Genomic DNA, 72,089 nt, shown 5'->3' with positions numbered 1-72,089 from the left:
ATGCAAAAAAATTCTAAAAATTAAAAAACATCATCCAGGCTTAATTTCAAGAGTAAACGGGTATGGACAGGCCGAAAAACAGAGAGGAAAAAAAATTTCCTTCCAATCCGTTCAAACCCGACCCGAGTTAGAAAATTCAAAAATAAATTTAAAAAAATACTAAAAATTAAAAAACATCATCTACATATCAAGACTAAACGGGTCAGGACAGGGCGAAAAATAGAGATGAAAAAAATTTCCTTCCTATCCGTTCGAACCCGACCCGAGATAGAAGATTCAAAAATAAATGCAAAAAAATTCTAAAAATTAAAAAAACATCATCCAGGCTTCATTTCAAGACGAAGCGGGTCAGGACAAGCCGAAAAATAGGGAAGAAAAAAATTTTCCTTCCTATCAGTTCGAACCCGACCCGAGATAGAAAATTGAAAAATAAATGCAAAAAAATACTAGAAATTAAAAAACATCATCCTGGCTTCATTTCAAGACGAAACGGGTCAGGATTGGCCAAAAAATAGAGAAGAAAGAAAATTTCCTCTCTATCCGTTCGAACCCGACCCGAGTTAGAAAATTCAAAAATAAATGCAAAAAAATTCTAAAAACTAAAAAACATCATCCAGGCTTCATTTCAAGAAGAAATGGGTGTGGACAGGACGAGAAACAGAGAAGAAAAAAAATTTCCTTCCTATCCGTCCGAACCCGACCTGAGTTAGAAAATTCAAAAATAAATTCAAAAAAATTCTAAAAACTAAAAAACATCATCCAGGCTTCATTTCAAGAGTAAACGGGTACGGACGGGCCGAAAAATAGAGAGGAAAAAAAATTTCCTTCCTATCCGTTCAAACCCGACCCGAGTTAGAAAATTCAAAATAAATTTAAAAAAATTCTAAAAATTAAAAAACATCATCCAGGCTTCATTTCAAGAAGAAACGGGTATGGACAGGCCGAGAAATAGAGAAGAAAAAAAATTTCCTTCCTATCCGTTCGAACCCGACCCGAGATAGAAAATTCAAAAATAAATGCAAAAAAATTCTAAAATTTAAAAAACATCATCCAGGCTTCATTTCAAGACGAAACGGGTCAGGACAGGCCGAAAAATAGGGATGAAAAAAAATTTCCTTCCTATCAGTTCGAACCCGACCCGAGATAGAAAATTGAAAAATAAAAGCAAAAAAATTCTGAAAATTAAAAAACATCATCCTGGCTTCATTTCAAGACGAAACGGGTCAGTACAAGCCGAAAAATAGAGAAGAAAAAAAATTTCCTTCCTATCCGTTCGAACCCGACCCGAGTTAGAAAATTAAAAAATAAATGCAAAAAAATTCTAAAAATTAAAAAACATCACCCAGGCTTCATTTCAAGAGTAAACGTGTATGGATAGGCCGAAAAATAGAGAGGAAAAAAAATTTCCTTCCTATCCGTTCAAACCCGACCCGAGTTAGAAAATTCAAAAATCAATTTAAAAAAATTCTGAAAATTAAAAAAAATCATCCAGGCTTCATTTCAAGAAGAAACGGGTATGGACAGGCCGAGAAATAGAGAAGAAAAAAAACTTCCTTCCTATCCGTTCGAACCCGACCCGTGATAGAAAATTGAAAAATAAATGCAAAAAAATTCTAAAAATTAAAAAACATCATCATGGCTTCATTTCAAGACGAAACGAGTCATGACAGACCGAAAAATAGAGAAGAAAAAAAATTTCCTTCCTATCCGTTCGAACCCGACCCGAGTTAGAAAATTCAAAAATAAATGCAAAAAAATTCTAAAAATTAAAAAACATCATCCAGGCTTAATTTCAAGAGTAAACGGGTATGGACAGGCCGAAAAACAGAGAGGAAAAAAAATTTCCTTCCAATCCGTTCAAACCCGACCCGAGTTAGAAAATTCAAAAATAAATTTAAAAAAAATACTAAAAATTAAAAAACATCATCTACATATCAAGACTAAACGGGTCAGGACAGGGCGAAAAATAGAGATGAAAAAAATTTCCTTCCTATCCGTTCGAACCCGACCCGAGATAGAAAATTCGAAAATAAATGCAAAAAAATTCTAAAAATTAAAAAAACATCATCCAGGCTTCATTTCAAGACGAAGCGGGTCAGGACAAGCCGAAAAATAGGGAAGAAAAAAATTTTCCTTCCTATCAGTTCGAACCCGACCCGAGATAGAAAATTGAAAAATAAATGCAAAAAAATACTAGAAATTAAAAAACATCATCCTGGCTTCATTTCAAGACGAAACGGGTCAGGATTGGCCAAAAAATAGAGAAGAAAGAAAATTTCCTCTCTATCCGTTCGAACCCGACCCGAGTTAGAAAATTCAAAAATAAATGCAAAAAAATTCTAAAAACTAAAAAACATCATCCAGGCTTCATTTCAAGAAGAAATGGGTGTGGACAGGACGAGAAACAGAGAAGAAAAAAAATTTCCTTCCTATCCGTCCGAACCCGACCTGAGTTAGAAAATTCAAAAATAAATGCAAAAAAATTCTAAAAACTAAAAAACATCATCCAGGCTTCATTTCAAGAGTAAACGGGTACGGACGGGCCGAAAAATAGAGAGGAAAAAAAATTTCCTTCCTATCCGTTCAAACCCGACCCGAGTTAGAAAATTCAAAAATAAATTTAAAAAAATACTAAAAATTAAAAAACATCATCTACATATCAAGACTAAACGGGTCAGGACAGGGCGAAAAATAGAGATGAAAAAAATTTCCTTCCTATCCGTTCGAACCCGACCCGAGGTAGAAAATTCAAAAATAAATGCAAAAAAATTCTAAAAATTAAAAAACATCATCCAGGTTTCATTTCAAGACGAAGCGGGTCAGGATAAGCCGAAAAATAGGGAAGAAAAAAATTTTCCTTCCTATCAGTTCGAACCCGACCCGAGATAGAAAATTGAAAAATAAATGCAAAAAAATACTAGAAATTAAAAAACATCATCCTGGCTTCATTTCAAGACGAAACGGGTTAGGATTGGCCAAAAAATAGAGAAGAAAAAAAATTTCCTCTCTATCCGTTCGAACCCGACCCGAGTTAGAAAATTCAAAAATAAATGCAAAAAAATTCTAAAAACTAAAAAACATCATCCAGGCTTCATTTCAAGAAGAAATGGGTGTGGACAGGACGAGAAACAGAGAAGAAAAAAAATTTCCTTCCTATCCGTCCGAACCCGACCTGAGTTAGAAAATTCAAAAATAAATGCAAAAAAATTCTAAAAACTAAAAAACATCATCCAGGCTTCATTTCAAGAGTAAACGGGTACGGACGGGCCGAAAAATAGAGAGGAAAAAAAATTTCCTTCCTATCCGTTCAAACCCGACCCGAGTTAGAAAATTCAAAAATAAATTTAAAAAAATTCTAAAAATTAAAAAACATCATCCAGGCTTCATTTCAAGAAGAAACGGGTATGGACAGGCCGAGAAATGGAGAAGAAAAAAAATTTCCTTCCTATCCGTTCGAACCCGACCCGAGATAGAAAATTCAAAAATAAATGTAAAAAAATTCTAAAATTTAAAAAACATCATCCAGGCTTCATTTCAAGACGAAACGGGTCAGGACAGGCCGAAAAATAGGGATGAAAAAAAATTTCCTTCCTATCAGTTCGAACCCGACCCGAGATAGAAAATTGAAAAATAAAAGCAAAAAAATTCTGAAAATTAAAAAACATCATCCTGGCTTCATTTCAAGACGAAACGGGTCTGTACAAGCCGAAAAATAGAGAAGAAAAAAAATTTCCTTCCTATCCGTTCGAACCCGACCCGAGTTAGAAAATTAAAAAATAAATGCAAAAAAATTCTAAAAATTAAAAAACATCACCCAGGCTTCATTTCAAGAGTAAACGGGTATGGATAGGCCGAAAAATAGAGAGGAAAAAAAATTTCCTTCCTATCCGTTCAAACTCGACCCGAGTTAGAAAATTCAAAAATCAATTTAAAAAAATTCTGAAAATTAAAAAAAATCATCCAGGCTTCATTTCAAGAAGAAACGGGTATGGACAGGCCGAGAAATAGAGAAGAAAAAAAACTTCCTTCCTATCCGTTCGAACCCGACCCGTGATAGAAAATTGAAAAATAAATGCAAAAAAATTCTAAAAATTAAAAAACATCATCATGGCTTCATTTCAAGACGAAACGAGTCATGACAGAGCGAAAAATAGAGAAGAAAAAAAATTTCCTTCCTATCCGTTCGAACCCGACCCGAGTTAGAAAATTCAAAAATAAATGCAAAAAAATTCTAAAAATTAAAAAACATCATCCAGGCTTAATTTCAAGAGTAAACGGGTATGGACAAGCCGAAAAACAGAGAGGAAAAAAAATTTCCTTCCAATCCGTTCAAACCCGACCCGAGTTAGAAAATTCAAAAATAAATTTAAAAAAATACTAAAAATTGAAAAACATCATCTACATATCAAGACTAAACGGGTCAGGACAGGGCGAAAAATAGAGATGAAAAAAATTTCCTTCCTATCCGTTCGAACCCGACCCGAGGTAGAAAATTCAAAAATAAATGCAAAAAAATTCTAAAAATTAAAAAACATCATCCAGGCTTCATTTCAAGACGAAGCGGGTCAGGACAAGCCGAAAAATAGGGAAGAAAAAAATTTTCCTTCCTATCAGTTCGAACCCGACCCGAGATAGAAAATTGAAAAATAAATGCAAAAAAAAACTAGAAATTAAAAAACATCATCCTGGCTTCATTTCAAGACGAAACGGGTCAGGATTGGCCAAAAAATAGAGAAGAAAAAAAATTTCCTCTCTATACGTTCGAACCCGACCCGAGTTAGAAAATTCAAAAATAAATGGAAAAAAATTCTAAAAATTAAAAAACATCATCCAGGCTTCATTTCAAGTGTAAACGGGTACGGACGGGCCGAAAAATAGAGAGGAAAAAAAATTTCCTTCCTATCCGTTCAAACCCGACCCGAGTTAGAAAATTCAAAAATAAATTTAAAAAAATTCTAAAAATAAAAAAACATCATCCAGGCTTCATTTCAAGAAGAAACGGGTTTGGACAGGCCGAGAAATAGAGAAGAAAAAAAACTTCCTTCCTATCCGTTTGAACCCGACCCGAGATAGAAAATTCAAAAATAAATGCAAAAAAATTCTAAAATTTAAAAAACGTCATCCAGGCTTCATTTCAAGACGAAACGGGTCAGGACAGGCCGAAAAATAGGGATGAAAAAAAATTTCCTTCCTATCAGTTCGAACCCGACCCGAGATAGAAAATTGAAAAATAAAAGCAAAAAAATTCTGAAAATTAAAAAACATCATTCTGGCTTCATTTCAAGACGAAACGGGTCAGTACAAGCCGAAAAATAGAGAAGAAAAAAAATTTCCTTCCTATCCGTTCGAACCCGACCCGAGTTAGAAAATTAAAAAATAAATGCAAAAAAATTCTAAAAATTAAAAAACATCACCCAGGCTTCATTTCAAGAGTAAACGGGTATGGATAGGCCGAAAAATAGAGAGGAAAAAAAATTTCCTTCCTATCCGTTCAAACCCGACCCGAGTTAGAAAATTCAAAAATCAATTTAAAAAAATTCTGAAAATTAAAAAAAATCATCCAGGCTTCATTTCAAGAAGAAACGGGTATGGACAGGCCGAGAAATAGAGAAGAAAAAAAACTTCCTTCCTATCCGTTCGAACCCGACCCGTGATAGAAAATTGAAAAATAAATGCAAAAAAATTCTAAAAATTAAAAAACATCATCATGGCTTCATTTCAAGACGAAACGAGTCATGACAGACCGAAAAATAGAGAAGAAAAAAAATTTCCTTCCTATCCGTTCGAACCCGACCCGAGTTAGAAAATTCAAAAATAAATGCAAAAAAATTCTAAAAATTAAAAAACATCATCCAGGCTTAATTTCAAGAGTAAACGGGTATGGACAGGCCGAAAAACAGAGAGGAAAAAAAATTTCCTTCCAATCCGTTCAAACTCGACCCGAGTTAGAAAATTCAAAAATAAATTTAAAAAAATACTAAAAATTAAAAAACATCATCTACATATCAAGACTAAACGGGTCAGGACAGGGCGAAAAATAGAGATGAAAAAAATTTCCTTCCTATCCGTTCGAACCCGACCCGAGATAGAAAATTCAAAAATAAATGCAAAAAAATTCTAAAAATTAAAAAACATCATCCAGGCTTCATTTCAAGACGAAGCGGGTAAGGACAAGCCGAAAAATAGGGAAGAAAAAAATTTTCCTTCCTATCAGTTCGAACCCGACCCGAGATAGAAAATTGAAAAATAAATGCAAAAAAATACTAGAAATTAAAAAACATCATCCTGGCTTCATTTCAAGACGAAACGGGTCAGGATTGGCCAAAAAATAGAGAAGAAAAAAAATTTCCTCTCTATACGTTCGAACCCGACCCGAGTTAGAAAATTCAAAAATAAATGCAAAAAAATTCTAAAAACTAAAAAACATCATCCAGGCTTCATTTCAAGAAGAAATGGGTGTGGACAGGACGAGAAACAGAGAAGAAAAAAAATTTCCTTCCTATCCGTCCGAACCCGACCTGAGTTAGAAAATTCAAAAATAAATGGAAAAAAATTCTAAAAACTAAAAAACATCATCCAGGCTTCATTTCAAGTGTAAACGGGTACGGACGGGCCGAAAAATAGAGAGGAAAAAAAATTTCCTTCCTATCCGTTCAAACCCGATCCGAGTTAGAAAATTCAAAAATAAATTTAAAAAAATTCTAAAAATAAAAAAACATCATCCAGGCTTCATTTCAAGAAGAAACGGGTTTGGACAGGCCGAGAAATAGAGAAGAAAAAAAACTTCCTTCCTATCCGTTCGAACCCGACCCGAGATAGAAAATTCAAAAATAAATGCAAAAAAATTCTAAAATTTAAAAAACGTCATCCAGGCTTCATTTCAAGACGAAACGGGTCAGGACAGGCCGAAAAATAGGGATGAAAAAAAATTTCCTTCCTATCAGTTCGAACCCGACCCGAGATAGAAAATTGAAAAATAAAAGCAAAAAAATTCTGAAAATTAAAAAACATCATTCTGGCTTCATTTCAAGACGAAACGGGTCAGTACAAGCCGAAAAATAGAGAAGAAAAAAAATTTCCTTCCTATCCGTTCGAACCCGACCCGAGTTAGAAAATTAAAAAATAAATGCAAAAAAATTCTAAAAATTAAAAAACATCACCCAGGCTTCATTTCAAGAGTAAACGGGTATGGATAGGCCGAAAAATAGAGAGGAAAAAAAATTTCCTTCCTATCCGTTCAAACCCGACCCGAGCTAGAAAATTCAAAAATCAATTTAAAAAAATTCTGAAAATTAAAAAAAATCATCCAGGCTTCATTTCAAGAAGAAACGGGTATGGACAGGCCGAGAAATAGAGAAGAAAAAAAACTTCCTTCCTATCCGTTCGAACCCGACCCGTGATAGAAAATTGAAAAATAAATGCAAAAAAATTCTAAAAATTAAAAAACATCATCATGGCTTCATTTCAAGACGAAACGAGTCATGACAGACCGAAAAATAGAGAAGAAAAAAAATTTCCTTCCTATCCGTTCGAACCCGACCCGAGTTAGAAAATTCAAAAATAAATGCAAAAAAATTCTAAAAATTAAAAAACATCATCCAGGCTTAATTTCAAGAGTAAACGGGTATGGACAGGCCGAAAAACAGAGAGGAAAAAAAATTTCCTTCCAATCCGTTCAAACTCGACCCGAGTTAGAAAATTCAAAAATAAATTTAAAAAAATACTAAAAATTAAAAAACATCATCTACATATCAAGACTAAACGGGTCAGGACAGGGCGAAAAATAGAGATGAAAAAAATTTCCTTCCTATCCGTTCGAACCCGACCCGAGATAGAAAATTCAAAAATAAATGCAAAAAAATTCTAAAAATTAAAAAACATCATCCAGGCTTCATTTCAAGACAAAGCGGGTCAGGACAAGCCGAAAAATAGGGAAGAAAAAATTTTCCTTCCTATCAGTTCGAACCCGACCCGAGATAGAAAATTGAAAAATAAATGCAAAAAAATACTAGAAATTAAAAAACATCATCCTGGCTTCATTTCAAGACGAAACGGATCAGGATTGGCCAAAAAATAGAGAAGAAAGAAAATTTCCTCTCTATCCGTTCGAACCCGACCCGAGTTAGAAAATTCAAAAATAAATGCAAAAAAATTCTAAAAACTAAAAAACATCATCCAGGCTTCATTTCAAGAAGAAATGGGTGTGGACAGGACGAGAAACAGAGAAGAAAAAAAATTTCCTTCCTATCCGTCCGAACCCGACCTGAGTTAGAAAATTCAAAAATAAATGCAAAAAAATTCTAAAAACTAAAAAACATCATCCAGGCTTCATTTCAATAGTAAACGGGTACGGACGGGCCGAAAAATAGAGAGGAAAAAAAATTTCCTTCCTATCCGTTCAAACCCGACCCGACTTAGAAAATTCAAAGATAAATTTAAAAAAATTTTAAAAATTAAAAAACATCATCCAGGCTTCATTTCAAGAAGAAACGGGTATGGACAGGCCGAGAAATAGAGAAGAAAAAAAATTTCCTTCCTATCCGTTCGAACTCGACCCGAGATAGAAAATTCAAAAATAAATGCAAAAAAATTCTAAAATTTAAAAAACATCATCCAGGCTTCATTTCAAGACGAAACGGGTCAGGACAGGCCGAAAAATAGGGATGAAAAAAAATTTCCTTCCTATCAGTTCGAACCCGACCCGAGATAGAAAATTGAAAAATAAAAGCAAAAAAATTCTGAAAATTAAAAAACATCATCCTGGCTTCATTTCAAGACGAAACGGGTCAGTACAAGCCGAAAAATAGAGAAGAAAAAAAATTTCCTTCCTATCCGTTCGAACCCGACCCGAGTTAGAAAATTAAAAAATAAATGTAAAAAAATTCTAAAAATTAAAAAACATCGCCCAGGCTTCATTTAAAGAGTAAACGGGTATGGACAGGCCGAAAAATAGAGAGGAAAAAAAATTTCCTTCCTATCCGTTCAAAACCGACCCGAGTTAGAAAATTCAAAAATAAATTTAAAAAAATTCTGAAAATTAAAAAAAATCATCCAGGCTTCATTTCAAGAAGAAACGGGTATGGACAGGCCGAGAAATAGAGAAGAAAAAAAACTTCCTTCCTATCCGTTCGAACCCGACCCGTGATAGAAAATTGAAAAATAAATGCAAAAAAATTCTAAAAATTAAAAAACATCATCATGGCTTCATTTCAAGACGAAACGAGTCATGACAGACCGAAAAATGGAGAAGAAAAAAAATTTCCTTCCTATCCGTTCGAACCCGACCAGAGTTAGAAAATTCAAAAATAAATGCAAAAAAATTCTAAAAATTAAAAAACATCATCCAGGCTTAATTTCAAGAGTAAACGGGTATGGACAGGCCGAAAAACAGAGAGGAAAAAAAATTTCCTTCCTATCCGTTCAAACCCGACCCGAGTTAGAAAATTCAAAAATAAATTTAAAAAAATACTAAAAATTAAAAAACATCATCTACATATCAAGACTAAACGGGTCAGGACAGGGCGAAAAATAGAGATGAAAAAAATTTCCTTCCTATCCATTCGAACCCGACCCGAGATAGAAAATTCAAAAATAAATGCAAAAAAATTCTAAAAATTAAAAAACATCATCCAGGCTTCATTTCAAGACGAAGCGGGTCAGGACAAGCCGAAAAATAGGGAAGAAAAAAATTTTCCTTCCTATCAGTTCGAACCCGACCCGAGATAGAAAATTGAAAAATAAATGCAAAAAAATACTAGAAATTAAAAAACATCATCCTGGCTTCATTTCAAGAGTAAACGGGTACGGACGGGCCGAAAAATAGAGAGGAAAAAAAATTTCCTTCCAATCCGTTCAAACCCGACCCGAGTTAGAAAATTCAAAAATAAATTTAAAAAAATACTAAAAATTAAAAAACATCATCTACATATCAAGACTAAACGGGTCAGGACAGGGCGAAAAATAGAGATGAAAAAAATTTCCTTCCTATCCATTCGAACCCGACCCGAGATAGAAAATTCAAAAATAAATGCAAAAAAATTCTAAAAATTAAAAAACATCATCCAGGCTTCATTTCAAGACGAAGCGGGTCAGGACAAGCCGAAAAATAGGGAAGAAAAAAATTTTCCTTCCTATCAGTTCGAACCCGACCCGAGATAGAAAATTGAAAAATAAATGCAAAAAAATACTAGAAATTAAAAAACATCATCCTGGCTTCATTTCAAAACGAAACGGGTCAGGATTGGCCAAAAAATAGAGAAGAAAAAAAATTTCCTCTCTATCCGTTCGAACCCGACCCGAGTTAGAAAATTCAAAAATAAATGCAAAAAAATTCTAAAAACTAAAAAACATCATCCAGGCTTCATTTCAAGAAGAAATGGGTGTGGACAGGACGAGAAACAGAGAAGAAAAAAAATTTCCTTCCTATCCGTCCGAACCCGACCTGAGTTAGAAAATTCAAAAATAAATGCAAAAAAATTCTAAAAACTAAAAAACATCATCCAGGCTTCATTTCAAGAGTAAACGGGTACGGACGGGCCGAAAAATAGAGAGGAAAAAAAATTGCCTTCCTATCCGTTCAAACCCGACCCGAGTTAGAAAATTCAAAAATAAATTTAAAAAAATTCTAAAAATAAAAAAACATCATCCAGGCTTCATTTCAAGAAGAAACGGGTATGGACAGGCCGAGAAATAGAGAAGAAAAAAAACTTCCTTCCTATCCGTTCGAACCCGACCCGTGATAGAAAATTGAAAAATAAATGCAAAAAAATTCTAAAAATTAAAAAACATCATCATGGCTTCATTTCAAGACGAAACGAGTCATGACAGACCGAAAAATAGAGAAGAAAAAAAATTTCCTTCCTATCCGTTCGAACCCGACCCGAGTTAGAAAATTCAAAAATAAATGCAAAAAAATTCTAAAAATTAAAAAACATCATTCAGGCTTAATTTCAAGAGTAAACGGGTATGGACAGGCCGAAAAACAGAGAGGAAAAAAAATTTCCTTCCAATCCGTTCAAACCCGACCCGAGTTAGAAAATTCAAAAATAAATTTAAAAAAATACTAAAAATTAAAAAACATCGTCTACATATCAAGACTAAACGGGTCAGGACAGGGCGAAAAATAGAGATGAAAAAAATTTCCTTCCTATCCGTTCGAACCCGACCCGAGATAGAAAATTCAAAAATAAATGCAAAAAAATTCTAAAAATTAAAAAACATCATCCAGGCTTCATTTCAAGACGAAGCGGGTCAGGACAAGCCGAAAAATAGGGAAGAAAAAAATTTTCCTTCCTATCAGTTCGAACCCGACCCGAGATAGAAAATTGAAAAATAAATGCAAAAAAATACTAGTAATTAAAAAACATCATCCTGGCTTCATTTCAAGACGAAACGGGTCAGGATTGGCCAAAAAATAGAGAAGAAAAAAAATTTCCTCTCTATCCGTTCGAACCCGACCCGAGTTAGAAAATTCAAAAATAAATGCAAAAAAATTCTAAAAACTAAAAAACATCATCCAGGCTTCATTTCAAGAAGAAATGGGTGTGGACAGGACGAGAAACAGAGAAGAAAAAAAATTTCCTTCCTATCCGTCCGAACCCGACCTGAGTTAGAAAATTCAAAAATAAATGCAAAAAAATTCTAAAAACTAAAAAACATCATCCAGGCTTCATTTCAAGAGTAAACGGGTACGGACGGGCCGAAAAATAGAGAGGAAAAAAAATTTCCTTCCTATCCGTTCAAACCCGACCCGAGTTAGAAAATTCAAAAATAAATTTAAAAAAATTCTAAAAATTAAAAAACATCATCCAGGCTTCATTTCAAGAAGAAACGGGTATGGACAGGCCGAGAAATAGAGAAGAAAAAAAATTTCCTTCCTATCCGTTCGAACCCGACCCGAGATAGAAAATTCAAAAATAAATGTAAAAAAATTCTAAAATTTAAAAAACATCATCCAGGCTTCATTTCAAGACGAAACGGGTCAGGACAGGCCGAAAAATAGGGATGAAAAAAAATTTCCTTCCTATCAGTTCGAACCCGACCCGAGATTGAAAATTGAAAAATAAAAGCAAAAAAATTCTGAAAATTAAAAAACATCATCCTGGCTTCATTTCAAGACGAAACGGGTCAGTACAAGCCGACAAATAGAGAAGAAAAAAAATTTCCTTCCTATCCGTTCGAACCCGACCCGAGTTAGAAAATTAAAAAATAAATGCAAAAAAATTCTAAAAATTAAAAAACATCACCCAGGCTTCATTTCAAGAGTAAACGGGTATGGATAGGCCGAAAAATAGAGAGTAAAAAAAATTTCCTTCCTATCCGTTCAAACTCGACCCGAGTTAGAAAATTCAAAAATCAATTTAAAAAAATTCTGAAAATTAAAAAAAATCATCCAGGCTTCATTTCAAGAAGAAACGGGTATGGACAGGCCGAGAAATAGAGAAGAAAAAAAACTTCCTTCCTATCCGTTCGAACCCGACCCGTGATAGAAAATTGAAAAATAAATGCAAAAAAATTCTAAAAATTAAAAAACATCATCATGGCTTCATTTCAAGACGAAACGAGTCATGACAGACCGAAAAATAGAGAAGAAAAAAAATTTCCTTCCTATCCGTTCGAACCCGACCTGAGTTAGAAAATTCAAAAATAAATGCAAAAAAATTCTAAAAATTAAAAAACATCATCCAGGCTTAATTTCAAGAGTAAACGGGTATGGACAGGCCGAAAAACAGAGAGGAAAAAAAATTTCCTTCCAATCCGTTCAAACCCGACCCGAGTTAGAAAATTCAAAAATAAATTTAAAAAAATACTAAAAATTGAAAAACATCATCTACATATCAAGACTAAACGGGTCAGGACAGGGCGAAAAATAGAGATGAAAAAAATTTCCTTCCTATCCGTTCGAACCCGACCTGAGGTAGAAAATTCAAAAATAAATGCAAAAAAATTCTAAAAATTAAAAAACATCATCCAGGCTTCATTTCAAGACGAAGCGGGTCAGGACAAGCCGAAAAATAGGGAAGAAAACAATTTTCCTTCCTATCAGTTCGAACCCGACCCGAGATAGAAAATTGAAAAATAAATGCAAAAAAATACTAGAAATTAAAAAACATCATCCTGGCTTCATTTCAAGACGAAACGGGTCAGGATTGGCCAAAAAATAGAGAAGAAAAAAAATTTCCTCTCTATCCGTTCGAACCCGACCCGAGTTAGAAAATTCAAAAATAAATGCAAAAAAATTCTAAAAACTAAAAAACATCATCCAGGCTTCATTTCAAGAAGAAATGGGTGTGGACAGGACGAGAAACAGAGAAGAAAAAAAATTTCCTTCCTATCCGTCCGAACCCGACCTGAGTTAGAAAATTCAAAAATAAATGCAAAAAAATTCTAAAAACTAAAAAACATCATCCAGGCTTCATTTCAAGAGTAAACGGGTACGGACGGGCCGAAAAATAGAGAGGAAAAAAAATTGCCTTCCTATCCGTTCAAACCCGACCCGAGTTAGAAAATTCAAAAATAAATTTAAAAAAATTCTAAAAATAAAAAAACATCATCCAGGCTTCATTTCAAGAAGAAACGGGTATGGACAGGCCGAGAAATAGAGAAGAAAAAAAACTTCCTTCCTATCCGTTCGAACCCGACCCGTGATAGAAAATTGAAAAATAAATGCAAAAAAATTCTAAAAATTAAAAAACATCATCATGGCTTCATTTCAAGACGAAACGAGTCATGACAGACCGAAAAATAGAGAAGAAAAAAAATTTCCTTCCTATCCGTTCGAACCCGACCCGAGTTAGAAAATTCAAAAATAAATGCAAAAAAATTCTAAAAATTAAAAAACATCATTCAGGCTTAATTTCAAGAGTAAACGGGTATGGACAGGCCGAAAAACAGAGAGGAAAAAAAATTTCCTTCCAATCCGTTCAAACCCGACCCGAGTTAGAAAATTCAAAAATAAATTTAAAAAAATACTAAAAATTAAAAAACATCGTCTACATATCAAGACTAAACGGGTCAGGACAGGGCGAAAAATAGAGATGAAAAAAATTTCCTTCCTATCCGTTCGAACCCGACCCGAGATAGAAAATTCAAAAATAAATGCAAAAAAATTCTAAAAATTAAAAAACATCATCCAGGCTTCATTTCAAGACGAAGCGGGTCAGGACAAGCCGAAAAATAGGGAAGAAAAAAATTTTCCTTCCTATCAGTTCGAACCCGACCCGAGATAGAAAATTGAAAAATAAATGCAAAAAAATACTAGTAATTAAAAAACATCATCCTGGCTTCATTTCAAGACGAAACGGGTCAGGATTGGCCAAAAAATAGAGAAGAAAAAAAATTTCCTCTCTATCCGTTCGAACCCGACCCGAGTTAGAAAATTCAAAAATAAATGCAAAAAAATTCTAAAAACTAAAAAACATCATCCAGGCTTCATTTCAAGAAGAAATGGGTGTGGACAGGACGAGAAACAGAGAAGAAAAAAAATTTCCTTCCTATCCGTCCGAACCCGACCTGAGTTAGAAAATTCAAAAATAAATGCAAAAAAATTCTAAAAACTAAAAAACATCATCCAGGCTTCATTTCAAGAGTAAACGGGTACGGACGGGCCGAAAAATAGAGAGGAAAAAAAATTTCCTTCCTATCCGTTCAAACCCGACCCGAGTTAGAAAATTCAAAAATAAATTTAAAAAAATTCTAAAAATTAAAAAACATCATCCAGGCTTCATTTCAAGAAGAAACGGGTATGGACAGGCCGAGAAATAGAGAAGAAAAAAAATTTCCTTCCTATCCGTTCGAACCCGACCCGAGATAGAAAATTCAAAAATAAATGTAAAAAAATTCTAAAATTTAAAAAACATCATCCAGGGTTCATTTCAAGACGAAACGGGTCAGGACAGGCCGAAAAATAGGGATGAAAAAAAATTTCCTTCCTATCAGTTCGAACCCGACCCGAGATAGAAAATTGAAAAATAAAAGCAAAAAAATTCTGAAAATTAAAAAACATCATCCTGGCTTCATTTCAAGACGAAACGGGTCAGTACAAGCCGAAAAATAGAGAAGAAAAAAAATTTCCTTCCTATCCGTTCGAACCCGACCCGAGTTAGAAAATTAAAAAATAAATGCAAAAAAATTCTAAAAATTAAAAAACATCACCCAGGCTTCATTTCAAGAGTAAACGGGTATGGATAGGCCGAAAAATAGAGAGTAAAAAAAATTTCCTTCCTATCCGTTCAAACTCGACCCGAGTTAGAAAATTCAAAAATCAATTTAAAAAAATTCTGAAAATTAAAAAAAATCATCCAGGCTTCATTTCAAGAAGAAACGGGTATGGACAGGCCGAGAAATAGAGAAGAAAAAAAACTTCCTTCCTATCCGTTCGAACCCGACCCGTGATAGAAAATTGAAAAATAAATGCAAAAAAATTCTAAAAATTAAAAAACATCATCATGGCTTCATTTCAAGACGAAACGAGTCATGACAGACCGAAAAATAGAGAAGAAAAAAAATTTCCTTCCTATCCGTTCGAACCCGACCTGAGTTAGAAAATTCAAAAATAAATGCAAAAAAATTCTAAAAATTAAAAAACATCATCCAGGCTTAATTTCAAGAGTAAACGGGTATGGACAGGCCGAAAAACAGAGAGGAAAAAAAATTTCCTTCCAATCCGTTCAAACCCGACCCGAGTTAGAAAATTCAAAAATAAATTTAAAAAAATACTAAAAATTGAAAAACATCATCTACATATCAAGACTAAACGGGTCAGGACAGGGCGAAAAATAGAGATGAAAAAAATTTCCTTCCTATCCGTTCGAACCCGACCGGAGGTAGAAAATTCAAAAATAAATGCAAAAAAATTCTAAAAATTAAAAAACATCATCCAGGCTTCATTTCAAGACGAAGCGGGTCAGGACAAGCTGAAAAATAGGGAAGAAAAAAATTTTCCTTCCTATCAGTTCGAACCCGACCCGAGATAGAAAATTGAAAAATAAATGCAAAAAAATACTAGAAATTAAAAAACATCATCCTGGCTTCATTTCAAGACGAAACGGGTCAGGATTGGCCAAAAAATAGAGAAGAAAAAAAATTTCCTCTCTATCCGTTCGAACCCGACCCGAGTTAGAAAATTCAAAAATAAATGCAAAAAAATTCTAAAAACTAAAAAACATCATCCAGGCTTCATTTCAAGAAGAAATGGGTGTGGACAGGACGAGAAACAGAGAAGAAAAAAAATTTCCTTCCTATCCGTCCGAACCCGACCTGAGTTAGAAAATTCAAAAATAAATGCAAAAAAATTCTAAAAACTAAAAAACATCATCCAGGCTTCATTTCAAGAGTAAACGGGTACGGACGGGCCGAAAAATAGAGAGGAAAAAAAATTGCCTTCCTATCCGTTCAAACCCGACCCGAGTTAGAAAATTCAAAAATAAATTTAAAAAAATTCTAAAAATAAAAAAACATCATCCAGGCTTCATTTCAAGAAGAAACGGGTATGGACAGGCCGAGAAATAGAGAAGAAAAAAAACTTCCTTCCTATCCGTTCGAACCCGACCCGTGATAGAAAATTGAAAAATAAATGCAAAAAAATTCTAAAAATTAAAAAACATCATCATGGCTTCATTTCAAGACGAAACGAGTCATGACAGACCGAAAAATAGAGAAGAAAAAAAATTTCCTTCCTATCCGTTCGAACCCGACCCGAGTTAGAAAATTCAAAAATAAATGCAAAAAAATTCTAAAAATTAAAAAACATCATCCAAGCTTAATTTCAAGAGTAAACGGGTATGGACAGGCCGAAAAACAGAGAGGAAAAAAAATTTCCTTCCAATCCGTTCAAACCCGACCTGAGTTAGAAAATTCAAAAATAAATTTAAAAAAATACTAAAAATTAAAAAACATCATCTACATATCAAGACTAAACGGGTCAGGACAGGGCGAAAAATAGAGATGAAAAAAATTTCCTTCCTATCCGTTCGAACCCGACCCGAGATAGAAAATTCAAAAATAAATGCAAAAAAATTCTAAAAATTAAAAAACATCATCCAGGCTTCATTTCAAGACGAAGCGGGTCAGGACAAGCCGAAAAATAGGGAAGAAAAAAATTTTCCTTCCTATCAGTTCGAACCCGACCCGAGATATAAAATTGAAAAATAAATGCAAAAAAATACTAGTAATTAAAAAACATCATCCTGGCTTCATTTCAAGACGAAACGGGTCAGGATTGGCCAAAAAATAGAGAAGAAAAAAAATTTCCTCTCTATCCGTTCGAACCCGACCCGAGTTAGAAAATTCAAAAATAAATGCAAAAAAATTCTAAAAACTAAAAAACATCATCCAGGCTTCATTTCAAGAAGAAATGGGTGTGGACAGGACGAGAAACAGAGAAGAAAAAAAATTTCCTTCCTATCCGTCCGAACCCGACCTGAGTTAGAAAATTCAAAAATAAATGCAAAAAAATTCTAAAAACTAAAAAACATCATCCAGGCTTCATTTCAAGAGTAAACGGGTACGGACGGGCCGAAAAATAGAGAGGAAAAAAAATTTCCTTCCTATCCGTTCAAACCCGACCCGAGTTAGAAAATTCAAAAATAAATTTAAAAAAATTCTGAAAATTAAAAAACATCATCCAGGCTTCATTTCAAGAAGAAACGGGTATGGACAGGCCGAGAAATAGAGAAGAAAAAAAATTTCCTTCCTATCCGTTCGAACCCGACCCGAGATAGAAAATTCAAAAATAAATGCAAAAAAATTCTAAAAATTAAAAAACATCATCCAGGCTTCATTTCAAGACGAAGCGGGTCAGGACAAGCCGAAAAATAGGGAAGAAAAAAATTTTCCTTCCTATCAGTTCGAACCCGACCCGAGATAGAAAATTGAAAAATAAATGCAAAAAAATACTAGAAATTAAAAAACATCATCCTGGCTTCATTTCAAGACGAAACGGGTCAGGATTGGCCAAAAAATAGAGAAGAAAAAAAATTTCCTCTCTATCCGTTCGAACCCGACCCGAGTTAGAAAATTCAAAAATAAATGCAAAAAAATTCTAAAAACTAAAAAACATCATCCAGGCTTCATTTCAAGAAGAAATGGCTGTGGACAGGACGAGAAACAGAGAAGAAAAAAAATTTCCTTCCTATCCGTCCGAACCCGACCTGAGTTAGAAAATTCAAAAATAAATGCAAAAAAATTCTAAAAACTAAAAAACATCATCCAGGCTTCATTTCAAGAGTAAACGGGTACGGACGGGCCGAAAAATAGAGAGGAAAAAAAATTGCCTTCCTATCCGTTCAAACCCGACCCGAGTTAGAAAATTCAAAAATAAATTTAAAAAAATTCTAAAAATAAAAAAACATCATCCAGGCTTCATTTCAAGAAGAAACGGGTATGGACAGGCCGAGAAATAGAGAAGAAAAAAAACTTCCTTCCTATCCGTTCGAACCCGACCCGTGATAGAAAATTGAAAAATAAATGCAAAAAAATTCTAAAAATTAAAAAACATCATCATGGCTTCATTTCAAGACGAAACGAGTCATGACAGACCGAAAAATAGAGAAGAAAAAAAATTTCCTTCCTATCCGTTCGAACCCGACCCGAGTTAGAAAATTCAAAAATAAATGCAAAAAAATTCTAAAAATTAAAAAACATCATCCAGGCTTAATTTCAAGAGTAAACGGGTATGGACAGGCCGAAAAACAGAGAGGAAAAAAAATTTCCTTCCAATCCGTTCAAACCCGACCTGAGTTAGAAAATTCAAAAATAAATTTAAAAAAATACTAAAAATTAAAAAACATCATCTACATATCAAGACTAAACGGGTCAGGACAGGGCGAAAAATAGAGATGAAAAAAATTTCCTTCCTATCCGTTCGAACCCGACCCGAGATAGAAAATTCAAAAATAAATGCAAAAAAATTCTAAAAATTAAAAAACATCATCCAGGCTTCATTTCAAGACGAAGCGGGTCAGGACAAGCCGAAAAATAGGGAAGAAAAAAATTTTCCTTCCTATCAGTTCGAACCCGACCCGAGATATAAAATTGAAAAATAAATGCAAAAAAATACTAGTAATTAAAAAACATCATCCTGGCTTCATTTCAAGACGAAACGGGTCAGGATTGGCCAAAAAATAGAGAAGAAAAAAAATTTCCTCTCTATCCGTTCGAACCCGACCCGAGTTAGAAAATTCAAAAATAAATGCAAAAAAATTCTAAAAACTAAAAAACATCATCCAGGCTTCATTTCAAGAAGAAATGGGTGTGGACAGGACGAGAAACAGAGAAGAAAAAAAATTTCCTTCCTATCCGTCCGAACCCGACCTGAGTTAGAAAATTCAAAAATAAATGCAAAAAAATTCTAAAAACTAAAAAACATCATCCAGGCTTCATTTCAAGAGTAAACGGGTACGGACGGGCCGAAAAATAGAGAGGAAAAAAAATTTCCTTCCTATCCGTTCAAACCCGACCCGAGTTAGAAAATTCAAAAATAAATTTAAAAAAATTCTAAAAATTAAAAAACATCATCCAGGCTTCATTTCAAGAAGAAACGGGTATGGACAGGCCGAGAAATAGAGAAGAAAAAAAATTTCCTTCCTATCCGTTCGAACCCGACCCGAGATAGAAAATTCAAAAATAAATGCAAAAAAATTCTAAAAATTAAAAAACATCATCCAGGCTTCATTTCAAGACGAAGCGGGTCAGGACAAGCCGAAAAATAGGGAAGAAAAAAATTTTCCTTCCTATCAGTTCGAACCCGACCCGAGATAGAAAATTGAAAAATAAATGCAAAAAAATACTAGAAATTAAAAAACATCATCCTGGCTTCATTTCAAGACGAAACGGGTCAGGATTGGCCAAAAAATAGAGAAGAAAAAAAATTTCCTCTCTATCCGTTCGAACCCGACCCGAGTTAGAAAATTCAAAAATAAATGCAAAAAAATTCTAAAAACTAAAAAACATCATCCAGGCTTCATTTCAAGAAGAAATGGCTGTGGACAGGACGAGAAACAGAGAAGAAAAAAAATTTCCTTCCTATCCGTCCGAACCCGACCTGAGTTAGAAAATTCAAAAATAAATGCAAAAAAATTCTAAAAACTAAAAAACATCATCCAGGCTTCATTTCAAGAGTAAACGGGTACGGACGGGCCGAAAAATAGAGAGTAAAAAAAATTGCCTTCCTATCCGTTCAAACCCGACCCGAGTTAGAAAATTCAAAAATAAATTTAAAAAAATTCTAAAAATAAAAAAACATCATCCAGGCTTCATTTCAAGAAGAAACGGGTATGGACAGGCCGAGAAATAGAGAAGAAAAAAAACTTCCTTCCTATCCGTTCGAACCCGACCCGTGATAGAAAATTGAAAAATAAATGCAAAAAAATTCTAAAAATTAAAAAACATCATCATGGCTTCATTTCAAGACGAAACGAGTCATGACAGACCGAAAAATAGAGAAGAAAAAAAATTTCCTTCCTATCCGTTCGAACCCGACCCGAGTTAGAAAATTCAAAAATAAATGCAAAAAAATTCTAAAAATTAAAAAACATCATCCAGGCTTAATTTCAAGAGTAAACGGGTATGGACAGGCCGAAAAACAGAGAGGAAAAAAAATTTCCTTCCAATCCGTTCAAACCCGACCTGAGTTAGAAAATTCAAAAATAAATTTAAAAAAATACTAAAAATTAAAAAACATCATCTACATATCAAGACTAAACGGGTCAGGACAGGGCGAAAAATAGAGATGAAAAAAATTTCCTTCCTATCCGTTCGAACCCGACCCGAGATAGAAAATTCAAAAATAAATGCAAAAAAATTCTAAAAATTAAAAAACATCATCCAGGCTTCATTTCAAGACGAAGCGGGTCAGGACAAGCCGAAAAATAGGGAAGAAAAAAATTTTCCTTCCTATCAGTTCGAACCCGACCCGAGATAGAAAATTGAAAAATAAATGCAAGAAAATACTAGTAATTAAAAAACATCATCCTGGCTTCATTTCAAGACGAAACGGGTCAGGATTGGCCAAAAAATAGAGAAGAAAAAAAATTTCCTCTCTATCCGTTCGAACCCGACCCGAGTTAGAAAATTCAAAAATAAATGCAAAAAAATTCTAAAAACTAAAAAACATCATCCAGGCTTCATTTCAAGAAGAAATGGGTGTGGACAGGACGAGAAACAGAGAAGAAAAAAAATTTCCTTCCTATCCGTCCGAACCCGACCTGAGTTAGAAAATTCAAAAATAAATGCAAAAAAATTCTAAAAACTAAAAAACATCATCCAGGCTTCATTTCAAGAGTAAACGGGTACGGACGGGCCGAAAAATAGAGAGGAAAAAAAATTTCCTTCCTATCCGTTCAAACCCGACCCGAGTTAGAAAATTCAAAAATAAATTTAAAAAAATTCTAAAAATTAAAAAACATCATCCAGGCTTCATTTCAAGAAGAAACGGGTATGGACAGGCCGAGAAATAGAGAAGAAAAAAAATTTCCTTCCTATCCGTTCGAACCCGACCCGAGATAGAAAATTCAAAAATAAATGTAAAAAAATTCTAAAATTTAAAAAACATCATCCAGGCTTCATTTCAAGACGAAACGGGTCAGGACAGGCCGAAAAATAGGGATGAAAAAAAATTTCCTTCCTATCAGTTCGAACCCGACCCGAGATAGAAAATTGAAAAATAAAAGCAAAAAAATTCTGAAAATTAAAAAACATCATCCTGGCTTCATTTCAAGACGAAACGGGTCAGTACAAGCCGAAAAATAGAGAAGAAAAAAAATTTCCTTCCTATCCATTCGAACCCGACCCGAGTTAGAAAATTAAAAAATAAATGCAAAAAAATTCTAAAAATTAAAAAACATCACCCAGGCTTCATTTCAAGAGTAAACGGGTATGGATAGGCCGAAAAATAGAGAGGAAAAAAAATTTCCTTCCTATCCGTTCAAACTCGACCCGAGTTAGAAAATTCAAAAATCAATTTAAAAAAATTCTGCAAATTAAAAAAAATCATCCAGGCTTCATTTCAAGAAGAAACGGGTATGGACAGGCCGAGAAATAGAGAAGAAAAAAAACTTCCTTCCTATCCGTTCGAACCCGACCCGTGATAGAAAATTGAAAAATAAATGCAAAAAAATTCTAAAAATTAAAAAACATCATCATGGCTTCATTTCAAGACGAAACGAGTCATGACAGACCGAAAAATAGAGAAGAAAAAAAATTTCCTCTCTATCCGTTCGAACCCGACCCGAGTTAGAAAATTCAAAAATAAATGCAAAAAAATTCTAAAAACTAAAAAACATCATCCAGGCTTCATTTCAAGAAGAAATGGGTGTGGACAGGACGAGAAACAGAGAAGAAAAAAAATTTCCTTCCTATCCGTCCGAACCCGACCTGAGTTAGAAAATTCAAAAATAAATGCAAAAAAATTCTAAAAACTAAAAAACATCATCCAGGCTTCATTTCAAGAGTTAACGGGTACGGACGGGCCGAAAAATAGAGAGGAAAAAAAATTTCCTTCCTATCCGTTCGAACCCGACCCGAGTTAGAAAATTCAAAAATAAATGCAAAAAAATTCTAAAAATTAAAAAACATCATCCAAGCTTAATTTCAAGAGTAAACGGGTATGGACAGGCCGAAAAACAGAGAGGAAAAAAAATTTCCTTCCAATCCGTTCAAACCCGACCTGAGTTAGAAAATTCAAAAATAAATTTAAAAAAATACTAAAAATTAAAAAACATCATCTACATATCAAGACTAAACGGGTCAGGACAGGGCGAAAAATAGAGATGAAAAAAATTTCCTTCCTATCCGTTCGAACCCGACCCGAGATAGAAAATTCAAAAATAAATGCAAAAAAATTCTAAAAATTAAAAAACATCATCCAGGCTTCATTTCAAGACGAAGCGGGTCAGGACAAGCCGAAAAATAGGGAAGAAAAAAATTTTCCTTCCTATCAGTTCGAACCCGACCCGAGATATAAAATTGAAAAATAAATGCAAAAAAAATACTAGTAATTAAAAAACATCATCCTGGCTTCATTTCAAGACGAAACGGGTCAGGATTGGCCAAAAAATAGAGAAGAAAAAAAATTTCCTCTCTATCCGTTCGAACCCGACCCGAGTTAGAAAATTCAAAAATAAATGCAAAAAAATTCTAAAAACTAAAAAACATCATCCAGGCTTCATTTCAAGAAGAAATGGGTGTGGACAGGACGAGAAACAGAGAAGAAAAAAAATTTCCTTCCTATCCGTCCGAACCCGACCTGAGTTAGAAAATTCAAAAATAAATGCAAAAAAATTCTAAAAACTAAAAAACATCATCCAGGCTTCATTTCAAGAGTAAACGGGTACGGACGGGCCGAAAAATAGAGAGGAAAAAAAATTTCCTTCCTATCCGTTCAAACCCGACCCGAGTTAGAAAATTCAAAAATAAATTTAAAAAAATTCTAAAAATTAAAAAACATCATCCAGGCTTCATTTCAAGAAGAAACGGGTATGGACAGGCCGAGAAATAGAGAAGAAAAAAAATTTCCTTCCTATCCGTTCGAACCCGACCCGAGATAGAAAATTCAAAAATAAATGCAAAAAAAATTCTAAAATTTAAAAAACATCATCCAGGCTTCATTTCAAGACGAAACGGGTCAGGACAGGCCGAAAAATAGGGATGAAAAAAAATTTCCTTCCTATCAGTTCGAACCCGACCCGAGATTGAAAATTGAAAAATAAAAGCAAAAAAATTCTGAAAATTAAAAAACATCATCCTGGCTTCATTTCAAGACGAAACGGGTCAGTACAAGCCGAAAAATAGAGAAGAAAAAAAATTTCCTTCCTATCCGTTCGAACCCGACCCGAGTTAGAAAATTAAAAAATAAATGCAAAAAAATTCTAAAAATTAAAAAACATCACCCAGGCTTCATTTCAAGAGTAAACGGGTATGGATAGGCCGAAAAATAGAGAGGAAAAAAAATTTCCTTCCTATCCGTTCAAACTCGACCCGAGTTAGAAAATTCAAAAATCAATTTAAAAAAATTCTGAAAATTAAAAAAAATCATCCAGGCTTCATTTCAAGAAGAAACGGGTATGGACAGGCCGAGAAATAGAGAAGAAAAAAAACATCCTTCCTATCCGTTCGAACCCGACCCGTGATAGAAAATTGAAAAATAAATGCAAAAAAATTCTAAAAATTAAAAAACATCATCATGGCTTCATTTCAAGACGAAACGAGTCATGACAGACCGAAAAATAGAGAAGAAAAAAAATTTCCTTCCTATCCGTTCGAACCCGACCTGAGTTAGAAAATTCAAAAATAAATGCAAAAAAATTCTAAAAATTAAAAAACATCATCCAGGCTTAATTTCAAGAGTAAACGGGTATGGACAGGCCGAAAAACAGAGAGGAAAAAAAATTTCCTTCCAATCCGTTCAAACCCGACCCGAGTTAGAAAATTCAAAAATAAATTTAAAAAAATACTAAAAATTGAAAAACATCATCTACATATCAAGACTAAACGGGTCAGGACAGGGCGAAAAATAGAGATGAAAAAAATTTCCTTCCTATCCATTCGAACCCGACCCGAGATAGAAAATTCAAAAATAAATGCAAAAAAATTCTAAAAATTAAAAAACATCATCCAGGCTTCATTTCAAGACGAAGCGGGTCAGGACAAGCCGAAAAATAGGGAAGAAAAAAATTTTCCTTCCTATCAGTTCGAACCCGACCCGAGATAGAAAATTGAAAAATAAATGCAAAAAAATACTAGAAATTAAAAAACATCATCCTGGCTTCATTTCAAAACGAAACGGGTCAGGATTGGCCAAAAAATAGAGAAGAAAAAAAATTTCCTCTCTATCCGTTCGAACCCGACCCGAGATAGAAAATTCAAAAATAAATGCAAAAAAAATTCTAAAAACTAAAAAACATCATCCAGGCTTCATTTCAAGAAGAAATGGGTGTGGACAGGACGAGAAACAGAGAAGAAAAAAAATTTCCTTCCTATCCGTTCGAACCCGACCCGAGATAGAAAATTCAAAAATAAATGTAAAAAAATTCTAAAATTTAAAAAACATCATCCAGGCTTCATTTCAAGACGAAACGGGTCAGGACAGGCCGAAAAATAGGGATGAAAAAAAATTTCCTTCCTATCAGTTCGAACCCGACCCGAGATTGAAAATTGAAAAATAAAAGCAAAAAAATTCTGAAAATTAAAAAACATCATCCTGGCTTCATTTCAAGACGAAACGGGTCAGTACAAGCCGAAAAATAGAGAAGAAAAAAAATTTCCTTCCTATCCGTTCGAACCCGACCCGAGTTAGAAAATTAAAAAATAAATGCAAAAAAATTCTAAAAATTAAAAAACATCACCCAGGCTTCATTTCAAGAGTAAACGGGTATGGATAGGCCGAAAAATAGAGAGGAAAAAAAATTTCCTTCCTATCCGTTCAAACTCGACCCGAGTTAGAAAATTCAAAAATCAATTTAAAAAAATTCTGAAAATTAAAAAAAATCATCCAGGCTTCATTTCAAGAAGAAACGGGTATGGACAGGCCGAGAAATAGAGAAGAAAAAAAACATCCTTCCTATCCGTTCGAACCCGACCCGTGATAGAAAATTGAAAAATAAATGCAAAAAAATTCTAAAAATTAAAAAACATCATCATGGCTTCATTTCAAGACGAAACGAGTCATGACAGACCGAAAAATAGAGAAGAAAAAAAATTTCCTTCCTATCCGTTCGAACCCGACCTGAGTTAGAAAATTCAAAAATAAATGCAAAAAAATTCTAAAAATTAAAAAACATCATCCAGGCTTAATTTCAAGAGTAAACGGGTATGGACAGGCCGAAAAACAGAGAGGAAAAAAAATTTCCTTCCAATCCGTTCAAACCCGACCCGAGTTAGAAAATTCAAAAATAAATTTAAAAAAATACTAAAAATTGAAAAACATCATCTACATATCAAGACTAAACGGGTCAGGACAGGGCGAAAAATAGAGATGAAAAAAATTTCCTTCCTATCCATTCGAACCCGACCCGAGATAGAAAATTCAAAAATAAATGCAAAAAAATTCTAAAAATTAAAAAACATCATCCAGGCTTCATTTCAAGACGAAGCGGGTCAGGACAAGCCGAAAAATAGGGAAGAAAAAAATTTTCCTTCCTATCAGTTCGAACCCGACCCGAGATAGAAAATTGAAAAATAAATGCAAAAAAATACTAGAAATTAAAAAACATCATCCTGGCTTCATTTCAAAACGAAACGGGTCAGGATTGGCCAAAAAATAGAGAAGAAAAAAAATTTCCTCTCTATCCGTTCGAACCCGACCCGAGTTAGAAAATTCAAAAATAAATGCAAAAAAATTCTAAAAACTAAAAAACATCATCCAGGCTTCATTTCAAGAAGAAATGGGTGTGGACAGGACGAGAAACAGAGAAGAAAAAAAATTTCCTTCCTATCCGTCCGAACCCGACCTGAGTTAGAAAATTCAAAAATAAATGCAAAAAAATTCTAAAAACTAAAAAACATCATCCAGGCTTCATTTCAAGAGTAAACGGGTACGGACGGGCCGAAAAATAGAGAGGAAAAAAAATTGCCTTCCTATCCGTTCAAACCCGACCCGAGTTAGAAAATTCAAAAATAAATTTAAAAAAATTCTAAAAATAAAAAAACATCATCCAGGCTTCATTTCAAGAAGAAACGGGTATGGACAGGCCGAGAAATAGAGAAGAAAAAAAACTTCCTTCCTATCCGTTCGAACCCGACCCGTGATAGAAAATTGAAAAATAAATGCAAAAAAATTCTAAAAATTAAAAAACATCATCATGGCTTCATTTCAAGACGAAACGAGTCATGACAGACCGAAAAATAGAGAAGAAAAAAAATTTCCTTCCTATCCGTTCGAACCCGACCCGAGTTAGAAAATTCAAAAATAAATGCAAAAAAATTCTAAAAATTAAAAAACATCATTCAGGCTTAATTTAAAGAGTAAACGGGTATGGACAGGCCGAAAAACAGAGAGGAAAAAAAATTTCCTTCCAATCCGTTCAAACCCGACCCGAGTTAGAAAATTCAAAAATAAATTTAAAAAAATACTAAAAATTAAAAAACATCGTCTACATATCAAGACTAAACGGGTCAGGACAGGGCGAAAAATAGAGATGAAAAAAATTTCCTTCCTATCCGTTCGAACCCGACCCGAGATAGAAAATTCAAAAATAAATGCAAAAAAATTCTAAAAATTAAAAAACATCATTCAGGCTTCATTTCAAGACGAAGCGGGTCAGGACAAGCCGAAAAATAGGGAAGAAAAAAATTTTCCTTCCTATCAGTTCGAACCCGACCCGAGATAGAAAATTGAAAAATAAATGCAAAAAAATACTAGAAATTAAAAAACATCATCCTGGCTTCATTTCAAGACGAAACGGGTCAGGATTGGCCAAAAAATAGAGAAGAAAAAAAATTTCCTCTCTATCCGTTCGAACCCGACCCGAGTTAGAAAATTCAAAAATAAATGCAAAAAAATTCTAAAAACTAAAAAACATCATCCAGGCTTCATTTCAAGAAGAAATGGCTGTGGACAGGACGAGAAACAGAGAAGAAAAAAAATTTCCTTCCTATCCGTCCGAACCCGACCTGAGTTAGAAAATTCAAAAATAAATGCAAAAAAATTCTAAAAACTAAAAAACATCATCCAGGCTTCATTTCAAGAGTAAACGGGTACGGACGGGCCGAAAAATAGAGAGGAAAAAAAATTGCCTTCCTATCCGTTCAAACCCGACCCGAGTTAGAAAATTCAAAAATAAATTTAAAAAAATTCTAAAAATAAAAAAACATCATCCAGGCTTCATTTCAAGAAGAAACGGGTATGGACAGGCCGAGAAATAGAGAAGAAAAAAAAACTTCCTTCCTATCCGTTCGAACCCGACCCGTGATAGAAAATTGAAAAATAAATGCAAAAAAATTCTAAAAATTAAAAAACATCATCATGGCTTCATTTCAAGACGAAACGAGTCATGACAGACCGAAAAATAGAGAAGAAAAAAAATTTCCTTCCTATCCGTTCGAACCCGACCCGAGTTAGAAAATTCAAAAATAAATGCAAAAAAATTCTAAAAATTAAAAAACATCATCCAGGCTTAATTTCAAGAGTAAACGGGTATGGACAGGCCGAAAAACAGAGAGGAAAAAAAATTTCCTTCCAATCCGTTCAAACCCGACCTGAGTTAGAAAATTCAAAAATAAATTTAAAAAAATACTAAAAATTAAAAAACATCATCTACATATCAAGACTAAACGGGTCAGGACAGGGCGAAAAATAGAGATGAAAAAAATTTCCTTCCTATCCGTTCGAACCCGACCCGAGATAGAAAATTCAAAAATAAATGCAAAAAAATTCTAAAAATTAAAAAACATCATCCAGGCTTCATTTCAAGACGAAGCGGGTCAGGACAAGCCGAAAAATAGGGAAGAAAAAAATTTTCCTTCCTATCAGTTCGAACCCGACCCGAGATAGAAAATTGAAAAATAAATGCAAGAAAATACTAGTAATTAAAAAACATCATCCTGGCTTCATTTCAAGACGAAACGGGTCAGGATTGGCCAAAAAATAGAGAAGAAAAAAAATTTCCTCTCTATCCGTTCGAACCCGACCCGAGTTAGAAAATTCAAAAATAAATGCAAAAAAATTCTAAAAACTAAAAAACATCATCCAGGCTTCATTTCAAGAAGAAATGGGTGTGGACAGGACGAGAAACAGAGAAGAAAAAAAATTTCCTTCCTATCCGTCCGAACCCGACCTGAGTTAGAAAATTCAAAAATAAATGCAAAAAAAATTCTAAAAACTAAAAAACATCATCCAGGCTTCATTTCAAGAGTAAACGGGTACGGACGGGCCGAAAAATAGAGAGGAAAAAAAATTTCCTTCCTATCCGTTCAAACCCGACCCGAGTTAGAAAATTCAAAAATAAATTTAAAAAAATTCTAAAAATTAAAAAACATCATCCAGGCTTCATTTCAAGAAGAAACGGGTATGGACAGGCCGAGAAATAGAGAAGAAAAAAAATTTCCTTCCTATCCGTTCGAACCCGACCCGAGATAGAAAATTCAAAAATAAATGTAAAAAAATTCTAAAATTTAAAAAACATCATCCAGGCTTCATTTCAAGACGAAACGGGTCAGGACAGGCCGAAAAATAGGGATGAAAAAAAATTTTCTTCCTATCAGTTCGAACCCGACCCGAGATAGAAAATTGAAAAATAAAAGCAAAAAAATTCTGAAAATTAAAAAACATCATCCTGGCTTCATTTCAAGACGAAACGGGTCAGTACAAGCCGAAAAATAGAGAAGAAAAAAAATTTCCTTCCTATCCATTCGAACCCGACCCGAGTTAGAAAATTAAAAAATAAATGCAAAAAAATTCTAAAAATTAAAAAACATCACCCAGGCTTCATTTCAAGAGTAAACGGGTATGGATAGGCCGAAAAATAGAGAGGAAAAAAAATTTCCTTCCTATCCGTTCAAACTCGACCCGAGTTAGAAAATTCAAAAATCAATTTAAAAAAATTCTGCAAATTAAAAAAAATCATCCAGGCTTCATTTCAAGAAGAAACGGGTATGGACAGGCCGAGAAATAGAGAAGAAAAAAAACTTCCTTCCTATCCGTTCGAACCCGACCCGTGATAGAAAATTGAAAAATAAATGCAAAAAAATTCTAAAAATTAAAAAACATCATCATGGCTTCATTTCAAGACGAAACGAGTCATGACAGACCGAAAAATAGAGAAGAAAAAAAATTTCCTCTCTATCCGTTCGAACCCGACCCGAGTTAGAAAATTCAAAAATAAATGCAAAAAAATTCTAAAAACTAAAAAACATCATCCAGGCTTCATTTCAAGAAGAAATGGGTGTGGACAGGACGAGAAACAGAGAAGAAAAAAAATTTCCTTCCTATCCGTCCGAACCCGACCTGAGTTAGAAAATTCAAAAATAAATGCAAAAAAATTCTAAAAACTAAAAAACATCATCCAGGCTTCATTTCAAGAGTTAACGGGTACGGACGGGCCGAAAAATAGAGAGGAAAAAAAATTTCCTTCCTATCCGTTCAAACTCGACCCGAGTTAGAAAATTCAAAAATCAATTTAAAAAAATTCTGAAAATTAAAAAAAATCATCCAGGCTTCATTTCAAGAAGAAACGGGTATGGACAGGCCGAGAAATAGAGAAGAAAAAAAACTTCCTTCCTATCCGTTCGAACCCGACCCGTGATAGAAAATTGAAAAATAAATGCAAAAAAATTCTAAAAATTAAAAAACATCATCATGGCTTCATTTCAAGACGAAACGAGTCATGACAGACCGAAAAATAGAGAAGAAAAAAAATTTCCTTCCTATCCGTTCGAACCCGACCTGAGTTAGAAAATTCAAAAATAAATGCAAAAAAATTCTAAAAATTAAAAAACATCATCCATGCTTAATTTCAAGAGTAAACGGGTATGGACAGGCCGAAAAACAGAGAGGAAAAAAAATTTCCTTCCAATCCGTTCAAACCCGACCCGAGTTAGAAAATTCAAAAATAAATTTAAAAAAATACTAAAAATTGAAAAACATCATCTACATATCAAGACTAAACGGGTCAGGACAGGGCGAAAAATAGAGATGAAAAAAATTTCCTTCCTATCCGTTCGAACCCGACCCGAGGTAGAAAATTCAAAAATAAATGCAAAAAAATTCTAAAAATTAAAAAACATCATCCAGGCTTCATTTCAAGACGAAGCGGGTCAGGACAAGCCGAAAAATAGGGAAGAAAAAAATTTTCCTTCCTATCAGTTCGAACCCGACCCGAGATAGAAAATTGAAAAATAAATGCAAAAAAATACTAGAAATTAAAAAACATCATCCTGGCTTCATTTCAAGACGAAACGGGTCAGGATTGGCCAAAAAATAGAGAAGAAAAAAAATTTCCTCTCTATCCGTTCGAACCCGACCCGAGTTAGAAAATTCAAAAATAAATGCAAAAAAATTCTAAAAACTAAAAAACATCATCCAGGCTTCATTTCAAGAAGAAATGGGTGTGGACAGGACGAGAAACAGAGAAGAAAAAAAATTTCCTTCCTATCCGTCCGAACCCGACCTGAGTTAGAAAATTCAAAAATAAATGCAAAAAAATTCTAAAAACTAAAAAACATCATCCAGGCTTCATTTCAAGAGTAAACGGGTACGGACGGGCCGAAAAATAGAGAGGAAAAAAAATTGCCTTCCTATCCGTTCAAACCCGACCCGAGTTAGAAAATTCAAAAATAAATTTAAAAAAATTCTAAAAATAAAAAAACATCATCCAGGCTTCATTTCAAGAAGAAACGGGTATGGACAGGCCGAGAAATAGAGAAGAAAAAAAACTTCCTTCCTATCCGTTCGAACCCGACCCGTGATAGAAAATTGAAAAATAAATGCAAAAAAATTCTAAAAATTAAAAAACATCATCATGGCTTCATTTCAAGACGAAACGAGTCATGACAGACCGAAAAATAGAGAAGAAAAAAAATTTCCTCTCTATCCGTTCGAACCCGACCCGAGTTAGAAAATTCAAAAATAAATGCAAAAAAATTCTAAAAACTAAAAAACATCATCCAGGCTTCATTTCAAGAAGAAATGGGTGTGGACAGGACGAGAAACAGAGAAGAAAAAAAATTTCCTTCCTATCCGTCCGAACCCGACCTGAGTTAGAAAATTCAAAAATAAATGCAAAAAAATTCTAAAAACTAAAAAACATCATCCAGGCTTCATTTCAAGAGTTAACGGGTACGGACGGGCCGAAAAATAGAGAGGAAAAAAAATTTCCTTCCTATCCGTTCAAACCCGACCCGAGTTAGAAAATTCAAAGATAAATTTAAAAAAATTCTAAAAATTAAAAAACATCATCCAGGCTTTATTTCAAGAAGAAACGGGTGTGGACAGGCCGAGAAATAGAGAAGAAAAAAAATTTCCTTCCTATCCGTTCGAACCCGACCCGAGATAGAAAATTCAAAAATAAATGCAAAAAAATTCTAAAATTTAAAAAACATCATCCAGGCTTCATTTCAAGACGAAACGGGTCAGGACAGGCCGAAAAATAGGGATGAAAAAAAATTTCCTTCCTATCAGTTCGAATCCGACCCGAGATAGAAAATTGAAAAATAAAAGCAAAAAAATTCTGAAAATTAAAAAACATCATCCTGGCTTCATTTCAAGACGAAACGGGTCAGTACAAGCCGAAAAATAGAGAAGAAAAAAAATTTCCTTCCTATCCGTTCGAACCCGACCCGAGTTAGAAAATTAAAAAATAAATGCAAAAAAATTCTAAAAATTAAAAAACATCACCCAGGCTTCATTTCAAGAGTAAACGGGTATGGACAGGCCGAAAAATTGAGAGGAAAAAAAATTTCCTTCCTATCCGTTAAAACCCGACCCGAGTTAGAAAATTCAAAAATCAATTTAAAAAAATTCTGAAAATTAAAAAAAATCATCCAGGCTTCATTTCAAGAAGAAACGGGTATGGACAGGCCGAGAAATAGAGAAGAAAAAAAACTTCCTTCCTATCCGTTCGAACCCGACCCGTGATAGAAAATTGAAAAATAAATGCAAAAAAATTCTAAAAATTAAAAAACATCATCATGGCTTCATTTCAAGACGAAACGAGTCATGACAGACCGAAAAATAGAGAAGAAAAAAAATTTCCTTCCTATCCGTTCGAACCCGACCCGAGTTAGAAAATTCAAAAATAAATGCAAAAAAATTCTAAAAATTAAAAAACATCATCCAGGCTTAATTTCAAGAGTAAACGGGTATGTACAGGCCGAAAAACAGAGAGGAAAAAAAATTTCCTTCCAATCCATTCAAACCCGACCCAAGTTAGAAAATTCAAAAATAAATTTAAAAAAATACTAAAAATTAAAAAACATCATCTACATATCAAGACTGAACGGGTCAGGACAGGGCGAAAAATAGAGATGAAAAAAATTTCCTTCCTATCCGTTCGAACCCGACCCGAGATAGAAAATTCAAAAATAAATGCAAAAAAATTCTAAAAATTAGAAAACATCATCCAGGCTTCATTTCAAGACGAAGCGGGTCAGGACAAGCCGAAAAATAGGGAAGAAAAAAATTTTCCTTCCTATCAGTTCGAACCCGACCCGAGATAGAAAATTGAAAAATAAATGCAAAAAAATACTAGAAATTAAAAAACATCATCCTGGCTTCATTTCAAGACGAAACGGGTCAGGATTGGCCAAAAAATAGAGAAGAAAAAAAATTTCCTCTCTATCCGTTCGAACCCGACCCGAGTTAGAAAATTCAAAAATAAATGCAAAAAAATTCTAAAAACTAAAAAACATCATCCAGGCTTCATTTCAAGAAGAAATGGGTGTGGACAGGACGAGAAACAGAGAAGAAAAAAAATTTCCTTCCTATCCGTCCGAGCCCGACCTGAGTTAGAAAATTCAAAAATAAATGCAAAAAAATTCTAAAAACTAAAAAACATCATCCAGGCTTCATTTCAAGAGTAAACGGGTACGGACGGGCCGAAAAATAGAGAGGAAAAAAAATTTCCTTCCAATCCGTTCAAACCCGACCCGAGTTAGAAAATTCAAAAATAAATTTAAAAAAATACTAAAAATTAAAAAACATCAACTACATATCAAGACTAAACGGGTCAGGACAGGGCGAAAAATAGAGATGAAAAAAATTTCCTTCCTATCCGTTCGAACCCGACCCGAGATAGAAAATTCAAAAATAAATGCGAAAAAATTCTAAAAATTAAAAAACATCATCCAGGCTTCATTTCACGACGAAGCGGGTCAGGACAAGCCGAAAAATAGGGAAGAAAAAAATTTTCCTTCCTATCAGTTCGAACCCTACCCGAGATAGAAAATTGAAAAATAAATGCAAAAAAATACTAGAAATTAAAAAACATCATCCTGGCTTCATTTCAAGACGAAACGGGTCAGGATTGGCCAAAAAATAGAGAAGAAAAAAAATTTCCTCTCTATCCGTTCGAACCCGACCCGAGTTAGAAAATTCAAAAATAAATGTAAAAAAATTCTAAAAACTAAAAAACATCATCCAGGCTTCATTTCAAGAAGAAATGGGTGTGGACAGGACGAGAAACAGAGAAGAAAAAAAATTTCCTTCCTATCCGTCCGAACCCGACCTGAGTTAGAAAATTCAAAAATAAATGCAAAAAAATTCTAAAAACTAAAAAACATCATCCAGGCTTCATTTCAAGAGTAAACGGGTACGGACGGGCCGAAAAATAGAGAGGAAAAAAAATTGCCTTCCTATCCGTTCAAACCCGACCCGAGTTAGAAAATTCAAAAATAAATTTAAAAAAATTCTAAAAATAAAAAAACATCATCCAGGCTTCATTTCAAGAAGAAACGGGTATGGACAGGCCGAGAAATAGAGAAGAAAAAAACCTTCCTTCCTATCCGTTCGAACCCGACCCGTGATAGAAAATTGAAAAATAAATGCAAAAAAATTCTAAAAATTAAAAAACATCATCATCGCTTCATTTCAAGACGAAACGAGTCATGACAGACCGAAAAATAGAGAAGAAAAAAAATTTCCTTCCTATCCGTTCGAACCCGACCCGAGTTAGAAAATTCAAAAATAAATGCAAAAAAATTCTAAAAATTAAAAAACATCATCCAGGCTTAATTTCAAGAGTAAACGGGGTATGGACAGGCCGAAAAACAGAGAGGAAAAAAAATTTCCTTCCAATCCGTTCAAACCCGACCCGAGTTAGAAAATTCAAAAATAAATTTAAAAAAATACTAAAAATTAAAAAACATCATCTACATATCAAGACTAAACGGGTCAGGACAGGGCGAAAAATAGAGATGAAAAAAATTTCCTTCCTATCCGTTCGAACCCGACCCGAGATAGAAAATTCAAAAATAAATGCAAAAAAATTCTAAAAATTAAAAAACATCATCCAGGCTTCATTTCAAGACGAAGCGGGTCAGGACAAGCCGAAAAATAGGGAAGAAAAAAATTTTCCTTCCTATCAGTTCGAACCCGACCCGAGATAGAAAATTGAAAAATAAATGCAAAAAAATACTAGAAATTAAAAAACATCATCCTGGCTTTATTTCAAGACGAAACGGGTCAGGATTGGCCAAAAAATAGAGAAGAAAAAAAATTTCCTCTCTATCCGTTCGAACCCGACCCGAGTTAGAAAATTCAAAAATAAATGCAAAAAAATTCTAAAAACTAAAAAACATCATCCAGGCTTCATTTCAAGAAGAAATGGGTGTGGACAGGACGAGAAACAGAGAAGAAAAAAAATTTCCTTCCTATCCGTCCGAGCCCGACCTGAGTTAGAAAATTCAAAAATAAATGCAAAAAAATTCTAAAAACTAAAAAACATCATCCAGGCTTCATTTCAAGAGTAAACGGGTACGGACGGGCCGAAAAATAGAGAGGAAAAAAAATTTCCTTCCTATCCGTTCAAACCCGACCCGAGTTAGAAAATTCAAAAATAAATTTAAAAAAATTCTAAAAATTAAAAAACATCATCCAGGCTTCATTTCAAGAAGAAACGGGTATGGACAGGCCGAGAAATAGAGAAGAAAAAAAAATTCCTTCCTATCCGTTCGAACCTGACCCGAGATAGAAAATTCAAAAATAAATGCAAAAAAATTCTAAAATTTAAAAAACATCATCCAGGCTTCATTTCAAGACGAAACGGGTCCGGACAGGCTGAAAAATACGGATGAAAAAAAATTTCCTTCCTATCAGTTCGAACCCGACCCGAGATAGAAAATTGAAAAATAAAAGCAAAAAAATTCTGAAAATTAAAAAACATCATCCTGGCTTCATTTCAAGACGAAACGGGTCAGAACAAGCTGAAAAATAGAGAAGAAAAAAAATTTCCTTCCTATCCGTTCGAACCCGACCCGAGTTAGAAAATTAAAAAATAAATGCAAAAAAATTCTAAAAATTAAAAAACATCACCCAAGCTTCATTTCAAGAGTAAACGAGTATGGATAGGCCGAAAAATAGAGAGGAAAAAAAATTTCCTTCCTATCCGTTCAAACCCGACCCGAGTTATAAAATTCAAAAATCAATTTAAAAAAATTCTGAAAATTAAAAAACATCATCCAGGCTTCATTTCAAGAAGAAACGGGTATGGACAGGCCGAGAAATAGAGAAGAAAAAAAACTTCCTTCCTATCCGTTCGAACCCGACCCGTGATAGAAAATTGAAAAATAAATGCAAAAAAATTCTAAAAATTAAAAAACATCATCATGGCTTCATTTCAAGACGAAACGAGTCATGACAGACCGAAAAATAGAGAAGAAAAAAAATTTCCTTCCTATCCGTTCGAACCCGACCCTAGTTAGAAAATTCAAAAATAAATGCAAAAAAATTCTAAAAATTAAAAAACATCATCCAGGCTTAATTTCAAGAGTAAACGGGTATGGACAGGCCGAAAAACAGAGAGGAAAAAAAATTTCCTTCCTATCCGTTCAAACCCGACCAGAGTTAGAAAATTCAAAAATAAATTTAAAAAAATACAAAAAATTAAAAAACATCATCTACATATCAAGACTAAACGGGTCAGGACAGGGCGAAAAATAGAGATGAAAAAAATTTCCTTCCTATCCGTTCGAATCCGACCCGAGATAGCAAAATTCAAAAATAAATGCAAAAAAATTCTAAAAATTAAAAAACATCATCCAGGCTTCATTTCAAGACGAAGCGGGTCAGAACAAGCCGAAAAATAGGGAAGAAAAAAATTTTCCTTCCTATCAGTTCGAACCCGACCCGAGATAGAAAATTGAAAAATAAATGCAAAAAAATTCTAGAAATTAAAAAACATCATCCTGGCTTCATTTCAAGACGAAACGGGTCAGGATTGGCAAAAAAATAGAGAAGGAAAAAAATTTCCTCTCTATCCGTTCGAACCCGACCCGAGTTAGAAAATTCAAAAATAAATGCAAAAAAATTCTAAAAACTAAAAAACATCATCCAGGCTTCATTTCAAGAAGAAATGGGTATAGACAGGAGGAGAAACAGAGAAGAAAAAAAATTTCCTTCCTATCCGTTCAAACCCGACCGGAGTTAGAAAATTCAAAAATAAATTTAAAAAAATTCTAAAAATTAAAAAACATCATCCAGGCTTCATTTCAAGAGGAAACGGGTATGGACCGGCCGAGAAATAGAGAAGAAAAAAAATTTCCTTCCTATCCGTTCGAACCCGACCCGAGATAGAAAATTCAAAAATAAATGCAAAAAAATTCTAAAATTTAAAAAACATCATCCAGGCTTCATTTCAAGACGAACCGGGTCAGGACAGGCCGATAAATAGGGATGAAAAAAAATTTCCTTCCTATCCGTTCGAACCCGACCCGAGTTAGAAAATTCAAAAATAAATGCAAAAAAATTCTAAAAATTAAAAAACATCATCCAGGCTTAATTTCAAGAGTAAACGGGTATGGACAGGCCGAAAAACAGAGAGGAAAAAAAATTTCCTTCCAATCCGTTCAAACCAACCGAGTTAGAAAATTCAAAAATAAATTTAAAAAAATACTAAAAATTAAAAAACATCATCTACATATGAAGACTAAACGGGTCAGGACAGGGTGAAAAATAGAGATGAAAAAAATTTCCTTCCTATCCGTTCGAACCCGACTCGTGATAGAAAATTCAAAAATAAATGCAAAAAAATTCTAAAAATTAAAAAACATCATCCAGGCTTCATTTCAAGACGAAGCGGGTCAGGACAAGCCGAAAAATAGGGAAGAAAAAAATTTCCTTCCTATCAGTTCGAACCCGACCCGAGATAGAAAATTGAAAAATAAAAGCAAAAAAATTCTGAAAATTAAAAAACATCATCCTGGCTTCATTTCAAGACGAAACGGGTCAGAACAAGCTGAAAAGTAGAGAAGAAAAAAAATTCCTTCCTATCCGTTCGAACCCGACCCGAGTTAGAAAATTAAAAAATAAATGCAAAAAAATTCTAAAAATTAAAAAACATCACCCAAGCTTCATTTCAAGAGTAAACGGGTATGGATAGGCCGAAAAATAGAGAGGAAAAAAAATTTCCTTCCTATCCGTTCAAACCCGACCCGAGTTATAAAATTCAAAAATCATTTTAAAAAAATTCTGAAAATTAAAAAACATCATCCAGGCTTCATTTCAAGAAGAAACGGGTATGGACAGGCCGAGAAATAGAGAAGAAAAAAAACTTCCTTCCTATCCGTTCGAACCCGACCCGTGATAGAAAATTGAAAAATAAATGCAAAAAAATTCTAAAAATTAAAAAACATCATCATGGCTTCATTTCAAGACGAAACGAGTCATGACAGACCGAAAAATAGAGAAGAAAAAAAATTTCCTTCCTATCCGTTCGAACCCGACCCTAGTTAGAAAATTCAAAAATAAATGCAAAAAAATTCTAAAAATTAAAAAACATCATCCAGGCTTAATTTCAAGAGTAAACGGGTATGGACAGGCCGAAAAACAGAGAGGAAAAAAAATTTCCTTCCTATCCGTTCAAACCCGACCCGAGTTAGAAAATTCAAAAATAAATTTAAAAAAATACTAAAAATTAAAAAACATCATCTACATATCAAGACTAAACGGGTCAGGACAGGGCGAAAAATAGAGATGAAAAAAATTTCCTTCCTATCCGTTCGAACCCGACCCGAGATAGCAAAATTCAAAAATAAATGCAAAAAAATTCTAAAAATTAAAAAACATCATCCAGGCTTTATTTCAAGACGAAGCGGGTCAGGACAAGCCGAAAAATAGGGAAGAAAAAAATTTTCCTTCCTATCAGTACGAACCCGACCCGAGATAGAAAATTGAAAAATAAATGCAAAAAAATTCTAGAAATTAAAAAACATCATCCTGGCTTTATTTCAAGACGAAACGGGTCAGGATTGGCAAAAAAATAGAGAAGGAAAAAAATTTCCTCTCTATCCGTTCGAACCCGACCCGAGTTAGAAAATTCAAAAATAAATGCAAAAAAATTCTAAAAACTAAAAAACATCATCCAGGCTTCATTTCAAGAAGAAATGGGTATGGACAGGACGAGAAACAGAGAAGAAAAAAAATTTCCTTCCTATCCGTTCAAACCCGACCGGAGTTAGAAAATTCAAAAATAAATTTAAAAAAATTCTAAAAATTAAAAAACATCATCCAGGCTTCATTTCAAGAAGAAACGGGTATGGACAGGCCGAGAAATAGAGAAGAAAAAAAATTTCCTTCCTATACGTTCGAACCCGACCCGAGATAGAAAATTCAAAAATAAATGCAAAAAAATTCTAATATTTAAAAAACATCATCCAGGCTTCATTTCAAGACGAACCGGGTCAGGACAGGCCGATAAATAGGGATGAAAAAAAATTTCCTTCCTATCCGTTCAAACCCGACCCGAGTTAGAAAATTCAAAAATAAATGCAAAAAAATTCTAAAAATTAAAAAACATCATCCAGGCTTAATTTCAAGAGTAAACAGGTATGGACAGGCCGAAAAACAGAGAGGAAAAAAAATTTCCTTCCAATCCGTTCAAACCCGACCCGAGTTAGAAAATTCAAAAATAAATTTAAAAAAATACTAAAAATTAAAAAACATCATCTACATATCAAGACTAAACGGGTCAGGACAGGGTGAAAAATAGAGATGAAAAAAATTTCCTTCCTATCCGTTCGAACCCGACCCGAGATAGAAAATTCAAAAATAAATGCAAAAAAATTCTAAAAATTAAAAAACATCATCCAGGCTTCATTTCAAGACGAAGCGGGTCAGGACAAGCCGAAAAATAGGGAAGAAAAAAATTTTCCTTCCTATCAGTTCGAACCCGACCCGAGATAGAAAATTGAAAAATAAATGCAAAAAAATACTAGAAATTAAAAAACATCATCCTGGCTTCATTTCAAGATGAAACGGGTCAGGATTGGCCAAAAAATAGAGAAGAAAAAAAATTTCCTCTCTATCCGTTCGAACCCGACCGGAGTTAGAAAATTCAAAAATAAATGCAAAAAAATTCTAAAAACTAAAAAACATCATCCAGGCTTCATTTCAAGAAGAAATGGGTATGGACAGGACGAGAAACAGAGAAGAAAAAAAATTTCCTTCCTATCCGTTCGAACCCGACCCGAGATAGAAAATTCAAAAATAAATGCAAAAAAATTCTAAAATTTAAAAAACATTATCCAGGCTTCATTTCAAGACGAAACGGGTCAGGACAGGCCGAAAAATAGGGATGAAAAAAAATTTCCTTCCTATCAGTTCGAACCCGACCCGAGTTAGAAAATTCAAAAATAAATTTAAAAAAAATACTAAAAATTAAAAAACATCATCTACATATCAAGACTAAACGGGTCAGGACAGGGCGAAGAATAGAGATGAAAAAAATTTCCTTCCTATCCGTTCGAACCCGACCCGAGATAGCAAAATTCAAAAATAAAAGTAAAAAATTTCTAAAAATTAAAAAACATCATCCAGGCTTCATTTCAAGACGAAGCGGGTCAGGACAAGCCGAAAAATAGGGAAGAAAAAAATTTTCCTTCCTATCAGTTCAAACCCGACCCCAGATATAAAATTGAAAAATAAATGCAAAAAAATTCTAGAAATTAAAAAACATCATCCTGGCTTCATTTCAAGAAGAAACGGGTCAGGATTGGCCAAAAAATAGAGAAGAAAAAAAATTTCCTCTCTATCCGTTCGAACCCGACCCGAGTTAGAAAATTCAAAAATAAATGCAAAAAAATTCTAAAAACTAAAAAACATCATCCAGGCTTCATTTCAAGAAGAAATGGGTATGGACAGGACGAGAAACAGAGAAGAAAAAAAATTTCCTTACTATCCGTCCGAACCCGACCTGAGTTAGAAAATTCAAAAATAAATGCAAAAAAATTCTAAAAACTAAAAAACATCATCCAGGCTTCATTTCAAGAGTAAACGGGTACGGACAGGCCGAAAAATAGAGAGGAAAAAAAATTTCCTTCCTATCCGTTCAAACCCGACCCGAGTTAGAAAATTCAAAAATAAATTTAAAAAAATTCTAAAAATTAAAAAACATCATCCAGGCTTCATTTCAAGAAGAAACGGGTATGGACAGGCCGAGAAATAGAGAAGAAAAAAAATTTCCTTCCTATCCGTTCGAACCCGACCCGAGATAGAAAATTCAAAAATAAATGCAAAAAAATTCTAAAATTTAAAAAACATCATCCAGGCTTCATTTCAAGACGAAACGGGTCAGGACAGGCCGAAAAATAGGGATGAAAAAAAATTTCCTTCCTATCAGTTCGAACCCGACCCGAGATAGAAAATTGAAAAATAAAAGCAAAAAAATTCTGAAAATTAAAAAACATCATCCTGACTTCATTTCAAGACTAGACGGGTCAGAACAAGCCGAAAAATAGAGAAGAAAAAAAATTTCCTTCCTATCCGTTCGAACCCGACCCGAGTTAGAAAATTCAAAAATAAATTTAAAAAAATTCTAAAAATTAAAAAACATCATCCAGGCTTCATTTCAAGAAGAAACGGGTATGGACAGACCGAGAAATAGAGAAGAAAAAAAACTTCCTTACTATCCGTTCGAACCCGACCCGTGATAGAAAATAGAAAAATAAATGCAAAAAAATTCTAGAAATTAAAAAACATCATCCTGGCTTCATTTCAAGACGAAACGGGTCAGGATTGGCCAAAAAATAGAGAAGAAAAAAAATTTCCTCTCTATCCGTTCGAACCCGACCCGAGTTAGAAAATTCAAAAATAAATGCAAAAAAATTCTAAAATTTAAAAAACATTATCCAGGCTTCATTTCAAGACGAAACGGGTCAGAACAAGCTGAAAAATAGAGAAGAAAAAAAATTTCCTTCCTATCCGTTCGAACCCGACCAGAGTTAGAAAATTCAAAAATAAATGCAAAAAAATTCTAAAAATTAAAAAACATCATCCAGGCTTAATTTCAAGAGTAAACGGGTATGGACAGGCCGAAAAACAGAGAGGAAAAAAAATTTCCTTGCAATCCGTTCAAACCCGACCCGAGTTAGAAAATTCAAAAATAAATTTAAAAAAATACTAAAAATTAAAAAACATCATCTACATATCAAGACTAAACGGGTCAGGACAGGGCGAAAAATAGAAATGAAAAAAATTTCCTTCCTATCCGTTCGAACCCGACCAGAGATAGAAAATTCAAAAATAAATGCAAAAAAATTCTAAAAATTAAAAAACATCATCCAGGCTTCATTTCAAGACGAAGCGGGTCAGGACAAGCCGAAAAATAGGGAAGAAAAAATTTTTCCTTCCTATCAGTTCGAACCCGACCCGAGATAGAAAATTGAAAAATAAATGCAAAAAAATTCTAGAAATTAAAAAACATCATCCTGGCTTCATTTCAAGACAAAGCGAGTCAGGATTGGCCAAAAAATAGAGAAGAAAAAAAATTTCCTCTCTATCCGTTCGAACCCGACCCGAGTTAGAAAATTCAAAAATAAATGCAAAAAAATTCTAAAAACTAAAAAACATCATCCAGGCTTCATTTCAAGAAGAAATGGGTATGGACAGGACGAGAAACAGAGAAGAAAAAAAATTTCCTTCCTATCCGTCCGAACCCGACCTGAGTTAGAAAATTCAAAAATAAATGCAAAAAAATTCTAAAAACTAAAAAACATCATCCAAACTTCATTTCAAGAAGAAATGGGTATGGATAGGACGAGAAACAGAGAAGAAAAAAAATTTCCTTCCTATCCGTCCGAACCCGACCTGAGTTAGAAAATTCAAAAATAAATGCAAAAAAATTCTAAAAACTAAAAAACATTATCCAGGCTTCATTTCAAGAGTAAACGGGTACGGACGGGCCGAAAAATAGAGAGGAAAAAAAATTTCCTTCCTATCCGTTCAAACCCGACCCGAGTTAGAAAATTCAAAAATAAATTTAAAAAAATTCTAAAAATTAAAAAACATCATCCAGGCTTCATTTCAAGAAGAAACGGGTATGGACAGGCAGAGAAATAGAGAAGAAAAAAAATTTCCTTCCTATCCGTTCGAACCCGACCCGAGATAGAAAATTCAAAAATAAATGCAAAAAAATTCTAAAATTTAAAAAACATCATCCAGGCTTCATTTCAAGACGAAACGGGTCAGGACAGGCCGAAAAATAGGGATGAAAAAAAATTTCCTTCCTATCAGTTCGAACCCGACCCGAGATAGAAAATTAAAAAATAAAAGCAAAAAAATTCTGAAAATTTAAAAAATCATCCTGGCTTCATTTCAAGACGAGACGGGTCAGAACAAGCCGAAAAATAGAGAAGAAAAAAAATTTCCTTCCTATCCGTTCGAACCCGACCCGAGTTAGAAAATTAAAAAATAAATGCAAAAAAATTCTAAAAATTAAAAAACATCACCCAGGCTTCATTTCAAGAGTAAACGGGTATGGATAGGCCGAAAAATAGAGAGGAAAAAAAATTTCCTTCCTATCCGTTCAAACCCGACCCGAGTTAGAAAATTCAAAAATCAATTTAAAAAAATTCTGAAAATTAAAAAACATCATCCAGGCTTCATTTCAAGAAGAAACGGGTATGGACAAACCGAGAAATAGAGAAGAAAAAAAACTTCCTTCCTATCCGTTCGAACCCGACCCGTGATAGAAAATTGAAAAATAAATGCAAAAAAATTCTAGAAATTAAAAAACATCATCCTGGCTTCATTTCAAGACGAAACGGGTCAGGATTGGCCAAAAAATAGGGAAGAAAAAAAATTTCCTCTCTATCCGTTCGAACCCGACCCGAGTTAGAAAATTCAAAAATAAATGCAAAAAAATTTTAAAAACTAAAAAACATCATCCAGGCTTCATTTCAAGAAGAAATGGGTATGGACAGGACGAGAAACAGAGAAGAAAAAAAATTTCCTTCCTATCCGTCCGAACCCGACCTGAGTTAGAAAATTCAAAAGTAAATGCAAAAAAATTCTAAAAACTAAAAAACATCATCCAGGCTTAATTTCAAGAATAAACAGGTACGGACGGGCCGAAAAATAGAGAGGAAAAAAAATTTCTTTCCTATCCGTTCAAACCCGACCCGAGTTAGAAAATTCAAAAATAAATTTAAAAAAATTCTAAAAATTAAAAAACATCATCCAGGCTTCATTTCAAGAAGAAACGGGTATGGACAGGCCGAGAAATAGAGAAGAAAAAAAATTTCCTTCCTATCCGTTCGAACCCGACCCGAGATAAAAATTCAAAAATAAATGCAAAAAAATTCTAAAATTTAAAAAACATTATCCAGGCTTCATTTCAAGACGAAACGGGTCAGGACAGGCCGAAAAATAGGGATGAAAAAAAATTTCCTTCCTATCAGTTCGAACCCGACCCGAGATAGAAAATTGAAAAATAAAAGCAAAAAAATTCTGAAAATTAAAAAACATCATCCTGGCTTCATTTCAAGACGAAACGGGTCAGAACAAGCTGAAAAATAGAGAAGAAAAAAAATTTCCTTCCTATCCGTTCGAACCCGACCCGAGTTAGAAAATTCAAAAATAAATGCAAAAAAATTCTAAAAATTAAAAAAGATCATCCAGGCTTAATTTCAAGAGTAAACGGGTCTGGACAGGCCGAAAAACAGAGAGGAAAAAAAATTTCCTTCCAATCCGTTCAAACCAGACCCGAGTTAGAAAATTCAAAAATAAATTTAAAAAAATACTAAAAATTAAAAAACATCATCTACATATCAAGACTAAACGGGTCAGGACAGGGAGAAAAATAGAGATGAAAAAAATTTCCTTCCTATCCGTTCGAGCCCGACCCGAGATAGAAAATTCAAAAATAAATGCAAAAAAATTCTAAAAATTAAAAAACATCATCCAGGCTTCATTTCAAGACGAAGCGGGTCAGGACAAGCCGAAAAATAGGGAAGAAAAAAATTTTCCTTCCTATCAGTTCGAACCCGACCCGAGACAGAAAATTGAAAAATAAATGCAAAAAAATACTAGAAATTAAAAAACATCATCCTGGCTTCATTTCAAGACGAAACGGGTCAGGATTGGCCAAAAAATAGAGAAGAAAAAATTTTTCCTCTCTATCCGTTCGAACCCGACCCGAGTTAGAAAATTCAAAAATAAATGCAAAAAAATTCTAAAAACTAAAAAACATCATCCAGGCTTCATTTCAAGAAGAAATGGGTATGGACAGGACGAGAAACAGAGAAGAAAAAAAATTTCCTTCCTATCCGTCCGAACCCGACCTGAGTTAGAAAATTCAAAAGTAAATGCAAAAAAATTCTAAAAACTAAAAAACATCATCCAGGCTTAATTTCAAGAATAAACAGGTACGGACGGGCCGAAAAATAGAGAGGAAAAAAAATTTCTTTCCTATCCGTTCAAACCCGACCCGAGTTAGAAAATTCAAAAATAAATTTAAAAAAATTCTAAAAATTAAAAAACATCATCCAGGCTTCATTTCAAGAAGAAACGGGTATGGATAGGCCGAGAAATAGAGAAGAAAAAAAATTTCCTTCCTATCCGTTCGAACCCGACCCGAGATAGAAAATTCAAAAATAAATGCAAAAAAATTCTAAAATTTAAAAAACATTATCCAGGCTTCATTTCAAGACGAAACGGGTCAGGACAGGCCGAAAAATAGGGATGAAAAAAAATTTCCTTCCTATCAGTTCGAACCCGACCCGAGATAGAAAATTGAAAAATAAAAGCAAAAAAATTCTGAAAATTAAAAAACATCATCCTGGCTTCATTTCAAGACGAAACGGGTCAGAACAAGCTGAAAAATAGAGAAGAAAAAAAATTTCCTTCCTATCCGTTCGAACCCGACCCGAGTTAGAAAATTCAAAAATAAATGCAAAAAAATTCTAAAAATTAAAAAACATCATCCAGGCTTAATTTCAAGAGTAAACGGGTATGGACAGGCCGAAAAACAGAGAGGAAAAAAAATTTCCTTCCAATCCGTTCAAACCCGACCCGAGTTAGAAAATTCAAAAATAAATTTAAAAAAATACTAAAAATTAAAAAACATCATCTACATATCAAGACTAAACGGTTCAGGACAGGGCGAAAAATAGAGAGATGAAAAAAATTTCCTTCCTATCCGTTCGAACCCGACCCGAGATAGAAAATTCAAAAATAAATGCAAAAAAATTCTAAAAATTAAAAAACATCATCCAGGCTTCATTTCAAGATGAAGCGGGTCAGGACAAGCAGAAAAATAGGGAAGAAAAAAATTTTCCTTCCTATCAGTTCGAACCCGACCCGAGATAGAAAATTGAAAAATAAATGCAAAAAAATACTAGAAATTAAAAAATATCATCCTGGCTTCATTTCAAGACGAAACGGGTCAGGATTGGCCAAAAAATAGAGAAGAAAAAATTTTTCCTCTCTATCCGTTCGAACCCGACCCGAGTTAGAAAATTCAAAAATAAATGCAAAAAAATTCTAAAAACTAAAAAACATCATCCAGGCTTCATTTCAAGAGTAAACGGGTACGGACGGGCCGAAAAATAGAGAGGAAAAAAAATTTCCTTCCTATCCGTTCAAACCCGACCCGAGTTAGAAAATTCAAAAATAAATTTAAAAAAATTCTAAAAATTAAAAAACATCATCCAGGCTTCATTTCAAGAAGAAACGGGTATGGACAGGCCGAGAAATAGAGAAGAAAAAAAATTTCCTTACTATCCGTTCGAACCCGACCCGAGATAGAAAATTCAAAAATAAATGCAAAAAAATTCTAAAATTTAAAAAACATCATCCAGGCTTCATTTCAAGACGAAACGGGTCAGGACAGGCCGAAAAATAGGGATGAAAAAAAATTTCCTTCCTATCAGTTCGAACCCGACCCGAGATAGAAAATTGAAAAATAAAAGCAAAAAAATTCTGAAAATTAAAAAACATCATCCTGGCTTCATTTCAAGACGAAACGGGTCAGAACAAGCTGAAAAATAGAGAAGAAAAAAAATTTCCTTCCTATCCGTTCGAACCCGACCCGAGTTAGAAAATTAAAAAATAAATGCAAAAAAATTCTAAAAATTAAAAAACATCACCCAGGCTTCATTTCAAGAGTAAACGGGTATGGATAGGCCGAAAAATAGAGAGGAAAAAAAATTTCCTTCCTATTCGTTCAAACCCGACCCGAGTTATAAAATTCAAAAATCAATTTAAAAAAATTCTGAAAATTAAAAAACATCATCCAGGCTTCATTTCAAGAAGAAACGGGTATGGACAGGCCGAGAAATAGAGAAGAAAAAAAACTTCCTTCCTATCCGTTCGAACCCGACCCGTGATAGAAAATTGAAAAATAAATGCAAAAAAATTCTAAAAATTAAAAAACATCATCATGGCTTCATTTCAAGACGAAACGAGTCATGACAGACCGAAAAATAGAGAAGAAAAAAAATTTCCTTCCTATCCGTTCGAACCCGACCCTAGTTAGAAAATTCAAAAATAAATGCAAAAAAATTCTAAAAATTAAAAAACATCATCCGGGCTTAATTTCAAGAGTAAACGGGTATGGACAGGCCGAAAAACAGAGAGGAAAAAAAATTTCCTTCCTATCCGTTCAAACCCGACCCGAGTTAGAAAATTAAAAAATAAATTTAAAAAAATTCTAAAAATTAAAAAACATCAACCATGCTTCATTTCAAGAAGAAACGGGTATGGACAGGCCGAGAAATAGAGAAGAAAAAAAATTTCCTTCCTATCCGTTCGAACCCGACCCGAGATAGAAAATTCAAAAATAAATGCAAAAAAATTCTAAAATTTAAAAAACATCATCCAGGCTTCATTTCAAGACGAAATGGGTTAGGACAGGCCGAAAAATAGGGATGAAAAAAAATTTCCTTCCTATCAGTTCGAACCCGACCCGAGATAGAAAATTGAAAAATAAAAGCAAAAAAATTCTGAAAATTAAAAAACATCATCCTGACTTCATTTCAAGACTAGACGGGTCAGAACAAGCCGAAAAATAGAGAAGAAAAAAAATTTCCTTCCTATCCGTTCGAACCCGACCCGAGTTAGAAAATTCAAAAATAAATTTAAAAAAATTCTAAAAATTAAAAAACATCATCCAGGCTTCATTTCAAGAAGAAACTGGTATGGACAGACCGAGAAATAGAGAAGAAAAAAAACTTCCTTCCTATCCGTTCGAACCCGACCCGTGATAGAAAATTGAAAAATAAATGCAAAAAAATTCTAGAAATTAAAAAACATCATCCTGGCTTCATTTCAAGACGAAACGGGTCAGGATTGGCCAAAAAATAGAGAAGAAAAAAAATTTCCTCTCTATCCGTTCGAACCCGACCCGAGTTAGAAAATTCAAAAAAATAAATGCAAAAAAATTCTAAAATTTAAAAAACATTATCCAGGCTTCATTTCAAGACGAAACGGGTCAGGACAGGCCGAAAAATAGGGATGAAAAAAAATTTCCTTCCTATCAGTTCGAACCCGACCCGAGATAGAAAATTGAAAAATAAAAGCAAAAAAATTCTGAAAATTAAAAAACATCATCCTGGCTTCATTTCAAGAAGAAATGGGTGTGGACAGGACGAGAAACAGAGAAGAAAAAAAATTTTCTTCCTATCCGTTCGAACCCGACCCGAGATAGAAAATTCAAAAATAAATGCAAAAAAATTCTAAAATTTAAAAAACATTATCCAGGCTTCATTTCAAGACGAAATGGGTCAGGACAGGCCGAAAAATAGGGATGAAAAAAAATTTCCTTCCTATCAGTTCGAACCCGACCCGAGATAGAAAATCTAAAAATAAAAGCAAAAAAATTCTGAAAATTAAAAAACATCATCTTGGCTTCATTTCAAGACGAAACGGGTCAGAACAAGCTGAAAAATAGAGAAGAAAAAAAATTTCCTTCCTATCCGTTCGAACCCGACCCGAGTTAGAAAATTCAAAAATAAATGCAAAAAAATTCTAAAAATTATAAAACATCATCCAGGCTTAATTTCAAGAGTAAACGGGTATGGACAGGCCGAAAAACAGAGAGGAAAAAAAATTTCCTTCCAATCCGTTCAAACCCGACCCGAGTTAGAAAATTCAAAAATAAATTTAAAAAAATACTAAAAATTAAAAAACATCATCTACATATCAAGACTAAACGGGTCAGGACAGGGCGAAAAATAGAGATGAAAAAAATTTCCTTCCTATCCGTTCGAACCCGACCCGAGATAGAAAATTCAAAAATAAATGCAAAAAAATTCTAAAAATTAAAAAACATCATCCAGGCTTCATTTCAAGACGAAGCGGGTCAGGACAAGCCGAAAAATAGGGATGAAAAAAATTTTCCTTCCTATCAGTTCGAACCCGACCTGAGATAGAAAATTGAAAAAGAAATGCAAAAAAATTCTAGAAATTAAAAAACATCATCCTGGCTTCATTTCAAGACGAAACGGGTCAGGATTGGCCAAAAAATAGAGAAGAAAAAAAATTTCCTCTCTATCCGTTCGAACCCGACCCGAGTTAGAAAATTCAAAAATAAATGCAAAAAAATTCTAAAAACTAAAAAACATCATCCAAACTTCATTTCAAGAAGAAATGGGTACGGATAGGACGAGAAACAGAGAAGAAAAAAAATTTCCTTCCTATCCGTCCGAACCCGACCTGAGTTAGAAAATTCAAAAATAAATGCAAAAAAATTCTAAAAACTAAAAAAACATTATCCAGGCTTCATTTCAAGAGTAAACGGGTACGGACGGGCCGAAAAATAGAGAGGAAAAAAAATTTCCTTCCTATCCGTTCAAACCCGACCCGAGTTAGAAAATTCAAAAATAAACTTAAAAAAATTCGAAAAATTAAAAAACATCATCCAGGCTTCATTTCAAGAAGAAACGGGTATGGACAGGTCGAGAAATAGAGAAGAAAAAAAATTTCCTTCCTATCCGTTCGAACCCGACCCGAGATAGAAAATTCAAAAATAAATGCAAAAAAATTCTAAAATTTAAAAAACATCATCCAGGCTTCATTTCAAGACGAAACGGGTCAGGACAGGCCGAAAAATAGGGATGAAAAAAAATTTCCTTCCTATCAGTTCGAACCCGACCCGAGATAGAAAATTAAAAAATAAAAGCAAAAAAATTCTGAAAATTTAAAAAATCATCCTGGCTTCATTTCAAGACGAGACGGGTCAGAACAAGCCGAAAAATAGAGAAGAAAAAAAATTTCCTTCCTATCCGTTCGAACCCGACCCGAGTTAGAAAATTAAAAAATAAATGCAAAAAAATTCTAAAAATTAAAAAACATCACCCAGGCTTCATTTCAAGAGTAAACGGGTATGGATAGGCCGAAAAATAGAGAGGAAAAAAAATTTCCTTCCTATCCGTTCAAACCCGACCCGAGTTAGAAAATTCAAAAATCAATTTAAAAAAATTCTGAAAATTAAAAAACATCATCCAGGCTTCATTTCAAGAAGAAACGGGTATGGACAAACCGAGAAATAGAGAAGAAAAAAAACTTCCTTCCTATCCGTTCGAACCCGACCCGTGATAGAAAATTGAAAAATAAATGCAAAAAAATTCTAGAAATTAAAAAACATCATCCTGGCTTCATTTCAAGACGAAACGGGTCAGGATTGGCCAAAAAATAGAGAAGAAAAAAAATTTCCTCTCTATCCGTTCGAACCCGACCCGAGTTAGAAAATTCAAAAATAAATGCAAAAAAATTTTAAAAACTAAAAAACATCATCCAGGCTTCATTTCAAGAAGAAATGGGTATGGACAGGACGAGAAACAGAGAAGAAAAAAAATTTCCTTCCTATCAGTCCGAACCCGACCTGAGTCAGAAAATTCAAAAGTAAATTCTAAAAAATTCTAAAAACTAAAAAACATCATCCGGGCTTAATTTCAAGAATAAACAGGTACGGACGGGCCGAAAAATAGAGAGGAAAAAAAATTTCTTTCCTATCCGTTCAAACCCGACCCGAGTTAGAAAATTCAAAAATAAATTTAAAAAAATTCTAAAAATTAAAAAACATCATCCAGGCTTCATTTCAAGAAAAAACGGGTATGGACAGGCCGAGAAATAGAGAAGAAAAAAAATTTCCTTCCTATCCGTTCGAACCCGACCCGAGATAGAAAATTCAAAAATAAATGCAAAAAAATTCTAAAAATTAAAAAACATCACCCAGGCTTCATTTCATGAGTAAACGGGTATGGATAGGCCGAAAAATAGAGAGGAAAAAAAATTTCCTTCCTATCCGTTCAAACCCGACCCGAGTTATAAAATTCAAAAATCAATTTAAAAAAATTCTGAAAATTAAAAAACATCATCCAGGCTTCATTTCAAGAACAAACGGGTATGTACAGGCCGAGAAATAGAGAAGAAAAAAAACTTCCTTCCTATCCGTTCGAACCCGACCCGTGATAGAAAATTGAAAAATAAATGCAAAAAAATTCTAAAAATTAAAAAACATCATCATGGCTTCATTTCAAGACGAAACGAGTCATGACAGACCGAAAAATAGAGAAGAAAAAAAATTTCCTTCCTATCCGTTCGAACCCGACCCTAGTTAGAAAATTCAAAAATAAATGCAAAAAAATTCTAAAAATTAAAAAACATCATCCAGGCTTAATTTCAAGAGTAAACGGGTATGGACAGGCCGAAAAACAGAGAGGAAAAAAAATTTCCTTCCTATCCGTTCAAACCCGACCCGAGTTAGAAAATTAAAAAATAAATTTAAAAAAATACTAAAAACTAAAAAACATCATCTACATATCAAGACTAAACGGGTCAGGACAGGGCGAAAAATAGAGATGAAAAAAATTTCCTTCCTATCCGTTCGAACCCGACCCGAGATAGCAAAATTCAAAAATAAATGCAAAAAAATTCTAAAAATTAAAAAATATTATCCAGGCTTCATTTCAAGACGAAGCGGGTCAGGACAAGCCGAAAAAGAGGGAAGAAAAAAATTTTCCTTCCTATCAGTTCGAACCCGACCCGAGATAGAAAATTGAAAAATAAATGCAAAAAAATTCTAGAAATTAAAAAACATCATCCTGGCTTCATTTCAAGACGAAACGGGTCAGGATTGGCCAAAAAATAGAGAAGAAAAAAAATTTCCTCTCTATCCGTTCGAACCCGACCCGAGTTAGAAAATTCAAAAATAAATGCAAAAAAATTCTAAAAACTAAAAAACATCATCCAAACTTCATTTCAAGAAGAAATGGGTATGGATAGGACGAGAAACAGAGAAGAAAAAAAATTTCCTTCCTATCCGTCCGAACCCGACCTGAGTTAGAAAATTCAAAAATAAATGCAAAAAAATTCTAAAAACTAAAAAACATTATCCAGGCTTCATTTCAAGAGTAAACGGGTACGGACGGGCCGAAAAATAGAGAGGAAAAAAAATTTCCTTCCTATCCGTTCAAACCCGACCCGAGTTAGAAAATTCAAAAATAAATTTAAAAAAATTCTAAAAATTAAAAAACATCATCCAGGCTTCATTTCAAGAAGAAACGGGTATGGACAGGTCGAGAAATAGAGAAGAAAAAAAATTTCCTTCCTATCCGTTCGAACCCGACCCGAGATAGAAAATTCAAAAATAAATGCGAAAAAATTCTAAAATCTAAAAAACATCATCCAGGCTTCATTTCAAGACGAAACGGGTCAGGACAGGCCGAAAAATAGGGATGAAAAAAAATTTCCTTCCTATCAGTTCGAACCCGACCCGAGATAGAAAATTAAAAAATAAAAGCAAAAAAATTCTGAAAATTTAAAAAATCATCATGGCTTCATTTCAAGACGAGACGGGTCAGAACAAGCCGAAAAATAGAGAAGAAAAAAAATTTCCTTCCTATCCGTTCGAACCCGACCCGAGTTAGAAAATTAAAAAATAAATGCAAAAAAATTCTAAAAATTAAAAAACATCACCCAGGCTTCATTTCAAGAGTAAACGGGTATGGATAGGCCGAAAAATAGAGAGGAAAAAAAATTTCCTTCCTATCCGTTCAAACCCGACCCGAGTTAGAAAATTCAAAAATCAATTTAAAAAAATTCTGAAAATTAAAAAACATCATCCAGGCTTCATTTCAAGAAGAAACGGGTATGGACAGACCGAGAAATAGAGAAGAAAAAAAACTTCCTTCCTATCCGTTCGAACCCGACCCGTGATAGAAAATTGAAAAATAAATGCAAAAAAATTCTAGAAATTAAAAAACATCATCCTGGCTTCATTTCAAGACGAAACGGGTCAGGATTGGCCAAAAAATAGATAAGAAAAAAAATTTCCTCTCTATCCGTTCGAACCCGACCCGAGTTAGAAAATTCAAAAATAAATGCAAAAAAATTTTAAAAACTAAAAAACATCATCCAGGCTTCATTTCAAGAAGAAATGGGTATGGACAGGACGAGAAACAGAGAAGAAAAAAAATTTCCTTCCTATCTGTCCGAACCCGACCTGAGTTAGAAAATTCAAAAGTAAATGCAAAAAAATTCTAAAAACTAAAAAACATCATCCAGGCTTAATTTCAAGAATAAACAGGTACGGACGGGCCGAAAAATAGAGAGGAAAAAAAATTTCTTTCCTATCCGTTCAAACCCGGCCCGAGTTAGAAAATTCAAAAATAAATTTAAAAAAATTCTAAAAATTAAAAAACATCATCCAGGCTTCATTTCAAGAAAAAACGGGTATGGACAGGCCGAGAAATAGAGAAGAAAAAAAACTTCCTTCCTATCCGTTCAAACCCGACCCGTGATAGAAAATTGAAAAATAAATGCAAAAAAATTCTAAAAATTAAAAAACATCATCATGGCTTCATTTCAAGACGAAACGAGTCATGACAGACCGAAAAATAGAGAAGAAAAAAAATTTCCTTCCTATCCGTTCGAACCCGACCCTAGTTAGAAAATTCAAAAATAAATGCAAAAAAATTCTAAAAATTAAAAAACATCATCCAGGCTTAATTTCAAGAGTAAACGGGTATGGACAGGCCGAAAAACAGAGAGGAAAAAAAATTTCCTTCCTATCCGTTCAAACCCGACCCGAGTTAGAAAATTCAAAAATAAATTTAAAAAAATACTAAAAATTAAAAAACATCATCTACATATCAAGACTAAACGGGTCAGGACAGGGCGAAAAATAGAGATGAAAAAAATTTCCTTCCTATCCGTTCGAACCCGACCCGAGATAGCAAAATTCAAAAATAAATGCAAAAAAATTCTAAAAATTAAAAAATATTATCCAGGCTTCATTTCAAGACGAAGCGGGTCAAGACAAGCCGAAAAAGAGGGAAGAAAAATTTTTTCCTTCCTATCAGTTCGAACCCGACCCGAGATAGAAAATTGAAAAATAAATGCAAAATAATTCTAGAAATTAAAAAACATCATCCTGGCTTCATTTCAAGACGAAACGGGTCAGGATTGGCCAAAAAATAGAGAAGAAAAAAAATTTCCTCTCTATCCGTTCGAACCCGACCCGAGTTAGAAAATTCAAAAATAAATGCAAAAAAATTCTAAAAACTAAAAAACATCATCCAGGCTTCATTTCAAGAAGAAATGGGTACGGACAGGACGAGAAACAGAGAAGAAAAAAAATTTCCTTGCTATCCGTCCGAACCCGACCTGAGTTAGAAAATTCAAAAATAAATGCAAAAAAATTCTAAAAACTAAAAAACATCATCCAGGCTTCATTTCAAGAGTAAACGGGTACGGACGGGCCGAAAAATAGAGAGGAAAAAAAATTTCCTTCCTATCCGTTCAAACCCGACCCGAGTTAGAAAATTCAAAAATAAATTTAAAAAAATTCTAAAAATTAAAAAACATCATCCAGGCTTCATTTCAAGAAGAAACGGGTATGGACAGGCCGAGAAATAGAGAAGAAAAAAAATTTCCTTCCTATCCGTTCGAACCCGACCCGAGATAGAAAATTCAAAAATAAATGCAAAAAAATTCTAAAATTTAAAAAACATCATCCAGGCTTCATTTCAAGACGAGACGGGTGAGGACAGGCCGAAAAATAGGGATGAAAAAAAATTTCCTTCCTATCAGTTCGAACCCGACCCGAGATAGAAAATTGAAAAATAAATGCAAAAAAATTCTAGAAATTAAAAAACATCATCCTTGCTTCATTTCAAGACGAAACGGGTCAGGATTGGCCAAAAAATAGAGAAGAAAAAAAATTTCCTCTCTATCCGTTCGAACCCGACCCGAGTTAGAAAATTCAAAAATAAATGCAAAAAAATTCTAAAAACTAAAAAACATCATCCAGGCTTCATTTCAAGAAGAAAGGGGTATGGACAGGACGAGAAACAGAGAAAAAAAAAATTTCCTTCCTATCCCTCCGAACCCGACCTGAGTTAGAAAATTCAAAAATAAATGCAAAAAAATTCTAAAAACTAAAAAACATCATCCAGGCTTCATTTCAAGAGTAAACGGGTACGGACGGGCCGAAAAATAGAGAGGAAAAAAAATTTCCTTCCTATCCGTTCAAACCCGACCCGAGTTAGAAAATTCAAAAATAAATTTAAAAAAATTCTAAAAATGAAAAAACATCATCCAGGCTTCATTTCAAGAAGAAACGGGTATGGACAGGCCGAGAAATAGAGAAGAAAAAAAATTTCCTTCCTATCCGTTCGAACCCGACCCGAGATAGAAAATTCAAAAATAAATGCAAAAAAATTCTAAAATTTAAAAAACATCATCCAGGCTTCATTTCAAGACGAAACGGGTGAGGACAGGCCAAAAAATAGGGATGAAAAAAAATTTCCTTCCTATCAGTTCGAACCCGACCCCAGATAGAAAACTGAAAAATAAAAGCAAAAAAATTCTGAAAATTAAAAAACATCATCCTGGCTTCATTTCAAGACGAGACGGGTCAGAACAAGCCGAAAAATAGAGAAGAAAAAAAATTTCCTTCCTATCCGTTCGAACCCGACCCGAGTTAGAAAATTAAAAAATAAATGCAAAAAAATTCTCAAAATTAAAAAACATCACCCAGGCTTCATTTCAAGAGTAAACGGGTATGGATAGGCCGAAAAATAGAGAGGAAAAAAAATTTCCTTCCTATCCGTTCAAACCCGACCCTTGTTAGAAAATTCAAAAATCAATTTAAAAAAATTCTGAAAATTAAAAAACATCATCCAGGCTTCATTTCAAGAAGAAACGGGTATGGACAGACCGAGAAATAGAGAAGAAAAAAAACTTCCTTCCTATCCGTTTGAACCCGACCCGTGACAGAAAATTGAAAAATAAATGCAAAAAAATTCTAGAAATTAAAAAACATCATCCTGGCTTCATTTCAAGACGAAACGGGTCAGGATTGGCCAAAAAATAGAGAAGAAAAAAAATTTCCTCTCTATCCGTTCGAACCCGACCCGAGTTAGAAAATTCAAAAATAAATGCAAAAAAATTCTAAAAACTAAAAAACATCATCCAGGCTTCATTTCAAGAAGAAATGGGTATGGACAGGACGAGAAACAGAGAAGAAAAAAAATTTCCTTCCTATCCGTCCGAACCCGACCTGAGTTAAAAAATTAAAAAATAAATGCAAAAAAATTCTAAAAACTAAAAAACCTCATCCAGGCTTAATTTCAAGAATAAACAGGTACGGACTGGCCGAAAAATAGAGAGGAAAAAAAATTTCCTTCCTATCCGTTCAAACCCGACCCGAGTTAGAAAATTCAAAAATAAATTTAAAAAAATTCTAAAAATTAAAAAACATCATCCAGGCTTCATTTCAAGACGAAGCGGGTCAGGACAAGCCGAAAAATAGGGAAGAAAAAAATTTTCCTTCCTATCAGTTCGAACCCGACCCGAGAAAGAAAATTGAAAAATAAATGCAAAAAAATTCTAGAAATTAAAAAACATCATCCTGGCTTCATTTCAAGACGAAACGGGTCAGGATTGGCCAAAAAATAGAGAAGAAAAAAACTTTCCTCTCTATCCGTTCGAACCCGACCCGAGTTAGAAAATTCAAAAATAAATGCAAAAAAATTCTAAAAACTAAAAAACATCATCCAAGCTTCATTTCAAGAAGAAATGGGTATGGACAGGACGAGAAACAGAGAAGAAAAAAAATTTCCTTCCTATCCATCCGAACCCGACCTGAGTTAGAAAATTCAAAAATAAATGCAAAAAAATTCTAAAAACTAAAAAACATCATCCAGGCTTCATTTCAAGAGTAAACGGGTACGGACGGGCCGAAAAATAGAGGGGAAAAAAAATTTCCTTCCTATCCGTTCAAACCCGACCCGAGTTAGAAAATTCAAAAATAAATTTAAAAAAATTCTAAAAATTAAAAAACATCATCCAGGCTTCATTTCAAGACGAAGCGGGTCAGGACAAGTCGAAAAATAGGGAAGAAAAAAATTTTCCTTCCTATCAGTTCGAACCCGACCCGAGATAGAAAATTGAAAAATAAATGCAAAAAAATTCTAGAAATTAAAAAACATCATCCTGGCTTCATTTCAAGACGAAACGGGTCAGGATTGGCCAAAAAATAGAGAAGAAAAAGAATTTCCACTCTATCCGTTCGAACCCGACCCGAGTTAGAAAATTCAAAAATAAATGCAAAAAAATTCTAAAAACTAAAAAACATCATCCAAGCTTCATTTCAAGAAGAAATGGGTATGGACAGGACGAGAAACAGAGAAGAAAAAAAATTTCCTTCCTATCCGTCCGAACCCGACCTGAGTTATAAAATTCAAAAATAAATGCAAAAAAATTCTAAAAACTAAAAAACATCATCCAGGCTTCATTTCAAGAGTAAACGGGTACGGACGGGCCGAAAAATAGAGAGGAAAAAAAATTTCCTTCCAATCCGTTCAAACCCGACCCGAGTTAGAAAATTCAAAAATAAATTTAAAAAAATTCTAAAAATTAAAAAACATCATCCAGGCTTCATTTCAAGAAGAAACGGGTATGGACAGGCCGAGAAATAGAGAAGAAAAAAAATTTCCTTCCTATCCGTTCGAACCCGACCCGAGATAGAAAATTCAAAAATAAATGCAAAAAAATTCTAAAATTTAAAAAACATCATCCAGGCTTCATTTCAAGACGAAACGGGTCAGGACAGGCCGAAAAATAGGGATGAAAAAAAATTTCCTTTCTATCATTTCGAACCCGACCCGAGATAGAAAATTGAAAAATAAAAGCAAAAAAATTCTGAAAATTAAAAAAAATCATCCTGGCTTCATTTCAAGACGAGACGGGTCAGAACAAGCCGAAAAATAGAGAAGAAAAAAAATTTCCTTCCTATCCGTTCGAACCCGACCCGAGTTAGAAAATTAAAAAATAAATGCAAAAAAATTCTAAAAATTAAAAAACATCACCCAGGCTTCATTTCAAGAGTAAACGGGTATGGATAGGCCGAAAAATAGAGAGGAAAAAAAATTTCCTTCCTATCCGTTCAAACCCGACCCGAGTTAGAAAATTCAAAAATCAATTTAAAAAAATTCTGAAAATTAAAAAACATCATCCAGGCTTCATTTCAAGAAGAAACGGGTATGGACAAACCGAGAAATAGAGAAGAAAAAAAACTTCCTTCCTATCCGTTCGAACCCGACCCGTGATAGAAAATTGAAAAATAAATGCAAAAAAATTCTAGAAATTAAAAAACATCATCCTGGCTTCATTTCAAGACGAAACGGGTCAGGATTGGCCAAAAAATAGGGAAGAAAAAAAATTTCCTCTCTATCCGTTCGAACCCGACCCGAGTTAGAAAATTCAAAAATAAATGCAAAAAAATTTTAAAAACTAAAAAACATCATCCAGGCTTCATTTCAAGAAGAAATGGGTATGGACAGGACGAGAAACAGAGAAGAAAAAAAATTTCCTTCCTATCCGTCCGAACCCGACCTGAGTTAGAAAATTCAAAAGTAAATGCAAAAAAATTCTAAAAACTAAAAAACATCATCCAGGCTTAATTTCAAGAATAAACAGGTACGGACGGGCCGAAAAATAGAGAGGAAAAAAAATTTCTTTCCTATCCGTTCAAACCCGACCCGAGTTAGAAAATTCAAAAATAAATTTAAAAAAATTCTAAAAATTAAAAAACATCATCCAGGCTTCATTTCAAGAAGAAACGGGTATGGACAGGCCGAGAAATAGAGAAGAAAAAAAATTTCCTTCCTATCCGTTCGAACCCGACCCGAGATAAAAATTCAAAAATAAATGCAAAAAAATTCTAAAATTTAAAAAACATTATCCAGGCTTCATTTCAAGACGAAACGGGTCAGGACAGGCCGAAAAATAGGGATGAAAAAAAATTTCCTTCCTATCAGTTCGAACCCGACCCGAGATAGAAAATTGAAAAATAAAAGCAAAAAAATTCTGAAAATTAAAAAACATTATCCTGGCTTCATTTCAAGACGAAACGGGTCAGGACAGGCCGAAAAATAGAGATGAAAAAAAATTTCCTTCCTATCCGTTCGAACCCGACCCGAGTTAGAAAATTCAAAAATAAATGCAAAAAAATTCTAAAAATTAAAAAAGATCATCCAGGCTTAATTTCAAGAGTAAACGGGTCTGGACAGGCCGAAAAACAGAGAGGAAAAAAAATTTCCTTCCAATCCGTTCAAACCAGACCCGAGTTAGAAAATTCAAAAATAAATTTAAAAAAATACTAAAAATTAAAAAACATCATCTACATATCAAGACTAAACGGGTCAGGACAGGGAGAAAAATAGAGATGAAAAAAATTTCCTTCCTATCCGTTCGAGCCCGACCCGAGATAGAAAATTCAAAAATAAATGCAAAAAAATTCTAAAAATTAAAAAACATCATCCAGGCTTCATTTCAAGACGAAGCGGGTCAGGACAAGCCGAAAAATAGGGAAGAAAAAAATTTTCCTTCCTATCAGTTCGAACCCGACCCGAGACAGAAAATTGAAAAATAAATGCAAAAAAATACTAGAAATTAAAAAACATCATCCTGGCTTCATTTCAAGACGAAACGGGTCAGGATTGGCCAAAAAATAGAGAAGAAAAAATTTTTCCTCTCTATCCGTTCGAACCCGACCCGAGTTAGAAAATTCAAAAATAAATGCAAAAAAATTCTAAAAACTAAAAAACATCATCCAGGCTTCATTTCAAGAAGAAATGGGTATGGACAGGACGAGAAACAGAGAAGAAAAAAAATTTCCTTCCTATCCGTCCGAACCCGACCTGAGTTAGAAAATTCAAAAGTAAATGCAAAAAAATTCTAAAAACTAAAAAACATCATCCAGGCTTAATTTCAAGAATAAACAGGTACGGACGGGCCGAAAAATAGAGAGGAAAAAAAATTTCTTTCCTATCCGTTCAAACCCGACCCGAGTTAGAAAATTCAAAAATAAATTTAAAAAAATTCTAAAAATTAAAAAACATCATCCAGGCTTCATTTCAAGAAGAAACGGGTATGGATAGGCCGAGAAATAGAGAAGAAAAAAAATTTCCTTCCTATCCGTTCGAACCCGACCCGAGATAGAAAATTCAAAAATAAATGCAAAAAAATTCTAAAATTTAAAAAACATTATCCAGGCTTCATTTCAAGACGAAACGGGTCAGGACAGGCCGAAAAATAGGGATGAAAAAAAATTTCCTTCCTATCAGTTCGAACCCGACCCGAGATAGAAAATTGAAAAATAAAAGCAAAAAAATTCTGAAAATTAAAAAACATCATCCTGGCTTCATTTCAAGACGAAACGGGTCAGAACAAGCTGAAAAATAGAGAAGAAAAAAAATTTCCTTCCTATCCGTTCGAACCCGACCCGAGTTAGAAAATTCAAAAATAAATGCAAAAAAATTCTAAAAATTAAAAAACATCATCCAGGCTTAATTTCAAGAGTAAACGGGTATGGACAGGCCGAAAAACAGAGAGGAAAAAAAATTTCCTTCCAATCCGTTCAAACCCGACCCGAGTTAGAAAATTCAAAAATAAATTTAAAAAAATACTAAAAATTAAAAAACATCATCTACATATCAAGACTAAACGGTTCAGGACAGGGCGAAAAATAGAGAGATGAAAAAAATTTCCTTCCTATCCGTTCGAACCCGACCCGAGATAGAAAATTCAAAAATAAATGCAAAAAAATTCTAAAAATTAAAAAACATCATCCAGGCTTCATTTCAAGATGAAGCGGGTCAGGACAAGCAGAAAAATAGGGAAGAAAAAAATTTTCCTTCCTATCAGTTCGAACCCGACCCGAGATAGAAAATTGAAAAATAAATGCAAAAAAATACTAGAAATTAAAAAATATCATCCTGGCTTCATTTCAAGACGAAACGGGTCAGGATTGGCCAAAAAATAGAGAAGAAAAAATTTTTCCTCTCTATCCGTTCGAACCCGACCCGAGTTAGAAAATTCAAAAATAAATGCAAAAAAATTCTAAAAACTAAAAAACATCATCCAGGCTTCATTTCAAGAGTAAACGGGTACGGACGGGCCGAAAAATAGAGAGGAAAAAAAATTTCCTTCCTATCCGTTCAAACCCGACCCGAGTTAGAAAATTCAAAAATAAATTTAAAAAAATTCTAAAAATTAAAAAACATCATCCAGGCTTCATTTCAAGAAGAAACGGGTATGGACAGGCCGAGAAATAGAGAAGAAAAAAAATTTCCTTACTATCCGTTCGAACCCGACCCGAGATAGAAAATTCAAAAATAAATGCAAAAAAATTCTAAAATTTAAAAAACATCATCCAGGCTTCATTTCAAGACGAAACGGGTCAGGACAGGCCGAAAAATAGGGATGAAAAAAAATTTCCTTCCTATCAGTTCGAACCCGACCCGAGATAGAAAATTGAAAAATAAAAGCAAAAAAATTCTGAAAATTAAAAAACATCATCCTGGCTTCATTTCAAGACGAAACGGGTCAGAACAAGCTGAAAAATAGAGAAGAAAAAAAATTTCCTTCCTATCCGTTCGAACCCGACCCGAGTTAGAAAATTAAAAAATAAATGCAAAAAAATTCTAAAAATTAAAAAACATCACCCAGGCTTCATTTCAAGAGTAAACGGGTATGGATAGGCCGAAAAATAGAGAGGAAAAAAAATTTCCTTCCTATTCGTTCAAACCCGACCCGAGTTATAAAATTCAAAAATCAATTTAAAAAAATTCTGAAAATTAAAAAACATCATCCAGGCTTCATTTCAAGAAGAAACGGGTATGGACAGGCCGAGAAATAGAGAAGAAAAAAAACTTCCTTCCTATCCGTTCGAACCCGACCCGTGATAGAAAATTGAAAAATAAATGCAAAAAAATTCTAAAAATTAAAAAACATCATCATGGCTTCATTTCAAGACGAAACGAGTCATGACAGACCGAAAAATAGAGAAGAAAAAAAATTTCCTTCCTATCCGTTCGAACCCGACCCTAGTTAGAAAATTCAAAAATAAATGCAAAAAAATTCTAAAAATTAAAAAACATCATCCGGGCTTAATTTCAAGAGTAAACGGGTATGGACAGGCCGAAAAACAGAGAGGAAAAAAAATTTCCTTCCTATCCGTTCAAACCCGACCCGAGTTAGAAAATTCAAAAATAAATTTAAAAAAATTCTAAAAATTAAAAAACATCAACCATGCTTCATTTCAAGAAGAAACGGGTATGGACAGGCCGAGAAATAGAGAAGAAAAAAAATTTCCTTCCTATCCGTTCGAACCCGACCCGAGATAGAAAATTCAAAAATAAATGCAAAAAAATTCTAAAATTTAAAAAACATCATCCAGGCTTCATTTCAAGACGAAATGGGTTAGGACAGGCCGAAAAATAGGGATGAAAAAAAATTTCCTTCCTATCAGTTCGAACCCGACCCGAGATAGAAAATTGAAAAATAAAAGCAAAAAAATTCTGAAAATTAAAAAACATCATCCTGACTTCATTTCAAGACTAGACGGGTCAGAACAAGCCGAAAAATAGAGAAGAAAAAAAATTTCCTTCCTATCCGTTCGAACCCGACCCGAGTTAGAAAATTCAAAAATAAATTTAAAAAAATTCTAAAAATTAAAAAACATCATCCAGGCTTCATTTCAAGAAGAAACTGGTATGGACAGACCGAGAAATAGAGAAGAAAAAAAACTTCCTTCCTATCCGTTCGAACCCGACCCGTGATAGAAAATTGAAAAATAAATGCAAAAAAATTCTAGAAATTAAAAAACATCATCCTGGCTTCATTTCAAGACGAAACGGGTCAGGATTGGCCAAAAAATAGAGAAGAAAAAAAATTTCCTCTCTATCCGTTCGAACCCGACCCGAGTTAGAAAATTCAAAAAAATAAATGCAAAAAAATTCTAAAATTTAAAAAACATTATCCAGGCTTCATTTCAAGACGAAACGGGTCAGGACAGGCCGAAAAATAGGGATGAAAAAAAATTTCCTTCCTATCAGTTCGAACCCGACCCGAGATAGAAAATTGAAAAATAAAAGCAAAAAAATTCTGAAAATTAAAAAACATCATCCTGGCTTCATTTCAAGAAGAAATGGGTGTGGACAGGACGAGAAACAGAGAAGAAAAAAAATTTTCTTCCTATCCGTTCGAACCCGACCCGAGATAGAAAATTCAAAAATAAATGCAAAAAAATTCTAAAATTTAAAAAACATTATCCAGGCTTCATTTCAAGACGAAATGGGTCAGGACAGGCCGAAAAATAGGGATGAAAAAAAATTTCCTTCCTATCAGTTCGAACCCGACCCGAGATAGAAAATCTAAAAATAAAAGCAAAAAAATTCTGAAAATTAAAAAACATCATCTTGGCTTCATTTCAAGACGAAACGGGTCAGAACAAGCTGAAAAATAGAGAAGAAAAAAAATTTCCTTCCTATCCGTTCGAACCCGACCCGAGTTAGAAAATTCAAAAATAAATGCAAAAAAATTCTAAAAATTATAAAACATCATCCAGGCTTAATTTCAAGAGTAAACGGGTATGGACAGGCCGAAAAACAGAGAGGAAAAAAAATTTCCTTCCAATCCGTTCAAACCCGACCCGAGTTAGAAAATTCAAAAATAAATTTAAAAAAATACTAAAAATTAAAAAACATCATCTACATATCAAGACTAAACGGGTCAGGACAGGGCGAAAAATAGAGATGAAAAAAATTTCCTTCCTATCCGTTCGAACCCGACCCGAGAAAGAAAATTGAAAAATAAATGCAAAAAAATTCTAGAAATTAAAAAACATCATCCTGGCTTCATTTCAAGACGAAACGGGTCAGGATTGGCCAAAAAATAGAGAAGAAAAAAACTTTCCTCTCTATCCGTTCGAACCCGACCCGAGTTAGAAAATTCAAAAATAAATGCAAAAAAATTCTAAAAACTAAAAAACATCATCCAAGCTTCATTTCAAGAAGAAATGGGTATGGACAGGACGAGAAACAGAGAAGAAAAAAAATTTCCTTCCTATCCATCCGAACCCGACCTGAGTTAGAAAATTCAAAAATAAATGCAAAAAAATTCTAAAAACTAAAAAACATCATCCAGGCTTCATTTCAAGAGTAAACGGGTACGGACGGGCCGAAAAATAGAGGGGAAAAAAAATTTCCTTCCTATCCGTTCAAACCCGACCCGAGTTAGAAAATTCAAAAATAAATTTAAAAAAATTCTAAAAATTAAAAAACATCATCCAGGCTTCATTTCAAGACGAAGCGGGTCAGGACAAGTCGAAAAATAGGGAAGAAAAAAATTTTCCTTCCTATCAGTTCGAACCCGACCCGAGATAGAAAATTGAAAAATAAATGCAAAAAAATTCTAGAAATTAAAAAACATCATCCTGGCTTCATTTCAAGACGAAACGGGTCAGGATTGGCCAAAAAATAGAGAAGAAAAAGAATTTCCTCTCTATCCGTTCGAACCCGACCCGAGTTAGAAAATTCAAAAATAAATGCAAAAAAATTCTAAAAACTAAAAAACATCATCCAAGCTTCATTTCAAGAAGAAATGGGTATGGACAGGACGAGAAACAGAGAAGAAAAAAAATTTCCTTCCTATCCGTCCGAACCCGACCTGAGTTATAAAATTCAAAAATAAATGCAAAAAAATTCTAAAAACTAAAAAACATCATCCAGGCTTCATTTCAAGAGTAAACGGGTACGGACGGGCCGAAAAATAGAGAGGAAAAAAAATTTCCTTCCAATCCGTTCAAACCCGACCCGAGTTAGAAAATTCAAAAATAAATTTAAAAAAATTCTAAAAATTAAAAAACATCATCCAGGCTTCATTTCAAGAAGAAACGGGTATGGACAGGCCGAGAAATAGAGAAGAAAAAAAATTTCCTTCCTATCCGTTCGAACCCGACCCGAGATAGAAAATTCAAAAATAAATGCAAAAAAATTCTAAAATTTAAAAAACATCATCCAGGCTTCATTTCAAGACGAAACGGGTCAGGACAGGCCGAAAAATAGGGATGAAAAAAAATTTCCTTTCTATCATTTCGAACCCGACCCGAGATAGAAAATTGAAAAATAAAAGCAAAAAAATTCTGAAAATTAAAAAAAATCATCCTGGCTTCATTTCAAGACGAGACGGGTCAGAACAAGCCGAAAAATAGAGAAGAAAAAAAATTTCCTTCCTATCCGTTCGAACCCGACCCGAGTTAGAAAATTAAAAAATAAATGCAAAAAAATTCTAAAAATTAAAAAACATCACCCAGGCTTCATTTCAAGAGTAAACGGGTATGGATAGGCCGAAAAATAGAGAGGAAAAAAAATTTCCTTCCTATCCGTTCAAACCCGACCCGAGTTAGAAAATTCAAAAATCAATTTAAAAAAATTCTGAAAATTAAAAAACATCATCCAGGCTTCATTTCAAGAAGAAACGGGTATGGACAAACCGAGAAATAGAGAAGAAAAAAAACTTCCTTCCTATCCGTTCGAACCCGACCCGTGATAGAAAATTGAAAAATAAATGCAAAAAAATTCTAGAAATTAAAAAACATCATCCTGGCTTCATTTCAAGACGAAACGGGTCAGGATTGGCCAAAAAATAGGGAAGAAAAAAAATTTCCTCTCTATCCGTTCGAACCCGACCCGAGTTAGAAAATTCAAAAATAAATGCAAAAAAATTTTAAAAACTAAAAAACATCATCCAGGCTTCATTTCAAGAAGAAATGGGTATGGACAGGACGAGAAACAGAGAAGAAAAAAAATTTCCTTCCTATCCGTCCGAACCCGACCTGAGTTAGAAAATTCAAAAGTAAATGCAAAAAAATTCTAAAAACTAAAAAACATCATCCAGGCTTAATTTCAAGAATAAACAGGTACGGACGGGCCGAAAAATAGAGAGGAAAAAAAATTTCTTTCCTATCCGTTCAAACCCGACCCGAGTTAGAAAATTCAAAAATAAATTTAAAAAAATTCTAAAAATTAAAAAACATCATCCAGGCTTCATTTCAAGAAGAAACGGGTATGGACAGGCCGAGAAATAGAGAAGAAAAAAAATTTCCTTCCTATCCGTTCGAACCCGACCCGAGATAAAAATTCAAAAATAAATGCAAAAAAATTCTAAAATTTAAAAAACATTATCCAGGCTTCATTTCAAGACGAAACGGGTCAGGACAGGCCGAAAAATAGGGATGAAAAAAAATTTCCTTCCTATCAGTTCGAACCCGACCCGAGATAGAAAATTGAAAAATAAAAGCAAAAAAATTCTGAAAATTAAAAAACATCATCCTGGCTTCATTTCAAGACGAAACGGGTCAGAACAAGCTGAAAAATAGAGAAGAAAAAAAATTTCCTTCCTATCCGTTCGAACCCGACCCGAGTTAGAAAATTCAAAAATAAATGCAAAAAAATTCTAAAAATTAAAAAAGATCATCCAGGCTTAATTTCAAGAGTAAACGGGTCTGGACAGGCCGAAAAACAGAGAGGAAAAAAAATTTCCTTCCAATCCGTTCAAACCAGACCCGAGTTAGAAAATTCAAAAATAAATTTAAAAAAATACTAAAAATTAAAAAACATCATCTACATATCAAGACTAAACGGGTCAGGACAGGGAGAAAAATAGAGATGAAAAAAATTTCCTTCCTATCCGTTCGAGCCCGACCCGAGATAGAAAATTCAAAAATAAATGCAAAAAAATTCTAAAAATTAAAAAACATCATCCAGGCTTCATTTCAAGACGAAGCGGGTCAGGACAAGCCGAAAAATAGGGAAGAAAAAAATTTTCCTTCCTATCAGTTCGAACCCGACCCGAGACAGAAAATTGAAAAATAAATGCAAAAAAATACTAGAAATTAAAAAACATCATCCTGGCTTCATTTCAAGACGAAACGGGTCAGGATTGGCCAAAAAATAGAGAAGAAAAAATTTTTCCTCTCTATCCGTTCGAACCCGACCCGAGTTAGAAAATTCAAAAATAAATGCAAAAAAATTCTAAAAACTAAAAAACATCATCCAGGCTTCATTTCAAGAAGAAATGGGTATGGACAGGACGAGAAACAGAGAAGAAAAAAAATTTCCTTCCTATCCGTCCGAACCCGACCTGAGTTAGAAAATTCAAAAGTAAATGCAAAAAAATTCTAAAAACTAAAAAACATCATCCAGGCTTAATTTCAAGAATAAACAGGTACGGACGGGCCGAAAAATAGAGAGGAAAAAAAATTTCTTTCCTATCCGTTCAAACCCGACCCGAGTTAGAAAATTCAAAAATAAATTTAAAAAAATTCTAAAAATTAAAAAACATCATCCAGGCTTCATTTCAAGAAGAAACGGGTATGGATAGGCCGAGAAATAGAGAAGAAAAAAAATTTCCTTCCTATCCGTTCGAACCCGACCCGAGATAGAAAATTCAAAAATAAATGCAAAAAAATTCTAAAATTTAAAAAACATTATCCAGGCTTCATTTCAAGACGAAACGGGTCAGGACAGGCCGAAAAATAGGGATGAAAAAAAATTTCCTTCCTATCAGTTCGAACCCGACCCGAGATAGAAAATTGAAAAATAAAAGCAAAAAAATTCTGAAAATTAAAAAACATCATCCTGGCTTCATTTCAAGACGAAACGGGTCAGAACAAGCTGAAAAATAGAGAAGAAAAAAAATTTCCTTCCTATCCGTTCGAACCCGACCCGAGTTAGAAAATTCAAAAATAAATGCAAAAAAATTCTAAAAATTAAAAAACATCATCCAGGCTTAATTTCAAGAGTAAACGGGTATGGACAGGCCGAAAAACAGAGAGGAAAAAAAATTTCCTTCCAATCCGTTCAAACCCGACCCGAGTTAGAAAATTCAAAAATAAATTTAAAAAAATACTAAAAATTAAAAAACATCATCTACATATCAAGACTAAACGGTTCAGGACAGGGCGAAAAATAGAGAGATGAAAAAAATTTCCTTCCTATCCGTTCGAACCCGACCCGAGATAGAAAATTCAAAAATAAATGCAAAAAAATTCTAAAAATTAAAAAACATCATCCAGGCTTCATTTCAAGATGAAGCGGGTCAGGACAAGCAGAAAAATAGGGAAGAAAAAAATTTTCCTTCCTATCAGTTCGAACCCGACCCGAGATAGAAAATTGAAAAATAAATGCAAAAAAATACTAGAAATTAAAAAATATCATCCTGGCTTCATTTCAAGACGAAACGGGTCAGGATTGGCCAAAAAATAGAGAAGAAAAAATTTTTCCTCTCTATCCGTTCGAACCCGACCCGAGTTAGAAAATTCAAAAATAAATGCAAAAAAATTCTAAAAACTAAAAAACATCATCCAGGCTTCATTTCAAGAGTAAACGGGTACGGACGGGCCGAAAAATAGAGAGGAAAAAAAATTTCCTTCCAATCCGTTCAAACCCGACCCGAGTTAGAAAATTCAAAAATAAATTTAAAAAAATTCTAAAAATTAAAAAACATCATCCAGGCTTCATTTCAAGAAGAAACGGGTATGGACAGGCCGAGAAATAGAGAAGAAAAAAAATTTCCTTACTATCCGTTCGAACCCGACCCGAGATAGAAAATTCAAAAATAAATGCAAAAAAATTCTAAAATTTAAAAAACATCATCCAGGCTTCATTTCAAGACGAAACGGGTCAGGACAGGCCGAAAAATAGGGATGAAAAAAAATTTCCTTCCTATCAGTTCGAACCCGACCCGAGATAGAAAATTGAAAAATAAAAGCAAAAAAATTCTGAAAATTAAAAAACATCATCCTGGCTTCATTTCAAGACGAAACGGGTCAGAACAAGCTGAAAAATAGAGAAGAAAAAAAATTTCCTTCCTATCCGTTCGAACCCGACCCGAGTTAGAAAATTAAAAAATAAATGCAAAAAAATTCTAAAAATTAAAAAACATCACCCAGGCTTCATTTCAAGAGTAAACGGGTATGGATAGGCCGAAAAATAGAGAGGAAAAAAAATTTCCTTCCTATTCGTTCAAACCCGACCCGAGTTATAAAATTCAAAAATCAATTTAAAAAAATTCTGAAAATTAAAAAACATCATCCAGGCTTCATTTCAAGAAGAAACGGGTATGGACAGGCCGAGAAATAGAGAAGAAAAAAAACTTCCTTCCTATCCGTTCGAACCCGACCCGTGATAGAAAATTGAAAAATAAATGCAAAAAAATTCTAAAAATTAAAAAACATCATCATGGCTTCATTTCAAGACGAAACGAGTCATGACAGACCGAAAAATAGAGAAGAAAAAAAATTTCCTTCCTATCCGTTCGAACCCGACCCTAGTTAGAAAATTCAAAAATAAATGCAAAAAAATTCTAAAAATTAAAAAACATCATCCGGGCTTAATTTCAAGAGTAAACGGGTATGGACAGGCCGAAAAACAGAGAGGAAAAAAAATTTCCTTCCTATCCGTTCAAACCCGACCCGAGTTAGAAAATTCAAAAATAAATTTAAAAAAATTCTAAAAATTAAAAAACATCAACCATGCTTCATTTCAAGAAGAAACGGGTATGGACAGGCCGAGAAATAGAGAAGAAAAAAAATTTCCTTCCTATCCGTTCGAACCCGACCCGAGATAGAAAATTCAAAAATAAATGCAAAAAAATTCTAAAATTTAAAAAACATCATCCAGGCTTCATTTCAAGACGAAATGGGTTAGGACAGGCCGAAAAATAGGGATGAAAAAAAATTTCCTTCCTATCAGTTCGAACCCGACCCGAGATAGAAAATTGAAAAATAAAAGCAAAAAAATTCTGAAAATTAAAAAACATCATCCTGACTTCATTTCAAGACTAGACGGGTCAGAACAAGCCGAAAAATAGAGAAGAAAAAAAATTTCCTTCCTATCCGTTCGAACCCGACCCGAGTTAGAAAATTCAAAAATAAATTTAAAAAAATTCTAAAAATTAAAAAACATCATCCAGGCTTCATTTCAAGAAGAAACTGGTATGGACAGACCGAGAAATAGAGAAGAAAAAAAACTTCCTTCCTATCCGTTCGAACCCGACCCGTGATAGAAAATTGAAAAATAAATGCAAAAAAATTCTAGAAATTAAAAAACATCATCCTGGCTTCATTTCAAGACGAAACGGGTCAGGATTGGCCAAAAAATAGAGAAGAAAAAAAATTTCCTCTCTATCCGTTCGAACCCGACCCGAGTTAGAAAATTCAAAAAAATAAATGCAAAAAAATTCTAAAATTTAAAAAACATTATCCAGGCTTCATTTCAAGACGAAACGGGTCAGGACAGGCCGAAAAATAGGGATGAAAAAAAATTTCCTTCCTATCAGTTCGAACCCGACCCGAGATAGAAAATTGAAAAATAAAAGCAAAAAAATTCTGAAAATTAAAAAACATCATCCTGGCTTCATTTCAAGAAGAAATGGGTGTGGACAGGACGAGAAACAGAGAAGAAAAAAAATTTTCTTCCTATCCGTTCGAACCCGACCCGAGATAGAAAATTCAAAAATAAATGCAAAAAAATTCTAAAATTTAAAAAACATTATCCAGGCTTCATTTCAAGACGAAATGGGTCAGGACAGGCCGAAAAATAGGGATGAAAAAAAATTTCCTTCCTATCAGTTCGAACCCGACCCGAGATAGAAAATCTAAAAATAAAAGCAAAAAAATTCTGAAAATTAAAAAACATCATCTTGGCTTCATTTCAAGACGAAACGGGTCAGAACAAGCTGAAAAATAGAGAAGAAAAAAAATTTCCTTCCTATCCGTTCGAACCCGACCCGAGTTAGAAAATTCAAAAATAAATGCAAAAAAATTCTAAAAATTATAAAACATCATCCAGGCTTAATTTCAAGAGTAAACGGGTATGGACAGGCCGAAAAACAGAGAGGAAAAAAAATTTCCTTCCAATCCGTTCAAACCCGACCCGAGTTAGAAAATTCAAAAATAAATTTAAAAAAATACTAAAAATTAAAAAACATCATCTACATATCAAGACTAAACGGGTCAGGACAGGGCGAAAAATAGAGATGAAAAAAATTTCCTTCCTATCCGTTCGAACCCGACCCGAGATAGAAAATTCAAAAATAAATGCAAAAAAATTCTAAAAATTAAAAAACATCATCCAGGCTTCATTTCAAGACGAAGCGGGTCAGGACAAGCCGAAAAATAGGGATGAAAAAAATTTTCCTTCCTATCAGTTCGAACCCGACCTGAGATAGAAAATTGAAAAAGAAATGCAAAAAAATTCTAGAAATTAAAAAACATCATCCTGGCTTCATTTCAAGACGAAACGGGTCAGGATTGGCCAAAAAATAGAGAAGAAAAAAAATTTCCTCTCTATCCGTTCGAACCCGACCCGAGTTAGAAAATTCAAAAATAAATGCAAAAAAATTCTAAAAACTAAAAAACATCATCCAAACTTCATTTCAAGAAGAAATGGGTACGGATAGGACGAGAAACAGAGAAGAAAAAAAATTTCCTTCCTATCCGTCCGAACCCGACCTGAGTTAGAAAATTCAAAAATAAATGCAAAAAAATTCTAAAAACTAAAAAAACATTATCCAGGCTTCATTTCAAGAGTAAACGGGTACGGACGGGCCGAAAAATAGAGAGGAAAAAAAATTTCCTTCCTATCCGTTCAAACCCGACCCGAGTTAGAAAATTCAAAAATAAACTTAAAAAAATTCGAAAAATTAAAAAACATCATCCAGGCTTCATTTCAAGAAGAAACGGGTATGGACAGGTCGAGAAATAGAGAAGAAAAAAAATTTCCTTCCTATCCGTTCGAACCCGACCCGAGATAGAAAATTCAAAAATAAATGCAAAAAAATTCTAAAATTTAAAAAACATCATCCAGGCTTCATTTCA

Source organism: Quercus robur, chromosome 8 (assembly GCF_932294415.1).
Source record: "Quercus robur chromosome 8, dhQueRobu3.1, whole genome shotgun sequence".
Lineage (NCBI taxonomy): Eukaryota > Viridiplantae > Streptophyta > Magnoliopsida > Fagales > Fagaceae > Quercus > Quercus robur.
This window is presented reverse-complemented; position numbering follows the sequence as displayed.